Source organism: Muscardinus avellanarius, assembly GCF_963383645.1.
Source record: "Muscardinus avellanarius genome assembly, chromosome: 5".
NCBI classification, from domain to species: domain Eukaryota; kingdom Metazoa; phylum Chordata; class Mammalia; order Rodentia; family Gliridae; genus Muscardinus; species Muscardinus avellanarius.
Genome location: NC_137790.1, coordinates 2,883,448 through 2,943,233, shown reverse-complemented (window position 1 = coordinate 2,943,233; position 59,786 = coordinate 2,883,448). Strand labels below are relative to the sequence as shown.

Below are 59,786 nucleotides of genomic sequence, written 5' to 3'. Positions count from 1 at the left end.
TCTGGTTACAGCAGATCTAGGTGGGCTGCTTGGCAAGCAGCCCACAGGCGGGAGAGACGCGCTGCGTCCGAGGCCGCGCGGCGAGGGCAAGCGCACACGGCACACGCTACGCGAGTCCAGCAAGCTTCCGCTCTCGCCAGGCCAGCGAGCCCGTTCATTTGCTATATAGAAAAAGAAACTCCTATTTTTACCTTGCTGGGATTATTGGTAAAAAGCTATTTTTATAAATTCATTATGAATTGGATTATGACTATACTGAGGGTAAAATTTCTAGAGAAGGAACAGTACATTCTTGTGTTTCAATTGGGAATGTTCTGAATTGCCCAAATTTATTCACGTGCCCACAGCCAGCTACCGTTGTGTGGGCTCCTGCTCCACGGGTGGCCCACACCACTGCTGGAAAGAAACAGGATAGGGTGAAGTTTTGATAGTCCAGATTTGCATTTATATGTGATGCTCAGATCGCATTTGCCCCTGGCCCAAACAGCTGTCTAAAAGTATGTGCTCAGTAGGACCTCGGGGCGTGAGGTGGAATGGTAGCCAGTCATCCGGCAAGAGCCACACCTGCCCCAGTCCAATGTAAAGACTTCAGTGATGCAGTTCCTTTACCATGTTAACTGTGTATTGGTTTAGAGTTTTTTAGTCAAAATGTTGTGCATAGAATGTTTATATAAATGGATATAAAATGTGCCCTGCCCCACTGGCTTGGAGTTGGGGTGAATTGCAAACGTGTGTCTGCCAAGTCACAGCAGCGACCCCACTCTGAGGCAGGGCCCACGCCATCGGCCACACGTGTGTGCCTGGGTCCCTGTGCACATTTTCTTGCTGCACGTTACTGCTGCAGCGTTTCCAGACACCCTCCACACACTTGATCACATGAGATTAGAGTAACTTGGGGGCTTCTGTTTCCTGGTGACAAGACAAATCAGGAGAGTAGGTTGGTTGTGTCTGGCTTGATTTGGTCATTTACTTAGGAGCGGGGCTTTCTCGGCGAGAAGACCAGCACCCTCTTCCTGCAGTGTCTTTGCCTCATCTTTGACGGGTGCCCCACGTCCATCTGTCTGCCAGCCACGGGCAGCGTGGGGTCGGCCCGCTTGCCAGTCCTTGATTCAGCAGTGGTGACTGGTGATGGAGCAAGGATACCTTGAGGGGCACTTTTAGCTAATGCCGATTTCCCCCACAAATATATTTGTATTAAAGTGATTAAAGCAGTTAGATTACTTAGAGTCAGTCACAGGAAGATACGCCCTAGATCATCTGACTGAGCAGGAAGCACAGAAAGCTTTCTTGAGACTACTTCAGGAACTTCAGCTAAAACGTTATCAGCTCTTTGGGGGAGCAAATAACATTTTTTAGTAGATGTGGCATCCTTTTTTAAGATATTTTATGTTAGGCCTGCATAAGCCTAAAAGTCATTTTAACTTTACTTAAATGCCAACTTTGTTTGGCTTCTTAAAACTAGGAGCTATGGGAGCTAGGTGCCCTTTCTGGTCCCCTCTTCCCTTGGTCCTCAGCTGCCCTGCTTTTGGGCAAAGATCCCTAGAATGTGGGCTCCTGCAGTGGGTCGTATTTCCTCCTCTACAGAGAGCTTGGCCATGTGGCCGTGGGGTGTACGTGAGGACAGTGTGAGTGTGGGTTGGAGACCTTCTTGTGTCGGGCTCCGCGGCCGGGCGGTGAGTGAGCATCGACTCTGGTCCCGGTGCTTGAGACTGGAGAACACAGCGTGCGTCCTGTGCGACTCAAATGGGGTTTCTTAAACCCCGAACTCTCACTTGCCAAATTCAGAGGAGCAGGATAGAGACGCGTGAGAGAGAGACTTCAGCGTAGAGCCTGAGTTCCCCGCGTCGCCATGGGAGACCGAGGCCTCCGAAGCAACTGCCCCGTGGCAGGCCGCTCTGGTTAATGAAATTGCTGCCAGCACACTGCTGCCGGTCTGAACCTTAAGTACACCTGTTTTCCGGCCCTCGGGCGGCGGAGAGAGTCCAAAAGCGTGCCCCCTTTCTTGTTTGAGCGGTCTGCTTCAGACCCAGCTTCATCCTTGCTCAACTCCTCCCTGCGACGCAGCCTCGGAAGGAGCTCTGAGAGCCAGAGTAAGTAAGCCTGCTGTCGTTCCTGCTGTCCAGCTGCTGAGCGGAAGGCAGGCCGGCCTGCCTGTCCCGCAGGCTCCAGCCGGGGCTCAGCCTCCCAAGTAGGAAAGTAAGTAGAAGCACTTATCCCGTGTACGGCGTGCCCCTGCCCGCCCAGGGCTCTGGGGAGCGCGACCTGTTGGTGGCCATTCCTGGCCACGCAGTGGGTGAAGGACACCTCTGCCGCTGGTGACACTCGATCAGCAACCTGCCTTCCTTAGTTCTGTTTGGTCCTTGAAACTGACAATCTTTAAAATGTGAATACTGTAACAATGTTTTCTTGGATTGTTGTCTTTAAAAGGATTTTTGTGAAGCAATTGATTTATCAAAGAAAAAATTAAAAATAGAAACATATCTTATGGGTGTTTTATTTATAAAGTTCCTGCTACCAAAAGCTGCCTCTGCATGCTCAGGAGAACACTCGGGTTGTCTGCGAGTTGGGTGGGGACGTTGGGGCCCTGGCGACCCTTGCACATCATGAAGGTGAGGCTGCACTCCACCAGAGTGTTTAGATCCATTGGCAGTTTTCAAGGATATCAGCCGGGCGTGTGGCGCACGCTTGTAATCCCCATGCCTGGGAGGCCGAGACAGGAAGATTGCATGGGTTTGAAGCCTAAGCTACTTAGTGAGGCTCTCAGCAACTTAACTAGACCCTGTTTCCAAATAAAATATAAAATAGGTCTGGGAATGTAGCCCAGAGGTAGAAAGCCTCTGGGTTCCACCCCCAGTACCACCAAAAAAAAAAAAAAAAAAAAAAAAGAATCTTATCTCAAAGTGCTTATTACTTCAGCCACTCATCATTCTCCAGAAAAAAACTGGAAGCACATTTTTATTGTTCTTTTCCATAAATCTAGTTATATTGACAGTAACGAGGGAAAAAAAAAATGATTCCTCAGTCAGGTGCATGAAGCCTTCCACGGCTTGCGTTGCGGAGCTTGGGACGCGGCGGTTCCTTTGTCCAGGTGTTGTGAGCTCCCGACAGCCACTACGCGCAGGGGCTGGGGAAGTGACCGCAGCTGAGAGCAGCTTCTTGGAGGGAGCGCTTCGGCTGGCTGGCCCACAGCAACAGAGCCTTGCGCTGTTGCTCCAGCTCCTGGAAGTGAGAGGGAGAGGGCGGGCGCAGGCCATCTGCCCGGGCCTCAGGCGGCCCCAGCACTCCGGGCTGCAGGTGCTGCTTCCGTGGAAGGAGACCTGGGCTCCTAAGGTCTGTCCGAGTGCTAAGACGATGTTTACGACTAATAACATTTTATCCCTCCTATCTAGACAGAGATGAGCAAATCCGAAAGTAAGACATACATTTGGATGAGATGTCTAGCGATTCTCATTTTGTTGAATTATGCAAATGTCATGAATAATGTACATTACATTTCACCCGCAGGCCCTTTGTGTACTCCAAGAAGAAATGTTGGGGACGGATTATGTTTGACCTTGTGCAATCAGATCTTTTTATTTTCACAGAGACCGAGGGTCTCCTGCACCACTTTAAACTAAAAGGTGCAAATGCACAGAGCTGCGGCATCCAAGCCCTCGGCCACGAGGGACAAGCTGGCCTGTGAGGCACCACCCGTGCCCAGAAGGCGAGCCTTCCCCAGGCGCCTCCTGCCTCCCTCCCTCCGCAGAGGCAGCTGAGGATGGCCTCCTCGGGCTGGTGTCTCCCAGTCTGCCTTCCCGGCTCTGGAGGGCTAGCGGCATTCAGAGGCTGTCATTTGGCACAGGTGACCGCACTGTTTTCTTTTTTTGTACTTGGGTTACAGGAGGCATGTGTCACCACGCCTGGCTGCTTCCACTTTCCAAGACTTCAGCCATGTAAAAACCAACTATGGCCTTAGTGGAAACCAGGAATTCTACGCCAGCATATTTGAAAAGGACGGTTTTTTATGATAGTGTCCTCGTACCACCAATTTTGCTAGACATTTGCTCAGCAAACCTTTTTCTCTTTTTAAACACATAGCTCAAGTCTGAGCTTTAGCTTGGACCACACGGCTGGAGGAGTTTAGACTGAGAAGGGCATGTGCACTGCTGGCGCAGCGGCTCTAAGAAGCCTGTGCATGGCGGCTGTCACCCTCAGGCCATCACTCCTGCTCTTTTGGCCTGCCTGTGCAGAGCACTGGTGCCTTTGAACAGCCGTCTGGCCACCAAGAAGCATCCCCAGGCTCTGGGGAGAAGGGGAGTCCCCAGCTGGGAGAGAGGGCTGCTGAGAATGACGATGCCCAAGACCCCGTGCCTGTGGGAGCACAGGGATACGAGGAGCAGAGCCCACCGGATAAGCCCCAGCCAGGCAGGGGCCTGGATAGTCCACTGCTAAGTCGGCAGTGCCCACGTAGTCAGGCCTAGATTGTTTGGATGTACCCCAAGCAAACACAGACTTGGTGCATCTGCGTCTGTGTGTGGAATTCCATGTGGACTCACGGAATTACAGGACTGCATGTACTGGGATTGCAGGAGGCATATGTGACCTGTGAACCAAGGCGACACTGTCCCTCGCAGGCTGACCGTCTGTGGAGCTCTCCGCTCTACAGCCCTTGCCCTTCCGGTGTTTGGGCACCGCCCTGGGGTCTGCCAGCTCCTCTCCTGCTGTGTGCATGCACTCGTTCTCCAGCGCTCACTGCACACGCCATCTACCTTTATGTCTCTTCAGAGCTTAAGCCTCAAGATGAGTAAGTATGTGCTCGGTCCTATTCACTAAGTTAAAAGTAGCTAACATACATTTATCATCTTACAGGAAGTGTGTGTGTGTGTGTGTGTGTGTGTGTGTGTGTGTGTGGTACTGGGGTTGGAATCCAGGGGCATTCTACCTCTGAGCTATACCCCAAGCCCTATTTTATTTTCTATTTTGAAACAAGGTCTCAATTGCAAAAGGCCTCACTGAGTAGCTAAGGCTGTCCTTGATCGATGATCCTCCTGTCTCAGCTTCCCAAATGCTGGGATTACAAGTGTGCACCCTCATGCCTGGCAGGAATTCTTCATTGTCTCTAACATTTAAAAACTAGGGAACATACAGCAGTCCTGAGGAGGTAGTCAGCGGACAGCCTGCCTGCCCACTGCCACCTACCCCTTGGTATTGGTCTTGGTGGGTGGCCAGATGGGCACCCTATACAGGTGTGTGTTCGTGTGTTCATGCAGCTCTCAGGAGCCTGGGACACTGAGCCTCAGTTTGCGTGACTCCAGGCATGGCTCCCTCCGCAGGAGGGCAGGAAAGCCCAGGAAGACGCCCATCATCAAAGCAGCCAGGGATCCACTGGTCCATTGACTTCGCTGTTGAAGGTTGTGTTTGAGAATATGACGTCTGTGGTTTTAGTGTGGCCTAAAATGGATCCAAGCGTCCAATGGAAGCCTTGACCGTACAGAGCTCACAGAGGCTGGAGCCAAGATAGTGTGTGGCTGGGCTGAAGCTGAACAGCACTCAGGACCCTCCCTCTCAGGTCTCCACTGTGCAGCTTCCTGCCCACCACCCTCCTCCTCTAGAGACCTGCTCCCTCCACCATCCAGCTACAGCGTGCACACACACAGAGTTGAGAGGCGCTGGGATGCCCACCACCGCCTGCCCTCCAGGGCATCCTCAGAACACCAGATGGTAGTTTCTGGAAGGTAAAATGCCAAGTCCCTGTACTGAGCTTTTGGAGCCTGCTCAGGTGAAGCTGCCCCTTGACTTCCCTGCAAAGGCCAGCCCTCCCCTGGCCCACGTGGCTCAGGGAGGGGAAGAGCTCTTGCCCTGAGGATGCCTGCTGATTAGGGCTCTGGAGGCGAGGCCAGCACCCGTGAGGGGAGCCTGTGGCTTCCTCGTTGCTCATGCCTGCCTCTCTGCCCTGGGCTTCAGGGCCAGGCGTACGTGCAAAGGAGGGGAGGAGTGCTGGGGACTGCCCAGGCCTGCAGGAGGCGGTGTCACAGCCACTGGTCCCTCGGGTCACGGCTCCTGTGGCTTCCTCTGTACAGCTGACAGCCATGCCTAAGGGTAGACCATGCGAGCCCCAGCAGAGGCAGCTCCCCAAAGAGACTCAGGCTACGCTGGGGCGGGGGGCCACGGGATGAACTGTGACCCTACATGTGGCTATTGACCCCAGGACCTCAGGACAGAGGGGAGTAATGTGAATTGAGGCCATTTGGGTGGGCCCTGCCCAGTGGGTGGCATGCTCATAGAGTAATTGGGACACAGATGGACCCAGAGGGATAGCACCCTATGCAGGCAGATGTGGAGATGGATCGTGTGCAAGCTGAGTGTCAGAAGCTGGGGTGGCCTGGAGCAGGCTCTCCTTGCAGCCTCAGAAGCCCCATCCCCCGCCGACACCTTAATCTCAGACTGCTAGCCCCTTGAGCTATGGCAGTAAGTTCTTGCTGGTCAAGCCTCCACTCAGTGCACCGATACAGCAGCCCCAGCAAACTCCCCAGGACGGACCACCGGGCTGGCGGGGAGCCAGTGGATGAACACCTGGGCAGCCTCCTTAATCACGTCAGCCGGGCCTTTCCTAAAAGGCCGCCTGCACAGGTCACAGGAATTAAGACTTGGTGGCCCGGGGAGGCATGACTTACCATGGTTTTAATTCCCAGGTGGTCCAGGCATGGTAGTGCACACCTATAATCCCAATACTTGGGACACTGAGACAGGAGGATCTCAGGTTTGCAGCCAGCCTCAGGTACTTAGTGAGGCCTCCGCAACTTAGCGAAGTCCTGTTTCAAAATAAAAGGGTAAAATAGTGCTGAGGCGTAGCCCCTAGGTTCAATCCCTAGTACCGCAAAAATAATAATCCCAGCCAGGCCCAAAGGTTAGTTCTGGCAATTCCAGGACACAGGAGATTAAGAAAGGAAAATAACAAGTTTGAGACCACAGCAGGGTAACTCAGCAAGACCCTGTTTCAAAATAAAAGGATCTCAGTGGTAGAGCACCACTGAACTTAAAACGACCTCTCAGAAGAAAACGTGCATTTTTATTTTTATGACCTTATATCTGAGGATGGATATTACACCAAAATCAACAAGAGATTTCACCATAACGAAAGATAACGCATCAAGGAACCTTGTCAGAAAAGTGAAGATAACTTACAGAATGGGAGAAAGTATTCGTAAATGTGGTAAGAGTTCAGTGTCCCGAGTATATAAAGAATCCCTATAACTCACTGGGTGTGGTGGCTCATCCTGGTAATCCTAGTGCTTGGGAGGCTGAGACAAGGATCACAGTTTCACAGCTGGCCCCAGCAACTTAGTGAGGGTCTCAACAACTTAGGCCCTGTTTCAAAACAATAAAAAGGGCTGGGGGTGTAGCTTGGAGGTAAGGCCCCTGGGTTCTACCACCACGCGCCCCCCAAAAATCCCTAGAATGCAACAAAAAAGCTAATTTAGAAATGAGTGAAGATTTTGTCCAAAGATACACAAAAGGCCAATAAGCATGTGAAAAGATGTCCTACATCGGCAGTCTTTGGAGAAATGCAAATCAATGAAGCCGGATATGGTGGCACATGCCCAGAATCCCAGTACTTGGGCAGCTGGGACAGGAGGATTACAGGTTCACAGCTAGCGCCAGCAACTTAGTGAGAGACTGTTTCAAAAATTAAAAAGGATGGGGGTGCAGCTTGGAGGTAGAATGCCCCTGGGCTCAATCCCCAGCACCGAAAAAAAAAAAAAAAAAAAAGACAAAACAAAAAAAATATCATTTTGCATATGCTTGGCAGGCTATAATTCTTGAACAGATGAGGGAGGGAACTGGAGCCCTCGTGCAGCTGGTGAAGAGAGACAGTGCCGCCCTGGGGACTTGGCAAGTCAGCAGCACTGCCGCCTGACCCCGCGATCCTCCTGGTACACACCCAGAAAAGTGAAGGCAAGTGTTGACGCTTGTACCTGAGTGCTCAAGTCAGCGAAAAGACAGAAGCAACTCCAGTGCCCACCGGTGGGTGAAGACTGTGCATCTACTAAAACATACAGAGGAAGAGCCGGCACAGGCGGTGTGAAGGTTCCATTTATGTGAACTGCCTGGAACAGGCAGTCCACAGAGACAGAGTAGGTACTGGCTGCTGGGGGGGGAGTCGGATGAAATGGGGTGACAGTGTCCCAGTGACTGTAAGTTCTATGGGTACCAGAGAGGTTAAAGAAGGCTCAACTCGAGTAGATTTGCATAGGCAGCTGAGGTTAGAGGGGATCAGGCCGGCCTGCTCCTCAGGAACAGGCAGGGCTCAGCCCTGCTGGTTGGAAAGCACACCCAAGTCGAGAGGCAAAGACGCGGGCAGCAGGAGGGCGGGGCAGCCTCGGCCCCCCAGGCTTTACTTCCGGTCCCGCTCTCGAGCCGCCACGAAGTTCAGCAGGTCAATGGCAGTGACAACCCCGAACACCATCTGCCGCTCACTGGACTCGCCGTCGCTGTGGTCTGAGGAGGAGGAAACTCGGCGTAGGCATAAAGGTTCCTCAACTTGGAGGAGAGGGGAGGCAGCATGCCCACCCCTGCCCTGGGCTCCCTGGTACCCACGGGCACCTCAGGCCTGGGCACATGGGTGGGGACAGGCAGCGGGCTCCACCCCTGAGCCCAGGTCCAGGAAGACGGCCAGAGGTCTCGCCATTTAGGACAAGCCTCGACTCTTCTTCCATGCCCAGGAAGCCCTGGCATGAGCACATGCAGAGCAGTGTGCAGCCCTGATTCTGTGCAGACCCCGTCCTTCCTCTCGGTGGACGCAAGCCTCAAAGCAGTGCTGGCCCAGCCCACGACCAGTGAGTGCTACGGTGAATTTCAATGTCCACTTGACTGGGCCACAGGAAGCCCGATCTGCCCACAGGGCATCGTGCATATGTGATACCAGAACTTGAGTTAAGACCCATGCGGGAGATGGGAGATGGCCCATGCCAGTGTGGTGGGCCTTGCCCGAGCAGAGCGAGGCTGATCTCCCTATGGAACAGAGGCTTTTCCTGATTTGGGGTTTGAACTGACACACGGGCTCTCCAGGGCTCCAGGCTGCCAGCTCACCCTGCAGCTCCCAAACTGAGCAGCAGACAGACACATTTTTCCGTTCAGTTAGGAGTCTGGGAGACCTTGCTCTCTGGATAGCCCTGGCAGGTAGAGTTGCTGCAGGGCACAGAGGGCAAGAAACGCCTGTGCCCTGCTTCCCACTCTGCCATGCCGGCTTACCTGAGGCCTCAGGGAAAGTGGGGCACAGAAGAGATGGGCCGCCTGCACTTGGGGAACATGACGGCACGTAGGGGCCTGGGCTCTATCCCAGTACCACACATACAAGCCGCCTTTGGCCCCGAGGATGAAAGGCACTCTCACCTCAGCTGTTGAAACTCAAGTACACGTGAGACAGGAGCCCGCCCAAGCTCGGGTTGGGACCCTGGATGCCCCTGTCTTCAGGAGGCTGTGATTCTAACCCTGAGAGCCAAGCTGTTTCCAAGGGGTGGGAGGGGGTACATACCTGCAGGCCCCCCCACCACTCCTGACCAGGCCTGGTCCCGTGCTGCAGAGCCAAGGACGGGAGAGGGGTTAGACTCGAGGCTGCCCAGGCCCCCACTGACCGGTTCTTTTTGATGGCCCTGGTCCAGGGACTGAAACCTCCAGCCTTCCTTACTCCTGACCCAGAATGTAAAGAGAACTCCAGCCTACAGATGCCCTGGGGGCAGCTTTGAGGGAAGATCACTGAATCACTGAGCCCGTGAGCTGGCTGGGGACAGGCAGCGAGATGCAGCCCTAAGGGCCACCTTCAGAGCCTGGGCTTCCCTTCAGAGCACCCCAGAGGCAGGACACTGGAGCCAGCAGCCAAGTGTTCTGGGTTTTGCTGGGATTGTCCCTTAGGGTCCCTGAGACCCACCGGACACGGTGATGCAGCGGGAGGCTGAGGCGGAGGAGCACAAGTTTGAGTTCAGCCTGGACACCTCAGACCCCACCTCAAATTTTTTAAAAAGGTCTGGGGAATCTCAGGATGTAGCTCAGTGGTAAGAACAGTTGCCTGTCATGCATGAGGGCCTGGGTTCAATCCTCAGCACGCCTATCAGTAGAAGAATTGCTGAGGCTGCCAGTGGCCAGCAGGCTCTAGGCCCGGGACACCTGTGCCCTTCAGAGGGCACCCTGCCTGGTCACCACGGAGCGCAGCCTGCCCTGCCCCGCAGCTCCTGGGCCCAAGGACTCACAGGTGAGGTCACATGCCCCACAGCCACCAGCCTGGGTGGGCGGGGAGAGGCTTGGGCCACCCACTCCCCTCAATGTGAGAGCTGCTACCGCCCGCAGAAGTGTGCACCGTGGGCTCCTGGGCCTGCAAGTCCAGTGTCCCACCCCCAACGAGGACCGGCGCACACGCACACCCACTCACACTGGATCTGCTCGTGGACCACCAGGGCGAAATGGTCTATCTCCAGGATGTGCGAGAGCGCGCCCAGCGTGTCGGTCAAGCGAATCTGGAGGATAAACCGTGTGGCACTCACTGGCTGAGCCTCGAGAACCGCCTGCGATGACCACCACCCATCACCATCACCCGCCAGGAAAGGAGCGTGCCAGAAGGAAGGGCCGCAGCGCCAGGAGAGCTGGACATGGGCGGCCCCATGCTAGGGACAAGCCCTGTGGGGAGACGGGCATGTGGCGCATGCTGAGAGGCGGAGACAGGAAGCACACAGGCTCAAGGACAGCCTCAGCGGCCCTGCAAGACCCCTGCAACCGAGCAATGCTCTATTCAGAACTTAAAAACAGGGCCAGGAGTGTCAGCTTGCAGGTAAAATGCCCCTGGGCTCCATCCCTAGCACCAAACACATGTCCAAAAAGAAAAAGATTGGAGGCGGGAAGGAAAGAAACTGACAGGAAACCAGCGGGCACTGGGGTGGGCCGCAAGGCTGCCCCGCGTCAGCCTGGCTGACAGCTGGGACTGGGCGCCTCAATGGCCGGTATCAGGACTGAGCTGACCCCCGGTGGGGCAGGCATTGGAGATCAGAGAAAAGTTCTGGGCGGAGCAGCCGGGCAGGTGTGACCAAGGGGGACGGTTTCCGCTGTGACCTGCAGCAGGGGGTGCCACGAGGGGATGGTGCCAGTTGGATGTGGAAGGAGGGGAGACAGCCGGGAGTGGAGCAGGTCGGTGGGGTGGGATGGGGGCTTTTCTCCAGGCAGGCTGGCCCAGTGGGGAAGGACTCGGCCCCCCCGTCTCCTCCCAGGTGCTCTAGTTGCTAGGAGTCAGAAACACTGCGACCCCATCCAGAACTGCATGTCTGTGGGTGTGTGGTGGGGAGAGAGGTCGGCACCTCAGCCTCCCCAGCAGACGCCCGCCTGTCCACTCAGGATCTGTGCGGGACGTCAGGGGCTGCCCAGGGCCGGCAGAAGAGATGCCAACTCTCGGGCCCCCGGGGACTGCAGAGGGGATGATGGGGACAACCAGGGCTCCGACCCGCTGCAGGGCCCACACCGGCCTCCCCCAGACAGGTTCTTACTACGTAAGCAAGGAGACCGGGTATCCTCTACAGAAGGCAAGCACAGACTCAGGGCGAGCATTGGGCAAGGTGACCAGCATGCCCCACTAGTGAGGCCTGGTCCCCGGTGCCTGCTGGCTCCGACAACCAGAGTGGCGCAGGCAGGTGACCTCTCTGAAGCAGGGAGACTCTTGGCTTTAAGACTTTTTGGGTTATTTTAATAGGTGGTGGTACCAGGGATTGAGCCAGGGGCATTTTACATCCAAGCTACACCCACAGCCTCTTTTTTGGAAACAGGGTCTCACTAGGTAGCTGAGAGCCTCACTAAGTTGCAGAGGCTGGCTTTGAGCCTGTGGTCCTCCTGTCTCAGCCTCCCAAGTCCTGGGATTATAGGTGTGCACCACCACGCCTAGTGGCTTTTCGGCTTTGACAGGGCACAGCTGGCACCCCGTTGCAATGGCTTCACAGCTGGGGACCTGGCACCCTTGCCCACAGCACCGTGCCCTGCCTTTAAGACCAGGCTAGGTTGGGGCACCCGCTGCCCTCCTGAAAGCAGAGCACATACCGGTTTGAACTGCTTGTAGATGACCTTACGGACTTGGTCTGCCGGCTGCACCTTCCCGGCGAGCAGTGACGACAGCATGTTCCCAAGGGTCACCATTCCCAGGATGGCCCTGCGGAAGCAGGGAGCGGGGTCAGAAACGCCCTGGATACCTCCGGGGCCCAGCACTGGTCTCCAGCCAGCAGGGCACTCCTTGCCGAGTTCAGCAGGTGTTTGCTGTGTGCCTGGTCTGGCAGGAGCAGAGATCCTGGGGACTGCCATGCGTGCTGGGCACTCTCTCCTCCCACGGGTCAAGGCTGACTGTCGAGCCTCTGGCCAGGCTTTCTGGGGTCGGCTGTGGAATCTAGTGTCACCTGGCCCATCGGCCATGGACTGCCCCTGTGAGGCACACCCTCAGTGGGCCCGTCTCCCCCTCCTGGGACAGAGGCCCAAAGGGCTGGCCCGCGCCCTCCCCTCCCAGGTGCCAGCGGGTGCACTATCTGCAAAATGACCGGGTCAGCCTATCGGCTGCGAGGCCCTGGCTCAAGTCTACTAGCAGAGGACAGAACTCCAGAGGGGACAGTGGGGACAGGACTAACCCTGACTCTTCAACCACGGGCGCCTGGTCAAAGCCCTTCTCCCGGAGGATGGCGATGGTGTGCTCGCAGGTGACCGTGGGCAGCACGGTCAGCGGGGCCGACAGGCTCAGCTCCTGAACGCGCAGGTGCCACCACCTAGGTGGGGAAGGGGGTGTGAGCTGGAGACGGCCAGAGGCTACTCCAGGCCGCTCTGTGGCAGGACACCGTGGGGCCACCATGGTGTCAGGCAGCATGGAGGCCATATCTGTGCTCAGGGCATCCTTACCAGGGCCTCTTCACTGAGGGGTCCTCCTCCTTCAGGAAGCCCTTCTGCAGCATCCACCTGTCACTCAGGAACTTGGACCTGCAAGGACCGGGGTGTCACTGGGGCCTGGCAGAGCGTTCCACTGCATACAGCCTATGCAGGTGCCGAGTACGCGGCACACTCAGGGACCTGCCTGAGAAAGCCCTGCGCAGCCCTGCACCCGGCTGGCCCAGAAATGGTGGGGAGAAGGAGTGTTCCATGCTGGGCTGAGGGAGCCCGGCCGCCAGGAGGAATTCTTTCTCGATCCCCTCTCCTCCGAGCGCCCCTGGCTGGCCTCTTGCCTCGTCCCCAGGTCGCCCCGGGAGGACAGGTCCATCCCACCCAGAGCCCAAGGACAGCGGAGCGGATCAGAGCTGCCCAGGCAGCAGGCTGCCTTGCATGTGCAGTCCTCTCCCCAGCTTCTCAGCAGGCCAGCCAAGCGCTCAGGGAGGCGGGCATGCCACGCGCCGCTGGGGGTCAGGAGCCCTCGTGCCACCCCAGCTTGGCACTGGCAGGACCAAGCGAGCCACCCCACGCCTGGGAACCCAACTGCAGGTGCCCACCAGGCCTGGGAACCCAGCAAGGGCAGCTCAGCTCACTGAGGAAGCCCTGCCGTCTGGCCGTCAGAGGCAGCAGCCAAGAGGGGCCCGAGGACTGGGTGCCTTACATGTAGTTCCGCACGGAGTCCGGCAGGATGACCACGCAGCGCTGACCCTCCTGCAGGTCCTTGGCAGCCTTCACGGCTGCGGCCACGGCGCTGCCCGCGCTGCCACCTGCCGAGAGGATCATGAGACTGAGTGTGCACACACACGTCCACGTGCAAACAAGTGTGCATACACACCTGCAAATATGCTAGAAAGCTCTGCAGGGAGCCACCCAACAATGTGTACGTGTATGCATGTGTGTGCACACATGTGCATGCGGCACACCCAGACATGCTCTCGCAGGAGCCACAAGCAGCCAACGGTGGCCAAAGCTGGGCCCAGGGCCAGGAAGGACCTGCCTCCCACATGCACTGATGGTGCCAGGGAGACAGAGGTCCAGGTCCCCTAACCAAAGTCCTGGCTCCAGGGACGGCCTGGGCACCAATGCCCGCCATAGCTACTTCTCACGGCTGGCCAGTGACCTGGGTCCTACTTGATGACACTCCCAGCCTCACAGTGATGCCAAGGTCTGAGCTCGGGGCCACGCTGCCTCTCTGGCTGGGCCTTGGCCTGAGAAGGCAAGAGGCAGGAGCTCTGCCTGCCTACAACAGGCAGCCACAGGCAGAGCCCTCTCCCAGGAGGCCTCAGACCTGCTGCCAGCTTTTTTTATTTTTCCCTTTGGTCCTGGGGATTGAACCCAGGGGTATTTTACCTCCAAGCTATGCCCCCAGCCCTATTTTTTATTCTTTATATGAAACAGGGTCTCACTGAGTTGCAGAGGGCCTAAGTAGCTGAGGCTGGCTGCGGACCCACATCCTCCTGTCTCGGCCTCCCAAGTACTGGGATTACAAGTGCGGGCTACCCCAGCCGGCTTGCCCAGCTTATAGGGCCTGGGCTTGTTGCACTGAATGAAGGGGAGGGCACCCTGGAGCTCAGGGCCTAGAGAGCAGGAGGGCCCGAGGTGCCTCTCCTAACAGTGTCATTTTAGAAGTTCTCCATCCAGCTGGATGTGGTGGCACACACTTGTAATCCCAGCATTCGAGAGGCTGAGACAGGAGGATTGTTCTTGGTTTGTGCCCAGCCTCAGCTACTTAGTGTAGCAACTTAGTGAAACCCTGTTTCAAAATAAAGAATAAGGCCGGGCGTGGTGTCACACACTTGTAATCCTCGCACTTGGGAGGCTGAGACAGGAGGATCGCACTGGTTCAAAGCCAGCCTCAGCTACTTAGTGAGGCTCTCAGCAACTTAGTGAGACTCTGTTTCCAAATAAAGTATAAGATAGGTCTGTGAGTATAGCCCGGAGGTAGAGAAGCCCCTGGGTTCCACCCCCAGTACCACACACACACAAAAAAAATTACATAAAATAAGAGAATAAAAAATAGAACAAGGGGTGTAGCTCAGAGGATGAGTGCCCCTGGGTTCCCTGCCCAGACCCACCAAAAAAAAAATAAGAGCTCTCCATCCAGAAAGCCTTGCTCCCAGTCCCCAAGATGGCCGGGGCCCAGGGGGTCATTTACATGACACCAGGGAGACAGCTCTGAAGTGCGGGCCTCTGCTGCCTGCTCTGTGGCTCTGTCTACCCTGAGCAGGGTGGGCCGAGGGCCAGGTGAAGGCCGGTGAGGCCAGTCCTAGGTGGCCACAAACTCCAGAGAACTGGGCTGACAAGAAGCACTGTCCACCTCCCTCTGGGCTACAACAGCGGAGGAGGAGACCCTCGGCAGCCTCTCGGGGGTGCTGGAGGCACCCGCCCTGGCCTGGGCCCCAGTGACAGGGAGCCACCACGTACAGGCTGTTCTTGACAAGTTTTAGTCTTGCCTGAAAAACCCGTCAGGAAGGGCAGCTCCCAGCCCCGTCGCAGGCTCTCGCCCTCACCTGCTCAGGTGACCACTGGGCCGTGGTGCGGACAGGAGGGGACCCAAGGAAGGAAGGGCCCAGACAGACACAATGGCCACGGAGCAGCGCGGCTGCTGGTGCCGCAGCCTCGGGCCCACCCGCGTGCCGGGGCGTCCGCACTGCGCGGCAGAGGCGCCTCCCGCTGCCCCGCTCACCACACAGCAGCCCTTCCTGGGCGATCAGCATGCGGGCAAAGGCGAAGGACTCCTCGTCGCCACTCTTCAACCACTTGTCCACCACCTGCGGCGAGACCAGGCGCCGTGGCTCGGGAGGCCTCCCGTACGACTCCGTCCGCACGGCCACCCCTCCTTGGAGTGGAGAACGCAAGTCTGCAAGCCTGGGCTCCGCCTCCCGTTCCGAGGTGCTGTGCACAGTGGCTGTTACCGCTGCCACCGAGCTCCTGGGGCTGCGGCCTGTCTTGCTCCAGGGCCTCCCTGTGGGTGTGGGGCCTTTGCCCACAGGGGCCGGCCTCTCTGCTTGCCTGTGTGCCTCCGAGCCCACGCGGTGGGGTCAACCCTGACCCGGCACGGCACTCCACTTGGTCTCTACCCCAGACCACCTTCCACCTGCTGACACCAGGCTCGCCCTGCCATCCACGCGGTGGAAAGCGCGCCCGGATGGAAAGCGCGCCGAGGGGCTGGCGCCGGCCTGCAACTCTGGCCCAACCTACCGTCCTGTCCAGCACCGTGGGGATGAAGTCATAGCCGATCCCTTCTACCTCGTAGAACGTCTTGTCCGTCTTGTTCAGCTCCTCAGGCTCTGCGAGGATGGACCCTTCGGGATCTACTCCGATGATCTGTGGAGCGGGTGATCTCACAGCTCACGTTGGGGGAAAGATTCTCACCCAGGCATTGGTAGCCACCACCACCAAGGACACGGGCCTTCTTGTCGTTTTCTGTTACTGGTGATTGAACCCAGGGGTATTCTACCTCTGAGCTAAACCCCCAGCCCATTTTTATGTTATTTATTTTTTTATTTTAAAACAGTCTGGCAGCCAGGCGTGGTGGCGCACGCTTGTAATCCCAGCATGTAGGAGGCTGAGACAGGAGGATCGTAGTTCACAGCCGTCCTCAGCTACTGAGACCCTCTGCAACTCAGTGAGACCCTGCTTCAAATGTGGACAAAAAAGTAGAGCTGGGGGTGAAGCTCAGAGGTAAGATGCCCTTGGGTTCCATCCCCAGCACCGCAAAAACAAACAGTCTAGCTAAGTTCCTGAGACAGGCCTTGAACCCACAATCTTCCTGCAATCCCAGACTCCCCAAACCTGGGATTAGAGGCCTGTGCTACCAGGCCTGGCGCAGGCATGCCTCTTCATGACTTGCTAGTGTGCATAGGCTGCTCCTGGGCTCCGAGGCAGGACAACACCCAGGGACCCAGGCCCAGAGGACTAAGGCCGTGAGAAGCTGGCCTGGTAACACCCAGGGCAAGGGTCTACAAAGCCACCTCCCCGGGCTCCCCTGGGCAGCGACCCCAGCAGTGGGAAGTGGAGTCTTCAGGGACAAGGGCAGTGCTGGGCGCCGGTCTTTCCCTGGATGGTGTTGCCCACCCTCCAGGGAGAAAAAGAACACTGAACCAGCTGGGCCCTTGGATGGGCCCTTCCCATCACAGCCCTTGCCCCTCATCCCTGGCCCCGCCAACTCTCCACCCCCATACCCGCTTTCCTCTGGGTCGGGGAGGCTCAGGATACGAGCATCCCTGGGATGGCCCATGGGGCCACCCAAATGGAGCCTCACCCCACTGAGCACAGAAGCCCCGGCTCCGTTTAGGCTGCGGTGCTGTGACCTGCTGGGTTCCTTTGTCAACTGGCACCTCCCCAGCCGTCCCCTGGGGGTGGGGACACCACGTCATCACGGAGATGGGGAGAACTCAGCTCCAGGGCGGCACCTTCGGGGACAGCAGGGCCCAGCCCGCCCGGCCCCACGGCACCGCTTGCGTACCTTGCACCCTGGACACTTCTCCTTCAGCTTCCTGGCGATGCCCGTGATGGTGCCGCCCGTGCCGACCGTGGCCACCAGCATGTCCACCTTCCCTGGTGGCAAAAGGACATCCTCAGGCCTCACCCTGACCAGCCCCCCACTCTTGGCAGCAGGCAGTGGAAATCAAGCACCCGAGGCAGTGATCAGCAAGTTCCCAGGGAAACCCAGTCTCAGAGGCAAACTGCCATGGTCTCGGGCCCTTATACATGGAAAGAGCGCAGAGGCGGGCCAGCTGGCGTTGCTCAGAGGCCCTCAGCCCCGACGGCTGGCTCTGTGAATGCAGAGGCCATGGGGAACATGGGCAGGGCTGAGCCCCTCCCTAGGCTGTCTGATTCATGGGCTATGGGGATAGGTGGACAGAGTTTCAGGAAGGAGGTCCAGGGCTCCGGCTTTGGCTCAGAAGCCGCAGGCTCCCCACTTCCTGGGCCAGCTCGGGCACCAGGCGGCGAGTCTGAACACCAGCGGGCTCAGGGCGCCAGCAGCGCATCCATGCCAAGACAGGGTGGTTTATGCCAAATGAGAGAATTCTCATACCAAACCGGGCGAGCAGAGGCCTGGGCTTTTCAGCCAGAACCTGAGCTGAGGAGGAGGCTGTGCCAAGGTGGGACCAGCCCTCCAGAGCTCCAGGGAGCCGGCCCAGGGCCAGCCCGGCACCTCTCCCAAAGGGCTCGCTCACCAAGGCGTCACCACCAGCCCTGGGGCCTGGCACCAGTGTGTGGACACGCTTCCCAAAAGCCTCATGCCTGTGCAGACAGAGAGCTAACTGTGGCCATCGCCACCCCTACTCTGGTGATGACAAACACTGAATGCCAATTTAGCGCCCAGGCTGGCGCCAGATCTTAACTGGTATCCAACGACATGCACCTGGCCACAGGCCAGCACCAGCTGGGCCTGGGCCTGGCAGTGCCTGCAGGTCTGGAGGAGAGACTGGGAGGTACACAGCCCAGACCACGTTTAGGGCTACCGGTGAGGCACAGGTGGTGCCAAGAGGGTACAAAGAAGGGGCAAACTGCTCTGGAAGCCACTATGCCACTTCAAGAGAGAGGCATGTGGGCTGAGTTTTGAAGGGTGGAGTTTACCAAGGAGAGGATAAATGACCTGAACACTCCAGGGCAGCTGGGGATAAATGCAAAACAGGCAGAAAGGTGGGACGCACGCACCGTCACACTCCTGCAGAATCTCCTCGGCGGTGGTGTCGTAGTGTGCCAGGGGGTTGCTGGCATTGCGGTACTGCGTGGAAAGAGCGGAGGGCGTGAGCCTCGTCCTGTGGGTAGTGTGGCGGCGGCAGCCACAGGCCGTGGTAATAACCCAGGTGAGGACCAGGGAGGAGCCCTGCCCCGGGAGAGGGCTGTGGGCACCGGCAACGTCATGACCCTCCAGACCTAGGGACCCAGAAGGGACAGGCACGGGAGAAGAGCTTCCCGTCCAGACACACGTGCTTATTTATTTTACTTATTTACTTATGTAGTGGTACTGGGGATTAAACCCAAGAGCATTTTACCTCTGAGCTAAATCCCCCATCCCTTTGTATTTTTTTGTTTTAAAACAGGGTCTCACTATGTTGCTGAGGCTGGCCATGAACCTGTAATCCTTGTCTCAGCCTCCCTATACTGGGACTGCAGGAGTGTGCCTCAAAGCTTTGTTTTGTTGGTACTAGGACTGAACCCAGGGGTGTTCTACCTCTGGGCTTACACCCCCAACCCTCTTATTTTGAAACAGGGTCTGGCTCAGTTGCTGAGCCTGTCCTGAGCCCTGCAATCCTCCAATCTGACTCTCCCAAGTGGGAATCCAGGTGTGCACCATCACACCGCCGGGTGATGTGTTCTGCATTGCTGCCTGCGGAGCTTCCAGGGCCCTCAGGACAGGGATTCCCACTGGGCTCATGCAGCCCCCAAGCTGACGCCAAGCGTGGACGGCCAAAGGTTCCGTGGTCCCGAGGGCCCTGGAGGGTGGACCTGCAGCGAGGACCAAGACCTCCGCCCCCACCGCCACAGCAGACCCCTGTCGGTTTCTCACCTGGTCCAATATGTGAGAATTGGGGATTTCATTCTTCAGCCGCCATGCCACCCCCACGTGAGACTCGGGGGAGTCAAACCTGGCGTTGGTGGGCGTCCTCACGATCTCAGCCCCCAGGGCGCGCAGGACGTCCACCTGCACACAGAGGACAGGCCTTCAGCGCCCCTCAGGCCCCGCCCACCTCGCAGAGCGCCTCTAGCCCCGCCCACTTCCTGCATGGCACCTCTAGCCCCGCCCACTTCCGGCACCGCCCAGCAGCTCACCTTCTCCATGCTCATCTTCTCGGGCATTACGATGATGCAGCGGTAGCCCTTCACGGCTGCGGCCAGGGCCAGCCCGATCCCTGCGGGCGAGGCCAGAGGGTGAGAGGCCCAGTACCCCCGCCCTGCCCCAGGCCGCGTGGGCCCCAAGACAGGCCCCGTGGGCACTGCGGGACTGCGACGCCCACCACCAGGGATCCCCGGGGTAAGAGGGAATGTGGGCGCCCTCGGCCCCGCCCGCCCCTCGCAGGCCTCTGCCCTACCCGTGTTCCCGGATGTGGGCTCGATGATGGTGTCGCCCGGTTTCAGAATCCCGTCGCGCTCAGCATCCTCCACCATCCGCAGGCTGATGCGGTCCTTCACGCTCCCGCCAGCGTTGAAGAACTCACACTTGGCCACTGGGAGCCAGAGATGGATCAGGAGGGAGGAAAAGCCGTACACCCCTCCCCCCATCTTTCCTTGCCTGAAACACCAGGGGGTCGGGCTCAGCGCCAGCTCCAGAAATCGCCCCTCCATCCCACCTCCCACACCTGCCTGGGGTGCTCAGGGCCGCAGCCCGCCCGCCGAACCCTGCCCGACCGACCCTGGCACACCACGCGGCCGCTCAGGGTGAAGGAGAAAAGGTTCCAAGGAGGAAGAGTGTGTGTCAGAAAACAATGGCCCCCAGGGCAGGAGAGTCCCAACGGCAGCGATCATGGTGTGCAGAGGGCCCCTGGATCTGACCCCGCATCCCAAGCCCAGCCAAACCCAATGCCCTGCTGATCCCTGAGCCGTGCTCCAGATTACTCCCCATCTCTGCTGCGGAAAAGCCTGCAAGATCCTTCTGCCCAGCCCGCAGGACTCGCAAGCCACTGGCCCGCCTGAGCTCAGCCTGAGCTCAGCCGGCCTGTGAAAGGCAAGCCAACCCACCTGGGGCCCACCCACTGGGGGCCGGCTGGCATCTCCACAAGTGGGCACAGCCATGGGGCCAGGCACGGCTTCTTTAGGGAATTCCCTTCCTAGAGGAAGGGGGCAAGAGGGCAAGGCCCCCAGGGAACTGCTCCCAGAGCCACGCCCTGAGTGTTCAGAGGCAGGGGCACCTCTTCTCCATTCAACAGGAACCTCAGAGTGAGGATGTCCAAGTCCAGGACACTGGGCCCTCCCCAGCCCCACCCACTTGGGACAAGCCCGTTTCCCACTGCCCACCTGGACCCCCAGAACAGCTGCTGCCTCCCAGGCCTCAGCTCCTGTTCAGGAAGCCACGCCCTGCAAGGACCCAGCCCCTCAGGTCCCACCCTTCTCCAGGGACTTAAATAAGATCAGGGTGGCGCTATTTACCTGAGACCAGGTCAGCCAGGCCCTCCTGATTTCCACTCTGTCCCTAAGTGACAGGCTGAACCTTGAGGCCCTGGGACTCAGCAGGGCAGAGACCAGCACAGCCATCATCCCCCCATTGGGACTGGGCCATTCACCCGAGAAAAGCCCAGGCGAAGCCAGCGGTCTCCCGCTCCCTCCCCTGTGCCCAGGCCTCAGTGGGTCCCCATGCCCACCCCGTCACCCTCGAACCCAACACCTGCCATGTTTTCTTCCCAATCTTAAGTGATCTGATCACGACACGACCACCTGCACCTGGCGGGCTCTGTGGCCTCTGCCCGCCGGCCTCAGCAAGGGGTCCGGCGGTGGACACTCACGGAGCTCACACTTGAGGCCGGCGTTCCTCCCGATCTTGTTGAGTCTCACCATGGGGGTGTTCCCAATTTTCCTCAGAATATCTGGCAAGATTTTTGGAGATTTTGCCCTAAAACAGAGAAATCCACACTTATTCAGAAAGCAAATGAACAGCCAGGCGTGGTGGCGCACACTTGTGATCCCACCTTTGGGGAGGCTGAGACAGGAGGATCTGGGCTTGTGGACAGCCTCAGCTGCTTACTGAGGCCTCTGCAGCTCAGTGAGACCGGGCTGGGGGTGCAGCTCAAAGGCAGGATGCCTCTGGGTTCCACCCCGAGTACCGCACAAAAAAAAAAGAAAGAAAGAAAAATAAACAAATGAAAGAAACAAAATAAGGAGACCAGCTCTGGCAGGCTGGGTGGGTTTTTTTTTAAACTAATCTTTTTTGTTTATTCCATAAACAATAACAAAACAGGCTGAGTGGTTTCTTAAACACAGATCAAACATCATAGACCTGGCCTTAAGGAGAGGTCTGGGTGGCTGCATGCTGCACCACACACACACACACACACACACACACACCTGCAGAACCCAAATACAGTAATGCTGGTCACTTAGTACAGGAGGATCACAGGTTCAAGGCCAATATTGGCAATTTTGCAAGGCCCTTAGCAACTAGGTGGAATGCCCATGGGTTCAATCCCCATCACCAAGAACAAAAAGATTAACACAGAAAGCTGGGCATGGTGATGCACTCTTGTAATCTCAGTACTTGAGAGGCTGAGACAGGAGGATCACAGGTTAGGAGCCAGCCGTGGACTCTTAGGCCCTCTGCAACTTAGTGAGACCCTAATAGGATTGGGGGTGTAGCTCAGAGGTGGAAAGTCCCTGGGTCCAACTCCCAGCACGGAAACAAACAAAAGCCAGGCATGGCACACTTGTCATCCCAGTACTTGGGAGGCGGAAACGGGAGGATTGCAGGTTTGTGGCCAGCCTCAGCTACTTAGTGAGGCCCTCTGCAACTTAGACCCTGTTTTAAGATAAAGAATAGAGCCGGGCATGGTGGTGCACGCTTGTAATCCCTGCATGTGGGAGGCTGAGACAGGAGGATTGCACTTTATGGCCAGCCTCAGCTACTTAACGAGGCTCTCTACAACTCAGTGAGACCCTGTTTCAAAATAAAGAATAAAGAATAGGGCTGGAGGTGCAGCTCGGAGGTAGATGCCCTGGGTTCCATTCCCAGGATGGCAAGAAAAAATCAAAGGGCTGGGGCTGTACCTCAGCGGAGGCCGTTTGCCTGGCATGTCTGAAGCTGGGCTGCATCCCCAGCACAGTGCAAAGAAAATAAAACAGAAACAAAGTTAAACCCTGAAATAACGAGCCAAGTCGCTCTCTCTAGAAAACCTCTGCTGGAGCCAGGTGTGGTGGCGCACGCTTGTCATCACAGCATTTGGGAGGCTGAGACCAGAGGATGGCGGTTCGCGGACAGCCTCAGCTACTTGGTGAGGCCCGTAGCTTGGAGGTCGAATGCTCAGACCCGCAAAAAAAAAAAAAAAAAAAAAGCAAAATGTCTGAGGCGCCTCCTCAGATCCCGGCCAGTGGCCAGCTCGGGGTGCTGAGCGGGCGCCCAGAGGCCTGTGCCTTCGAAGTGCTTGCTGCCTCCAGACAGGGCCGGGCCTGCTCCTCTGGTCCTGGGTTGGGTCCATGTTCTCCACCCAGATGGTGGGGGGCAGCTGCCGGCAGAACCTCTGCCAAGCGTGGGCCGAGAGGCCAGTTACGTCCGGGGACAGAGCCGATCCACACTCTCCCTGTCCCGGGGTCAGCTCACTCATAATTCTCCAGGATGCGCCCACCTGCCTTCCAACACCTCCCTAAACCTCTGAACAGCTTCCCTGAGGTCCTGAGGAGGCAGCGAAGGAGGGCCATGATCCAGCTGCCTGAGGCCCAGGCAGGCAGCGCAGGCCGCAGTCCAAGCCCTCCAAGGTCAGGAGCCAAGCAGGCGCCCAGCCAGGCCCCTGGAGGGCAGGCCCCTCCCAGGGGGGCCATGGCGGGCAGAACCTGGCTCAGCCAACTGGAGTCCTAGCCTGGGCAGGCGGGCACTGCCCCTGGTTAGTACTCTAACCCAGCTCAAGGAGGCCAGGAGGCCACCCCGCCCCAGAGGCTGGCCGGGACAGGCAGAGAAGGCAGTTGTGCTCACTCAGAAGGGTCCAACAGGCGCTGGGCGTGGTGGACACTCTTGTAATCCCACCACTGGGGAGGCGAAGACTGAAGGATCCTGGTTGGGGACAGCCTTAGCTACTTAGCAAGGCCATTTGCGACTCAGTGAGACTTTTCAAATTTAAAAGACTAAAAAAATAGGGCTGGGGGTGGAGCTCTGAGGTACAATGGCCCTGGATTCCACCCCCATTACGGCAAATAGGAAAAAAAAAAGAAAAAAAAAGAAGGGCCAACAGGTTTCCAGCACCTCGTGGACCCAGTTGCCTTGCCCGGGGTCACCTGCCTGCCCTTCCCCCGCTGCTCCCAAGGGTGGTTTCCTAAACCCTTCTCCCCTGGGAAGCCAGGGTGCTGGCCCCAGGCCCACGTGGCTGCCACCTTCCCACACCTGCCCCGGCTCCCTGACCCACCAGGTCTCACCACCAGGAATCCCCGGGGACTGTGCACCTTTACCAAGACCTCACCGACCTTGAGCATGACTTCATCAGGACGAGGCCGTCCCTGAGGCCAGCGTGGGCAGCCCACAGGAGCTCTCAGGAATCTGGGCGCTCTTCTTGCCCACACCTGGCACCACACGCAGCCTCGGAGGCCTCGCGCCCGCTGCTCTGCCTAGCTCGCCCATCTGGCCGCCCACGGCCTCGGGAGCTGCCGGCATGGCGCTCTGTCTCCCTGCAGAACTCCCCGTTTGTAAGCTGCCACTTCCTACTGGCTGCTCCTAGAGTGCACCCCACACATTCATTTAAAATTTTTTTTACTTGGTACTGGGGTGGAACCCTGGGACGTTCTACCTTTAAGCTACACCCCCAGCACTATTGTATATTCCTTATTTTGAGACAGGGTCTCACTGAGTTGCAGAGGGCCTCACTACGTAGCTGAGGCCGTCCTCAAACCGTGATGCTCCTGTCTCAGCCTCCCGAATGCCGGGATTACAAGCGTGCCAACCACGCCCGGCTCCCTTTAATTTCTAAACAATAACTATGAATGTTGGCAGTGCACAGGGAATGAGAAACTTTTTGGGGGGGCCCTGGGGATTGGATGTCACTAAGTTACTGACATTCTAAGTTGCTGAGACTATCCTCAAACCTATGAGCCTCCTATCTCAGCCTCCCAAGCAGGCACCACCATGTACAACTATTGTTATTTAAAATGAGATCATTGAGCCGGGTGGCACACACTTGTAATACCAACATTTGGGAGGCTGAGACAGGAGGATCGTGTTTTGAGGACAACCTCAGCTACTACTTAGTGAGGCCCTTTGCAACTTAGTAAGACCGTGTTTCCAAATTAAGAATAAAAAATAGGACTTGGAGTGTAGCTCAGAGGTAGAATGCCCCTGGGTTCCATCCCCAGTACCACAAAAAATAAATGAAAATTAAAAATAAAAAAAAATTTAAATTAAATCATTGGCTAGGCGTGGTGGCACATGCTTGTAATCCCAGCATTTGGGAGGCTGACAGGAGGATTGTCAGCCTCAGCTACGTAGTGAGGCCCTCTGCAACTCAGCGAGACCCTGTTTCAAAATAAAGAATAAAAAATAGGGCTGGGGTGTAGCTCAGAGGTAGAATGTGCCTGGGTTCCATCCCCAGTACTGTGAAAATCAAAACAAAACAAAACAATGAGATTACTGACCCCATCTATGTAACGAAAGCTCAAAAAACATCACAGCGCACTCACGCCCCAGGTTCTGTCCAACCACGAAGGAGCACACCCTAGAGCATCTACTGCCCGGGGCAGTGCTCCTGGCCGAGCGCAGAAGTGATCCCCTCTCGGGTGAGACCAAGCGCCCCCGGGGCCGTGCAGGTGTGCGCGGTGTGCGCAGCCAGCCCCGCAGCAAGCCACCTGCGAAGGTTCCCACCGACGGCCAGCAAGTGCTGACCGGGCACCAGGCCGTGTGGGCACTGACCTGCGTGTCAGCCTGTGCAGCAGATGAGTCTGGGCCCTCTGTGCCCCCTGGGCCACCGACAAGGGCTCCCGCGCCATCCGCCATCACCCCACGTCTTCCAGCCACGTTGCACCCACCAGGGACAGAAGTGACCGCTGTGAGATCGCGAGGAGGTACTTACAGGGTGACGTGGTGATGCGGAGAGTTGGCCGCAGGCCTGCCCAGCGCCCAGGTGCACCTGCTGGGGGTGTCGGGACTCACCCACACGTGCTCCCTGGCATCCGCGTCCCCGGACAGTCCCCGCTCCAGGCCTCCTTTCCCCGGATGCACCCCTGCACGGCGGGGGCATGCTGCAGACCCGTCTCCCACCTGGGATGTCTCCGAAGGCATGCTGGACCTGGCCAGGGAGGGAGAGGCGTCAGACCCGGCTCCCTGCCGTCTGGGTGTGGGCTCCACGCAAGCCAGTCCCGCGAGACAGGCACCGAGTACGGGCACCAGCTGCCGTGGGCAACAGCTTGGCACCTTCTCCGAAGGTTAAACATAGAACGACCATATGACCCAGCAATTCGACTCCCAGGAAGAGATCCAAAAAATGGAAATAGATATTTGCACACCCTTGTTCACAGCAGTATTATTCACACTGCCCAAAAGGTGGACGCCGCCCAGTATCTGTTGATGGATGAACGGATAAGCAGAAATGGGGTCAGTCCATGCCAGGGAGTACTATTCAGCCCGAAAAAGGAAAGGAAATGCTGGGCACATTGGCACACACCTGGAATCCCAGTACTCGGGATGCTGAAACAGGAGGATCACAGGTTCAAGGACAATATACTCTCAGCAACCTAGTGAGACCGTTTCAAAACAAAAAATAGCCAGGTGCAGTGGTGCACGTGTGTAATTCCAGTACTTGGGAGGCTGAGACAGGAGGATCCGGGTTCACAGCCAGCCTCAGCACTTAGTGAGGCTCTCCGCAGCTTAGTGAGACCCTGTTTCAAAATAAAGAATAAGCCGGGCGTGGTGGCGCAAGCTTGTAATCCCCGCGCTTGGGAGGCTGAGACAGGAGGATCGCACAGGTTCGAAGCCAGCCTCAGCTACTGAGTGAGGCTCTCAGCAACTTAGTGAGACCCTGTTTCCAAATAAAATATATATTAAAAAAAAAAGGTCTGAGAGTATAGCCCGGACGTAGAAAGCCTCTGGGTTCCACCCCCAGTACCACCAAAAAAAAAAAAAAAAAAAAAACGAAAAAAATAAAGAATAAAATTGGGCTGGGGAGGTAGCTCAGAGGTAATATGCCCCTGGGTTCAATCTTCAGTACCACAAAAAGAAAAAAAGGAAAGGGCTGGGGGTGTAGCTCGGAGGTAGGATGCCCTGGGCTCCACCCCCATACCACACACACACACACACAAGTGTCAGGCACAGAATACACAGATACTGTGTGATTCCACATACATGAAGTACCTAGAGTCGTCACGTGACCTTCTGGGGTCTGTACATACGAAGTACCCAGAACAGACGCATCCATAAAAAGCGAAAACGGGGCTTGCAGGGGAGGGCGATATTTTTTATAGATAGATATTTTTTTATCTATTTAATTGTGTGCGTGTGTGTGTGTGTGTGCGTGTGTGTGTGTACGTGTGTGATTCAAACCAGGAGCATTTCTACCTCCGAGTGCAGCCCCAGCGCTGCTTTATTTTTCATTTGGAAACAGGGTCTTGCTCAGTTGCCGAGTCTCCCTAAGCAGCTGAGGCTGGCTGCAGTGCTGGGATGACAGCCTCGCGCCGCCATGCCTGGCCGGCACGCTGACATCTTTAATGTCACTGAATAAAATGGGAAGTACGGTCAGCTCCCTGTTATTTACCAGTTTCCCATTCTGGGTTAAGCCAACCGCAAAAATGCAGATCAAACATAGTCAAAGAGTAAAGCCGGGCGTGGTGGCACAGGCTTGCGATCCCAGTGCTGGGAGGCCGAGACAGGAGGATTGCGCAGGTTCCCGGCCAGCCTCAGCTACTACTTAGTGAGGCTCTTTGCAACTCAGTGAGACCCTGCTTCGAAATAAAGAATTAAAAAATAGGGCAGGAAGCCAGGCATGGTGGCGCAAGCTTGTAATCCCAGCATTCCGGAGGCTGAGACCGGAGGATCGGGGTTCGTGGACAGCCTCGGCTACTTAGTGAGGCCCTCTGCAACTCAGTGAGACCCTGTTTCAAAATAAAGAATAAAAAATAGGGCAGGGGGTGCAGCTCAGAGGTCGAATGCCCCGGGTTCCATCCCCAGACCTGGGGGAAAAAAAAAATAGGGCAGGGGAGTAGCTCAGCGGTAGATGCCGGGTTCCATGCCCAGTACCCAAAATATTCTTTTTGAGCCTATGCTTGTGATCCCAGTGCTGGGAGGCTGAGACAGGAGGAGCGCTCAGGTTCAACTACTTAGTGAGGCTCCTTAGTGAGACCCTGTTTCACTAAGACCCAATGCAAAATAGGTCTGTGAGTAGAACCCAGAGGTAGAAAGCCCCTGGGTTCCGCCCCCAACAACCCCCTCCCCCCAAAAAAACATTTTGTATAAGGAGTAGTCCTGGAACGACTCCCCCAAGGATATAGAGAGACTATATCACATATATTTTACCCACAACTGAAAAAAAGAACAAATCTCCCCCTAAAACAACAAACCAAACAGACCCTCCTGCCCTCCCCACAGAAGCCGAGAGTCAGGCGCCCATGGAGGAGGCGGACGGCCCCGGGCCGCAGAGAGCAAGTGGGGAGACCCAGCTCAGCAGACACAGCGGCCCTGCCTCCTCTGGACCTGTGCCTGCCCTGGCCCGTCTCCAGCAAATGAAAGCAGGCAGGAGAGAAAGGAGGGAGGAAGGAGCCGGCGTGGTGGCGCACACTTGTAATCCCAGCATTGGGAAGCTGAGACAGGAGGATCGCGGATCACGGACAGCCTCAGCTACTCAATGAGGCCCTTTGCAACTCAGTGAGACCCTGTTTCAAAATAAAGAATAAAAAGTAGGGCAGGGGGTGGAGCTCGGAGGTTGGATGCCCCTGGGTTCCATCCCTAGACCCGCAAAAAATAAAAATAAAATAAATAAATAAATAAATAAATAGGGCTGTGGGTATACCTTCGAGGTAGAATGTCCGAGTTCAACCCCCAATTCCACAAAAAGAAAGAAAAAAAATAAGTTGTTGTAGGAAAGGTCCCTCTGCAGAGCTCATGGTGGGGGTTGCAGCTCAGGGTCTCCCCCAGACACCCCTGCCCACCGCGCCTCACCTGCCCCTCCCCTGCCCCTCCAGGAGATTTTGCCCTAAAATGTCAGGACCGGGGTAAGGGACAGTCGTCGCTCCTCACAGTTGGTAACGGAGGCCCTGGGGCTCGGCTCACCTCCCCAGATCCAGGACCAGCTGGAACCCAGGCGGTGCCAGGGCTGCGGCCCAGGGGGGACAGAGCGCGTCCAGCTGGCCGCCCCTCCCGCAGGACTGCAGGTGTCTTTATGGGTCCTGTCCAGCCTAATTCACCCTGAGTTAGGCAACAATTTGCTCTAGAGTCCACCAAAGCCGTGCTTGTGAGGTTTTCAGATCACCTGTGGGGGGCTCTCTCCAGGAAAATGTGCCCATGTCCAGAAGGTGGGGACCCGCCTGGGGCTACTGCGAGCTGTCCCCTGCTCTTCCTCAACCATCTGGTTGTTGTTGGGGGGCAGGGGTACTGAGGATGCAACCCAGGGGTGTTCTTCCTCTGAGATAGCCTTGCAACCCTTTTTATTTATTTATTTTGAAACAGTATTGCTAAATTGCCTGGGCTGGCCTCAAATTGCCCAGACTGGCCTCAAACTTGCAAACCTTCTATGTCAGCTTCCCAAGTACTGGGATTTCAGGTGAGCACCCCTACATCCCTCCTTCCTCGACCTTTTATTTTATTTTATTTTTTATTTATTCATTTATTTATGTATTGTGGGCCTGGGGATGGAACCCAGAGACATTTGACCTCGGAGCTACACCCCCTGCCCTATTTTCTATTTGTATTTTGAAACCAAGCCTGGCTCCAACCCTCTTTTAAAGGTTGAGGAGGAGCCGGGTGTGGTGGTGATCCCAGCATTCGGGAGGCTGAGACAGCCTCAGCTACTTAGTGAGGCCCTCCGCAACTCAGTGAGACCAGGTTTCAAAATAAAGAATAAAAAACAGGGCAAGAAGCCGGGCGTGGTGGCGCCCGCTTGTAATCCCCGCACTCGGGAGGCTGAGACAGGAGGATCGCCAGGTTCGAAGCCAGCCTCAGCTACTTAGTGAGGCTCTCAGCAACTTAGTGAGACCTGTTTCCAAATAAAATAGAAAAAATGTGTCTGGGAGTATAGCCTGGAGGTAGAAAGCCTCTGGGTTCCACCCCCAGTACCACCAAAAAAAAAAAAAAAAAAAAGAGAGAGAGAGAGAGAGAGAGAGTAGGCCTTCCCAGGCCACCTGCAGGCAAGTAATCCTTCCATATGGCTCAAAATACCGGTTCTAATAATGGCTTGGCACCCGAGGCGAGAATAACCAGAAAGCCTGGTGGCCGGCGCCCGAGGCTGGAGGAGGCTCGCTGCGCGCTGGGTCGGAGCCGGGCGCGGCGGAGTCCCCTCGAGGGCGCACTGCGCGGGGCTCCTGGCCTTCAGAAGGCCCCGCCGAGGGCGCGGCGGCAGGGGCGCCTCTGGACCTGGGGATGGCCGGGTGGGGTTAGGACCCCAGCGCGCGTCGGGGGCCGCCGGCCACTCGGCCTCGGGAGGGGGCGCCAGCCGAGGAAGTTCTGTATTAGCGCGCCCAAGAATCGCTGGAGGCGGGAAGTGCTGCATCCCCAAACCCGCTTTCCCCTCGCACTCCGGGGCTCAGCATCCTCCGGGCCCGGGGCTCGGGAAGGGGTCCCGGGGCTCAGGGATAGGGTGCCGGGGCTCAGGAAGGGGTTCCGGGACTCGGGGAGGGGGTCCCGGGGCTCGGGAGGGGGTCCCGGGGCTCAGGGAGAAGATCCCGGGGCTCGGGGAAAAGGTCCCGGGGCTCGGGGTGGGGTTCCTGGGGCTCGGGGTGGGGGTCCGGGGCTCGGATGGGGTTCCTGGGGCTCGGGGTGGGGTCCCGGGGCTAGGGGTGGGGGTCCGGGGCTCGGGGTGGGGTCCCGGGGCCTAGGGAGGGGGTCCCGGGGCTCAGGGAGGGGTTCCTGGGGCTCGGAAGGGGGTCCCGGGGCTCGGGGTGGGGGTCCGGGACTCGGGGTGGGGGTCCGGGGCTCGGGAGGGGGTCCCGCGCCCTGCCCCCAGCCCGGACGCGCCCCGGTGCGCTCGCGAACTCCGCCTCTGCTTACCCCACCCCGCTCGCCCGCGGAGGGGGCAATTTGCGAAACAGCCCGTCCCGTCCCGGACGCGGCGGCAGCGGCGGCCCGCGCCCCCACCTCGGCGGCTCGGGGGCGCGGGGAGGCCGGCGCGGCCGGACGGCGCGGCCCCAGGTGCGGGTGATGCAACCCGGCGGGGGGCCGGGGCTCACCTGGACGGACGCGAGCGCGGCGAGCTAGGCGGCGGCGGCGGACACTGCGACCCCGGGGCTGGCCGATCGCGGACCCGGCGGGGGACTGCGGGCCCGGGGAATTGGCCGCGAGGCGGGGGCGGGGCGGCGCCCGCCAATCCCCGGCCGCAGAGCCGCCCGGCCCCCCGGCGCAGGCCCCGCCCCGGGCGCCTCCTCCGTGGCGCCGCCCCGCCGCGCTCCCCATCCCCCCTGGGCCCGCCCCACCCCCACCAGCCCTCCCCATCCCCCCCATCCCCCCGCCGCGCTCCCTTCGCTTCCCCCCCCCGCCCGTCCCCGACCCCGGCCCGTCCCACCCCACCCCCACCCGCCCCAGCCCTCCCCCCCAGCCCCCCCGCCGCGCTCCCCTCCCCCCCGCCCGGCCCGCCCCCGGCCCGCCCCGCCCCACCCCTTGAGCCGGGGGTGTTGGGCCGGCGCCGTGGCCTCGCAGTCGGCTTCACCCGGCCAGATTGTTGCCCCTGGGGAATTTCCTCGCGGGGAGGGTGCCGGCATTGAACTGGGGGCATTCCGCCACCGCGCTCCCCCCAGCCCTCAAGCCTGCGACCCTCCGGTCTCAGCCTCCCAGGGCCGGCACTTTGGGCGCCCCGGGCGTGAGGCGGGGGCGAGGGGCGGGGGGCGGGGGCGAGGCCCGGGCGCCCAGGGCCCCGGGACCCAGGGAAAGCTGCCCTGGCGGCGTCCGAGTGGACGGCCGAGAAGCTGCGTCTTCTTCTGGGAAAGTTCTGGGATGGAAACCGGCCTGGGCTGCGGGTCCAGCCGTCCGGAGTTTAGCACAAGTGGCTCGAGGCTCTCCAAGGGTTTCAAGCTAGGAAGGCGAAATATGCCCCCACTGGTTTATTTATGTCTTATTTACCTCTGCATTTATTTTGTCAAAAAGTGCCAACAACGGTGCCGAGAACCCCGAGCTCCTACCTCTCAGTTTCCCAAATAATTAGGCTTTTCCTAGCCGCTGGTCTCTGAATATGACCTTATTTAATTTTATTTTTTGCAGTGCTGGAGATGGAACCCAGGGGCATTCTACCTCTGAGCTACACCCCCAGCCCTATGTTTTATTCTTTATCTTAAAACAGAGTCTCACTGAGTTGCAGAGGGCCTCTTAACTAAGTAGCTGAGGTTGTCCCGAACCTGGATCCTCCTGTCTCAAATGCTGGGATTACAAGTGTGCGCCACCACGCCAGGCTGAATGTGGCCTCATTTAGAAGCTGGGTGTGGTGGCGCATGCCTATAATCCTGTTACTTGGGGAGGCTGAGACAGGAGAATCTTAAATTCCAGGCTAGCCTCAGCAATTTAGCAAAGCCCTCAGCAACTTAGATTAACCCTATTTCACGTGTGTGTGTGTGTGTGTGTGTGTGTGTGTGTGTGTGTGTGTACTGGGATGGAACCCAGGGACATTCTACCTCCAGGCAACTCAGTGAGGCCCTGTTTCCAAATAAAGCATAAAAAATAGGGCTGGGGATGTAGCCCCTAGGTAGAATGCCCCTGGGTTTAACCTCCAGTACCACCAAAACCAAAAACTCTGTGTAAGTATATTAGTATTAAAATAATTAAGCAACCTAGTGAGACCCTGTTTCCAAATAAGATATAAAAATTGGTCTGGGGGTGTATCTTGGAGGTAGAATGCCTGTGGATTCAATCCCTAATACCAAAAAAAAAAAAAAAAAAAAAAAGAAGGATCTCAAGTTCGAGGCTAGCACAAATTTAGCAAGACCCTTTTCAAAATGAAAATAAAGCCGGGTGGTGCAGGTTTGTAATCCCTGTAGTTAGGAGCCTGAGACAGGAGGGAGGGTCGTGGTTCTTGGCCAGTCTCAACTACTACTTAGTACTGAGGCCCTCTGCAACTCAGTGAGACCCTGTTTCAGAATAAAGAATAAAAACTGGGCTGGGGGTGTAGCTCGCAAGTAGAATGCCCCCGGGTTCCATCCCCAGTACCGCAAACATAAATAAATAGATTAATTAATTAAAAGCAGGGCTAGAGCTGCAGCTCAGAGACAAAGCACTTGTGTAGCATGTACTGAAGAAAGAAAGGGAAGAGGGAGAACTTTCCCAGCAATTCCTAAGCCTGGCCGCCAGCTCTGGAAGCCCAGCTGGACGCACCGCCCTCGGGTTGGGGCCATTATGCCAACAGCCCCACACCACCCTCCGTCTTGGGACTTTGGACTGCAGTTCTGCGGCTGCCAAGCCTGCGGTGCCACCTGGGACGGGGGCTCACTCCTCACAGCTGCGGAGCTGAGAAGTCAAGCCCAGATGGCAGCGGTGGGCGTCCAGGGTGGGCACCTCGCTGGTGCGTGCCCCTGGGGAGGGAGGAAGACCGCAGGCTGCCTTGGCCAGGTGGTGCCTGGGCTCTTACTTTACTGTACACGTCATAGTCTTTTCTTCTGGGGAGGGGGTGTTACTGGGGATTGGAGCCAGGGGCCTTTACCTCTGGGCTGCACCCAGCCCTGTTTATTTACTTAGCAGTACTGGGGCTGGAACCCAGGGCATTCTACCTCCAAGCTACACCCCAGCCCTATTTTTTAGTCTTTATTTTGAAACAGGGCCTCACTAAGTAGCTGAGGCTGGCTGCGAACCACGATCCTCCGGTCTCAGTCTCCCGAATGCTGGGATTACAAGTGTGGGCCACCACGCCTGGCTTATTTTTTATTTTGAAACAGGGTCTCATTAGCCTGAGCATGGTGGCACACACCTATAATCTCACTCCTTGGGAGGTTGAGACAGGAGGATCACAGGTTCCAGGACAGCTTCAGCAAGTAGTGAGACTCTCATTGACCTAATGAGATCAGGTTTCAAATTAAAATTTAAGTAGGTTGGCTGGGGGTATAGCCCAGAGATGAAGGCCCCTGGGTACTACCTCCAATACCAAAAAAAAAATAAAAAAATAAAAAAAGAAAGAAAGAGAGAGAGGGAGAGGGAGGAAGGAAGGAAGGAAGTCTGTCACTAAACCAGGCGTAGTGACACACACCTGTAATCCCAGCATTCAGGAGACTGAGACAGGAGGATGGCAGTTTTGAGGACAGACTAAGCAGGACTCTCACTAACCTAGCAAGACAATATTTATAATATAGAAAGTGTGTGTATTCTACCTCCTAGCTACACCCCCGGCCCTATTCTTCACTTTGTTTTTTTTTTGTGTTTGTTTTTGTTTTTTTGCGGGTCTGGGGCTGGAACCCAGAGGCATTTGGCCTCCAAGCTACACCCCCTGCCCAATTTTTTATTCTTTATTTTGAAACATGGTCTGAGTTGTGGAGGGCCTAAGTAGCTGAGGCTGGCTTCGAACTCGTGGGATCCTCCTGTCTCAGCCTCCCAAGCATGCGCTACCACGCCCAACTTATTCTTCACTGTGTTTTATTAATTTTTTATTGGTGCATTTTAGTTATACACCTTAGTGGAGTACAAGATGGTGGAGGCACACATAGCCCTTACCCAGTTCCCACCCCATTCCCTCCCCCTCCCTCCTCATGCTTGGCTTAGTGATTGACCTTGCTGTGTTTGTTATTGTACATCATGTACATTAGGGAATTTCCCTCTTCCCCCACTCTTTATTTTTATTTTTTGTGGTACTAGGGGTGGAACCTAGGGGCATTCTACCTCCAAGCACACTCCCCACTCTTTATTTTAAAGTGTGGTGGCGCACGCTTGCAATCCCCGCGCTTGGGAGGCAGAGACAGGAGGATCGCACAGGTTCGAAGCCAGCCGCGTGCTGGCTTAAGAGACCCTGTTTCCAAATAGAAAAAGTGTAAAAATAGGTCTGGGAGTGTAGCCTGGAGGTAGAAGGGCTTCCAGGAACCCCAGTACCACCATAAAAAAATAAATAAATAAATAAATAAATAAATAAATAAATAAATAAAAATTAAAAAAAAAAAAACAGGAGCCTTGTAATCCCTGCGCTTGGGAGGCAGAGACAGGAGATCAGGTTCGAAGCCAGCCACCTGCGCTGGCTTAGGAGACCCTGTTCCCAAATAAAAATGTAAAATTAGGTCTGGGAGTGTAGCCTGGAGGTAGAAGGGCTTCCAGGAACCCCAGTACCACCAAAAATAAATAAATAAATAAATAAATAAATAAATAAATAAAAAAACAGTGTGTCTCTGAGTTGCAAAGGGCTTTACTAAGTAGCTGAGGCTGTGAGCTGCAATCCTCAGCCTACCAAATACTGGGATTACAAGTGTGCACCACCATGCCTGGCTTAGAACTATTATAATAATACCACAGGAAAAAAATACCACAGAAAACAATTCTTGTATTACAGAATCGTGATACCAGGTTGATTTGACCTAAACTGACTGATCTCTCTTCAGACACCAAGAGTGACTCAGACAGTGTCTGTCCCGAGCCACGGAGCGGCGGCACCTGGAAGCCTGTCATCAGTCCTCTCCTCCCATTGCCCCTGCACTTCCCTCTGTTTCCATCAGCGTTCCCACTGCCCGGCCCCAAACACCTGGCCACAACTCAGAGGAAGGACTGATGTGCTCAGTCCTGCAGGTGTCGTCCATGTTAGGCCGGTCAGGGCTGCAGAGCTCAGGGCCTTGGCAGAGGCTGAGAGCAAGGGGAGCGCCAAGGGCCGTGGAACCCCAAGGCCACACCCAGTGAGCCAGCTCATCGCCCGGTAAATCTTTAATCCACCAATGGAGTTTTCCACTGATGAGACTTGAAGCCTCATGATCCATCACTTCCCCTCTGAACACCTGCAATGTCAGTACCTGAGCTCTGGTGGGGCATTTTACATCCACACCCTACTGCTTCCCTTTCTTTATTTTATTTATATTTTCATTTATTTATTTTTTGCAGTACTGGGGATGGAACCCAGGGGCATTCTACCTCTGAGCTACACCCCCAGCCCTATTTTTTATTCTTTATTTTAAAACAGGGTCTCACGGAGTTGCAAAGGCCTCACTAAGTAGCCGAGGCTGTCCGCGAACCGGGATCCTCCTGCCTTAGCCTCCCGAATGCTGGGATTAAGGAGTGCGGCACCACGCCTTTCCTTTAAAGGTCTTTGCACACCTGTTCCCTAAGATGGCCTTCGTGGCCACAGCTCCCATCCTCTGGCTGGCTGGCTTCCCGAATCCATCTTTTTCCTTGGCCTACCACCTTCCCCGCAGGTCTCCTGCCCCTCCAGTGATGAGCAGAGGAGGCTGGGTTTGGAAGCACGCCCACCTTTCCGTGTCCTAACCACCTTTCCCAGGCACGAGCTCGGGGCCCGCTTTGTGGGTTCTTTAGATGAAGGCACGGCCGAGTGTGGCGAAGACCCCGCACAGGCCCTCGCCTCCTGTCCGTGCGGCTCCTTGTTCATCTTTCTATTCAGTCTGCGGGACCCCCACCCTTCCTTTTTTCTTTTTTTTTTGTGGAACTGTGGATTGAACTCAGGGGTGTTTTACCTCCGAGATACAATCCTACCCTGATTTTTTATTTTTTACAGCAAGTGCCTGTGTATTTTTTTTTTTTTTTTTTTTTGGTAGTACTGGGGGTGGAACCCAGGGGCTTTTCTACTTCCGGGCTACACTCCCAGACCTATTTATATTTTATTTGGAAACAGGGTCTCACTAAGTTGCTGAGAGCCTCACTGAGTAGCTGAGGCTGGCTTCGAACCTGTGAGATCCCCGTCTCAGCCTCCCAAAAGCTGGGATTATAAGCCTTCGCCTAGCTATAATAAAAATAAATTCTGCTTGATTTCCTGATTAGCTTTTTTGGTGGCATGGGCATCGTACCCAGGCTCCAGCGCTTTGTATTTCTTGTTCTGAAGCAGGCTGCTCAGTCTGGCTACACTGTTGAGGCTGGTCTCAAACCTGCAATCCTCCTGTCGGTCTCCCCAATTCTGGGATTAGAGGTGTGCCCCACACCCTGCTCTGATAACGCTTTATTAATGCAGTTTTATTGCAATAGTCATTTAAAGCGTGTGGCTTGGTGGCTCTCAGCGAGCGGCGTGCACCTCAGTCCCAGCTGCTCGGCAGTAAGGGCCAGCCTGGACAACACAGTGGGGCCCTGCCCGCTCCACCTCACTCCCAAGAGCTCACCGTGTACTTCCAGGGAGAGCAGCCATCTGTCAATGGAGAGCTATTGTCACCACCCCTCAGCCATCCATCCTTCCTGGCCCCGGCCCTGGGAAACCATCCTTATTTTCTGGTCCCCAATTTGCTCCTTCTATAGGTCCTTGTGATCAGGGCCACAGCCCGGCCCTGTGCGCGGCTGGCTTCAGCGCCGGCTTCCAAGGCCGGCCCATCCCGTGCGCTGTGCTCCGCTCCTATGGCTGACGAGCGCCAGCCCGCCCACTTGCCCGCTGCTCATTCACGTCGCACGGTGGCTGTGACAGCTACGTTATAAAGCCTGTGTGGACTCACTCACTCCTTTCTCTTTCTTTCTTTGTTTCCTTCCTTCCTTCCTTCCTTCCTTCCTTCCTTCCTTCCTTCCCAGGGGCATTCCCCATTTGAGACACACTCCCAGCCCCATCTATTTTTTGGTGGGTCTGGAACCCAGGGACATCTGACCTCTGAGATACACCTCCTGCCCTATTTTTTATTCTTTATTTTGAAACAAGGTCTCACTAAGTTGTAAAGAGCCTCAAAAGGGCCTCACTCAGTAGCTGAGGTTGTCCACGAACATGCGATCCATTACAAGTGTGTACCATGACGCCTGGCTTATTTTTTATTTTAAAATACGGTCTTGCTAAGTAGCTGAGGCTGGCAACTTAGCAAGTTTCATTTATTTTAAAACAGGGCTGGGTGTGGTGGCGCAGCTTGTAATTCCAGCGCTTGGGAGGCTGAGACAGGAGGATCGCACAGGTTCAAAGCCAGCCTCAGCAACTTAGTGAGACCCTGTTTCCAAATAAAGTATAAAATAGGTCTGGGAGTATAGAAAAGCCCCTGGCTCCCACCCCCAGTACCACCACCACATTAAAAAAAAAAAAAAAAAGTGCCTGGCTTTAGATATTGTTATACAACACAAAACAGACTAAGACATTGGTCTTTCTTGACCTATTTACAAAATGGCAACTACATACAACTCAACTTATTTAAGAAAGGAAAGAAAGCTGGGCGTGGTGATGCACGCACGCTTGTAAGCCCAGCACTTGGGAGGCTGAGACAGGAGAATCTTAGGTTCGAAACCAGCCTCAGTAACCTAAGAGACCCTGTTTCCAAATAAAATAAATAGGCGTGGGGGTGTGGTTTGGAGGCAGAAGGCCCCTGGGTTCTCCTCCAGTACTACACACACACACACCAAACAGACAAAACTCTTAACTTCTTCCCACATGAATCTCCTCTCACCTGGTTTTATTTTGTGGTACTGGGAATTAAACCTGGAACTCAATTCTACCTCTGAACTATACACCAGTCCTATTTTAAAATTTTCATTTTGAAACAGAGTGTCACAAGGTTAAGAGTCTACTTGTTGACGCTGTCCTTGAACCTGCAACCTCCCATTTCAATCTCCCAAGTACTAGGATTACAGCATGCACCACTATGCCCAGCTCTGGTTTTATTTATAAACAAAGCTTAAAAATACTCATTTATGCTCCAAGTGAGATGGATATTAATCTTGACTTCATGGATGGATGACTGGCAGGTCTACAAGTTTATTTATTTTTTGGAACCCAGGGCCATTCTACCTCCGAGCTATACCCCTGCCCCTATTTTTTACTCATTTTGAAACAAGGTCTCACTAAGTTGCAGAGGGCCTCACTAAGTAGCTCAGGCTGTTGTGAACCTGCAATCCTCCTGCCTCAGCCTCCCAAGTACTGGTTTTACAAGCGTGTGCCCAGCTCTAAAAAAAAAAAAAAAAAATTTTTTTTTTTTTGCAACACTGGGGATGGAACCTGGGGGCATTCTACCCCTGAGCTAAAACCCAGCCCTATTTTTAAAATAAAGACTTTCACAAGAAATACTGTATCACTACAAATTTTATTCAGAAACCCATCTTTGTGTTTTTTTTTTGTTGTTTTTTAAAAAAAATTCCCATTATGAACTGGTTTGGTCAATCAACTACAACACTTCCTAGCAGACATACGGTAAAAATGACATGGCTCAGAATCGTCCAGATCTTTCCCGATCTCTCGACCGCCTCCTGTCGCGTTCCCGTCCTCCGCCGCCGCCGCCGCCGCCGCCACCACCGCGCCCGCGGTCTCTAGACCGAGAACGCCGTTCCCGGGAGCGGGACCTGGATCTATGCCTGTAAAAGGGCAGACACAGATGGCATCAAGACCAGAGCTTGCACCCTGACACCCAAGGACCAACACTTCTTTTTGTTACCAGGGATTGAACCGGGGCGTGTTTTTTTTGTGTTACTGGGGGTAGAACCCAGGGTCTTTCTACCTCCGGGCTATACTCCCAGACCCATTTTCTATTTTATTTGGAAACAGGGTCTCTAAGTTGCTGAGAGCCTCACTAAGTAGCTGAGGCTGGCTTCAAACCTGCGCGATCCTCCGTCTCCGCCTCCCAAGCGCTGGGATTACAAGCGTGCCCACCACGCCCGGCTGGAACCAGGGGCATTCTACTTTGGAGCCACATCACCAGCCCTGTTTTTTTCTGAGACAGGATCTCACTAATGGCCGAGGCTGGCCTCTTCCTGCAGTCTTCCTGCCTCAGCTTCCCAAATACCGGCTTCACAGGCGTGCACCCCTCGCCCGGCTCCAACACTTCTAGGTAAACCAAACAAATGGCCATAGGAAAGTACCCGTGACCAGACGCTGGCCTGCACACAGGTGCCCGCCGCCCGCCTTCCCAAGCCCCTTTCCTCAGAGCCACAGCCACCCAGCCCTGACTGTGGATGGGCCTGACCACTTCCTCCTACGGTTCCTGTGGCTGACAGTAAGAATCCCCACAAACGTATTTTCTGATGTGCTTAACAGGACGGGGATCAGAACCCGCCTAGGGCCAGGACACAAGCTGACCAGGAAGCCCTGCTCATCCTACTGAGTCCTGACAGTTTTCCTCTGCTCCGACACGAGCACCGTGTCTTCCTGCTAGTGGAATCCCAATGGAGGACCTCCACTGTGCCTCTACCAAGACAAGCTGCGCCATCGCAGAGCCAGCAAGAGAAACCCCAAGGGGCAGATGCAGTGATTGCGGTGGCGGCCCCCACTGCCTCGTTACTGACGACTGACATACATGCCGCTAGGTCGGGCTGCAGTCACCCTGTGCAAGGCAAGAGCCTCCCCCAGGGCACACTTTTATCTTTTTAAACGCGTACTAGGCAGGTGGGCATGGTGGTGGATCAGGACCGTAGGCTCCAGGCCAGTCTCAGCTACTTAGCAAGACCCCTTTTAAAATACAAAACCAAATAGGGCTGGGGTGTAGCTCAGAGGTAGAATGCCTGCGGGCTCAATCCCCAGCACCACCAAAACAAAACAAAAAAACCACCAGGTGCCTTTGGGTCTGTTGTTCTGGGAGCGGGCAAGCCTCCCAGGGCAACACGCGGTACTCACTTCTTGCGACGGCGCCCATACAGCTCCCGCCGTAACTCTCTAGAAATTGGCTTCAGATGCATGAAGTTACAGAAGCCTCCTCGTGTACACTCCCTGCGGGCCAGAAGGAAGCGCTGGTTACCGTCCGCAGAGCATGCACAGAAGGGGAGCCCTAAGCGCAGGCGCCCGGCACTCACCCCATCTCGTACTGACGGCAGCAGGCTTCTCTGAAGTCGGTCACCGGGGAGAGCTCAGCATGGATCGGCTGCCCGTTGAACCAGCGGTTGTTCAGGTCAATCACAGCCTTTTCCGCATCTTCTTCACGACGGAACTGGGGAGAGCAACGCACGCCACTCAGACCCGGCCACACACCTGCAGCGCCAACCCCGCCACGCGGCGGGCCACTCAGGCGGGCCAGGTGAGGGAGACGGCACTGGTGGTCAACTGAAAGCCACCAGTCCTTTCTCGGACTTTACAACTGATCTCACGACAGTTCAGGACCATGCCAAACGTTGCCTTTAAGAGAACGTGATGACTGCACAGGCAATGCGTTTATTAAAAAGAAGAGAAAGAAACAAAGGGTGAATAAACCAACTGCTAGCCCACGGCCACGACAGGACCGAGGTGCCTACCTTGACGTACACGTTCCCCACGAGGTGGTCGCCCAGGTTGTCACACACGTTCATCTCCTCGACTTCCCCGTACTTCTCCTCCATCTCTGTGAAGACTTCCTGAAGGGAGAGCAAAGGGGCTTAAGGACCACGCTGGGCCAGGACAAGGGCCGCTAAGCGCGGGCGTTCCCTGGGGCGAGCGCTAGACAGACGGTGAGCAGGGTACGGCCAGAGCCGGCGGGCTCACCTCAAAGAACTCATCGTAATGCTCCTGCATCTCCACATCGCTCACGGCACCTGCAAACGAGAGAGAGCTTGCTGGTTAGAGCTCGGCAGCCACGCTGGGCGTCAGAGCTCAAATGCTACAGTGCCACACACGATTGTCTAGAGCGCCAGGCCAGAGCCGCAGTGACAGCAGCGCCGACTCGCCAGTGACGCAGTGCTGAGACTTAAGTGCCCGGGACAATCGCAGCCAGCTTTAATCAGCATCAAAAGGGCTACATATCAGGAAGTGTGAGGAAAAGGTTGACTCTGATTCAGACTTTTAAAATCAGATTTTCTTCCTTTTAAGATTTAGAATAGAGGCCAAGTAAACACACTGGTTTTCCTTTATTATGTTAAACAAAAGCTGCAATAAGGGTGATTAAGAGCTTATGTGCCTAACTAGTTTTATACACTGCCAGCCACAGAATGCTAGATAATTCTCCCTGATGCAATTAAAACCCGAGTGACCAGAGGCTCAGTAGGACAATCACCAGGCCCAGCTGTGGCATTCTGGGTGCCCAGGCAGGGGAGCGGCACTCTGCCGCAGAAAGCGTTCTCGTTTACCCTCAGAGCTCCCACACCCCAGCCCGTGCAGCGCCTTGCTCCGCCCCACATCACGGTTCTACCAAGGCTGAGGAATCACACAGCTGGCGTCTCAACCAAGCCCCACTCCAAAGAGCCCATCTGGAATTGGAAAAGGCCGGGCTGGCTGGGTCTTCGGCAGGCACCTGCCAGTCCACGTTCCTGGCAGAGAGGGCGGAGGACCTGGCTGCCTCACTGGGGCAGCTCGTCCAGGGCACACGACGGCGGGGCTGCCATCAGCACTCAAAGCCTTCTTTCCTTAAAGCTAAAACCTGACACATCTTCCCATCCTGGGCGTGACTGAAGCTTCCCTCTAGTTTCCTGGGCCATGTTGTACTTATTTTGAATTTGCAGGACCTTAGTTTGCCGTGAAATCCCAAGCTTACTGAATGTGTTAGGCAGCAACTACTACTTCAGCCCGCTAGCCTGCCATGGGTCAAAGGACACCCCCGCAGCTCAGGAGCGAACCTGCGGCTGGGCAGACACGGACGTGTGCCGAAGAGCCAGCTGGCAGCCCACTCCGGAGGTGGCTACTTGGTTTTGTCCCCCCATCCCCCAAGTACTGGGGATTGAACCCAGGGGCATTCTACCTTGAGTTACACATCCTAGCCCTTTTATTCTTTGTTTTGAAACAGGATCTCACTAAGTTGTGGAGGGCCTCACCAAGCACCTGAGGCTGGCTGTGAACCTGTAACCCTCCTGCCTCAGCCTCCCAAGTTCTGGGATTACAAGGTGTGGCACCATACCGGTCTTAAGACAGTTTAACGCCATTTAAAACTCATTTGTTTTTCCTTAAGAAGATGAGGGGAGGGTATTCATACATTCGAAGCCTTAGCAGCTTTGAGAAGTTTTTTGTGTTTTTTTTTTTTTGGTACTGGTGATTGAACCAAGGGGCCTTTCTACCTCCAAACCCTTTTTTAATTTTTCATTTTCAAACAAATGTCTTACTAAGTTGCTGAGGCTGACCCCAAACCTGCCATCCTTTCTCAGCCTCCCAAGTACCGGGATTACAAGCGTGTGCCACCACGCCAGGCTTTTTTGTTACATTTTGCGGTGCTGGGAATCAACCTCAGGGCTTCACCCATGCTAGGCAAGCACTCTACTACTGAGCTACAACCCCAACTCTAAATGACTCAATTATATTTTTAAATAACACAATTTGGGAAAATAACCATTTTTCTTACAGGAACATCACTCTTAAATTGGGAGTTGTGTTTAACTTTAATCCATGCACATGAAGCCTAGCGTTCTACATAAGAAAGAACAGTAAAAAGAGCCAGTGATTTTATTTAGTTGTTTTCCTTCTAAAATGCAGAATTAAGAGTTTTCATTTCATTATGATTTGGACCCCAGAACTAGCATATTTAATAGCTAAACGTTCAATTTGTAGCACACACAGAACAAGCAGTACTGTAAAAGGCAATGAAGACATGAAGAAAGCTCAACAGCAGTCACTGTCGACAGCACAGTCCCCGCGGCGGCGGCAGGGCCGAGGCGTGCTCAGCACACTGGCCGTCTACTTTCCGTCTGTCTTCACCCCAGGGCAGGCAGGTTAATGAAAATTACTTAATAAGTCCATATATACACTCCCCCACCTATTAATCTTATTTCTTAAAAAACAAAACACCAGGTACTTCAAACCAAGAATGACCAAGCAAACCCTGCTGTTACCAGATTTAGGGAAAGAAATCTTGACTATTAGGTGCATTAGCATTAAAAACATTTAGTATTTCAGAAGGAAAAGTTTCTAAGAAAGCCCTACCCCACACAGAACAGTGCACCTCTCCCGTGTGGCCAGCCAGAGGGAGTGACCCTGGGACAGTCCTGAGGGCTTTCACCGCACAGTCGGGGCGACTCGGGTCGGTGGCTATCCAAGGTGGCTCTATTAACTTTATTGCTTTAAAAGAATCCAGTGAGTGAGATGTCTCCACCCTTTGGTTTGGCTTCCTTATTCTAACAAGAGTCCAAGTGTTCACTTTAATTTATCCCAAAATGACTAAATTCCAACAGTTCTGCTGTTCATTATAAAAATTAAATTCTTTTTTACTGAACTTTTCAAGGACTAATCTGTATTCTGTTCTCTAAAAAATTTCCATCCTGTAAATCCAACATAGATGTATTCTTTCCCAGCACAGGAGGAATCGGTAACGTTTACGCAGTGCCTCTCACCCCGACGCAGCACACCAACCCCAAGGTGGGGGCTCATCTCTGCACAGCAGGCGGCGTGAAACCGAGTCCGTCCTGCCCTGCACCTGCACGGCCGGAGCACACCTGTGGGGCGAGGCAAGCTGTGGCCACTGCCTGGGAAAACTCGCTGAACCTCCAAAATGGAGCTCCAGGGGAAAGGGCTGGCAAGAAATAGAATCTGGAAAAAATTCAAGTAATTTGTTTCTGAGAGTTCAGAAAGTAAGCAACATTCAGCTCCTGCTGCTCTCGAGAGGGGAGAGGAGCGCGTGAGCTCGGTCCCAGTGCTCCCTGACGACGGCGCCAGTGAGGAGCAGCAAGCAGGTCTGAGCTGTTTCGAGGCGCCCTTTCCAGTCTTGTGGCCCTCCCAGGGGCTCACGCAGGGCCAGTGGGTGGTCCCTGACACTAGCACAGCAGACCAGGTGGAGTGGACACTGAGCTCTGACACGCAAGCCCAGGGAACCAGGGAGGGAACTTGTATGAACTTACAGCGCAAACCGTCAGCAGACTGGGAAGAGTTTTGAGGGTTACGGTAAATGTTCAAGAGGGCAATGGTCTGAAATACAAAACGCAACAACTTTATATTATGGAAAATTAAATGTAAACACTTAACCGGTTGCCTTTGGCGATCGCTTCTGTTGAGAATGAGTGCTGAAAGAGAGCAGGTTATTTTCTTTAGAAGCAGAGATGTCCCTTGGCCGGTGGCCGTCTCGAGCGACCCTAACACTGCAGTGCGGAGATCTCATGAGATGCCAGTACTGTACTGTCTCCAGAACGTAAAAACCATCCACTTCCAACTCCAATCCAGGCGAGAGGGAGTGGTGTGCCAAGTGACCACCAATGTCCTCAGAGGTGGCAGAAAACTAAGCCGAGAGAGAAAGGGCCCCTATGAATGGGCGGGGAATTTGTTGCGTCAGAGAAATACAATATTCACATGTCATGAAATCTCCACTTCCTAGAGGAAAAATCATAATGGTGAAATAAAACCCACACTTACTGGGCAACTTACCTTACCGATTCCTTAATATTCCTAGCATTTTAAGTCTTACAGAAAGAACTTAATAAAGGCCGGGGTTCAGTCACTGTGAAGACCAATGATCGGCTACTAGTGTGAAAATCCGCTTCACATGGCCACTCTCCTGCCGAGCACCGGTCGTGGAGAGCCGGCCAGTGACCCTTCCTAGGAGAGCCTCCTGAACTGGCCAGTATCAAGCTCTAGCTGCGCACCACGCAGTTCCAGCACCTTGTCCTGTTTGCAACAGCTCTATGTCAGCAGCTCAGAGCCAACATTATGTCTCAATTAAGAGTGGGCTCTTGAACACCATTGTTTTAAAAAAATTTCTCCAACTGTGGGACTTACAGTGTGAGCCGTCAGCCGTCTGTGCACTGTTTTGGGGATTACGATAGATGTTTTGAATCAAGATGGTCTGCGGGGAAAAAAAAATAAAAAGGGGAATTCTACTGGCTGCTGTGCATATATTAGACAATTGCAAAGAGACAATTTGTTTGCAAATGGCTAAACGCTTGTTGTTTTCCCGCAAGTCGGACACTTTGTCTTGTGCAGAGTACACCAAAACCACCATATTATGAAAACAGAGTTTGAGCAGTAACTTGGGTCAAGTCAGCCAGCGACCAAGAAGAAACTTCAACTGTTGTTTGGAGTGTCCCATTATCAACAGCGAGTGCTTTAATACAAGACGAGTAACAGAACACTAATGTCTTCTGTACTTCAAGCCAGTAGACACTAAGATGTCGAAAAATTCACATTATAATCACATTCCCCACACAAAATTATTTTTCTCAACCAAATGTATAACTCAACTGTATGCAATAAGTTCTCAGGTCTCTTAGCAAAACAGGCACACCAAGTTTGTCATGGATACCTGACTCTTATTTACACTTTCTTGGTGAGATCTCTGTTTACATAATACAATAGTTAATATATTTGTTTTCCGATCCTTCTTTTAAGGAAAAAATCCTTTTAGCCCTTGCGCTTTAAACTGGATCAGGCAGACTTGAAACCTTACACTGTACCGTTCTTCTTAAAATCAAGTTGTCTGAAAAAACAAACCATGTTTAAGTTAGTAAGCTAATATATTACATGAATCCTGTCCACACCACTGTAAGAAGCTTACAGAGACTCCCACCCTGATTATGCTAGAGATTTATAAGCGGAACCAACACACTGCATGATTTAGAAAGTAAATGTTCAGTCTCAGTAATATGGGTGTGAAGAAAGCAGCTTTCAAGTATTTTATAGAGCCAGCCAATTCTGCCCCGAGCTATCTTTAAAGAGGCGTGGCGGGGCAGCTCCTGTGAGCCACCTGAAGGGCTGGGCACAGCCTGTGCGCCCTGACTACAGGCCCAGAGCAGCCGCCTCCACTCAGAGCCCAGCAGTGGCCCCGGCCGTGAGGCTTCCCAAAGCTGGCTTGCTCAGCTTCCTAATGGAATCACTGGTGCGAGGACTCTGATGGCAGGCTAGACAGAGCCCAGCTACTTAGCAGTAGAGCTCACTGCAGAGCTACATAGAGCAATACGGCAGTGGCTGTTGTTGCAGAAAACTGCTCAAAAAGAGACACTGTGGTTCTGATAATATGGGGGTGGCTAGGATTACCTCCAACCAACCAAATAAAACCAAAACAAGATGTTTCAGTTAGCACAGAGAACTGACTGTTAGATTCCACTGGAAAAAGCCCTTGTTTGGAGTCACAGTGCCAACGCAACTTCATTTACCCTCCGCAGTTGAGAGAAGGAAGAAGTGCTCTGGCTGGCCTCCAGCCCCACAGGAGGGCAGGCCTCTCAGCCCAGACCCAGCGGGTCTATGAGCACCCCCAGAGGCCTGGGCACACCCTGAAGGTGCCCACTTACTGCACAACCGGGGAAGAACGAGTTAAAACCAAGGGACTGAAAACAATCATAATACAAAGTTTAAAGCAGGTTCTAGATTCTGAAATTTACAAAAGAATGGACATGCTCAGAGTTACTCTTGTTACCACTAACCACTTGGTAATCAGGAACAAATGGAGGAAAAGGAATCATACTCTTCCTAGTTATTAAATCTCTTTGGCACTGAGGATTGAACTCAGAGGCATTTTACCTCTGAGCTATCCTTCAGCCCTATTTTATTTTGATTTGGAAACGGTCTCACTATGTTGCTGATGGCCTCACTACATTGCCGAGGCTAGCTGCAAACTTGCGATCCTCCTGTCTCAGCCTCCCAAGCACAGGGATTACAGGTGGTGCACCCCCGTGGCCCCGGGGTTCTCCCCCTTTAAAAATACATTGTGGGGCTTTCCACAGGCTTAAATTGCAAAATACCAATGTCTCTTTCTTCCAGCTCATTTCTAACAAGTGGCTGATTTTCTTCAATTTACTTATAGAAAAACACACCTACTCACTTAGAAGAACAAAATTTGGGGACAGAAAGATGCATGCCCAAAGGCGGAGTCTGGCAGCTGCCGGGGCTATGTGTAAAGCTCCCAGCAGTCACAGCTGCACTCAGACTCCAGGGAGGCTTCCTGCGTTAGATCCTTTCTCCCTTTAATCCATCAGCAAGCCTGTGTAGGACACAAACCCTTGTCTTTTCTTCAATTTGCCAAAAATAAAACTATCACATGCCGTATTTTTTATTCTTTATTTTGAAACCGGGTCTCACTGAGTTGCAGAGGGCCTCACCGAGTAGCCGAGGCTGTCCGCGAACTGCGATCCTCAGGTCTCAGCCTCCCGAATGCTGGGATCACAAGTGTGCGCCACCACACCCGGCTCGCAGGCCTCAATTTTGGACTGAACTCAGCGCAAGGCAAGAGGCACCTCTCAATTAACTGAACAGACCTGCCACGACATGATGCAACACACTGCTCGTGCAGCTTGGGTTTGCACACAGGACGTCCTTGGGGCAGGAGGGAAACTCCAGCAGCACAGCGTGACAGGCTGCGACAGCCCACCACACCTCGCCGGGCTCCACCAGCCACTGCCTGGACAGCAGGGAGCAGGAAGCACATTCTGCATCTACTGGAGCCTGAAGAGAGGCGCAGTCAGAGCTGGCCTTCCCCTGCCCGTACCACGTCTACTGGAGGGCCAGGGAGGTTGGCAGGGCAGTGCAAGCCAGGTGCCAACAATGTACACTCTATCTTAAGGTTTCTCTAAGGGCAAAAACAAAGAGGGGCACCAATGGGCATTCAAGGGCTTCTCACTTAAACACAAGAACACAAGTGCAAAACAAAATCACTAGAGAAAAAATAACTTACACTGGAGATTATTAGTGACTTCTGAAAAGTACACAAAATCTGGTAATTTACGTGGAAATGAAAAAGAAAAAACAAACAAACCTGGCTAAAGGTCGGTTTATTGTGCAACCGAGAGCATCTGTCTCCATGACGACATGCTCCAATTTTGAAATAAAACGAGCAGTTGACTCTGCAAGGGAAAATAAGAGCTGATTATTTTGCTGAAAAGTATAACATGGAAATAAATCATTAACATGATATATACTATCAAACTACCTTCTTTCTACTTAACAAAAGCAGACATGGCTTTTTATTGGTAGTAACTTCCTCTTTCTTGCAATATTTTAGGATTCTTACCTTTACCTCTCCTTCTATTAATGTGCTACTCTTCAATGAAGATTAACCCAATCCACTCTCATCCAGATCATCTTCATTTTTGATGTATATCGTTTCATTTTTTTCTTGAATGCAATAGCAGTTCTTTTTTTTTCAGTACTAGGGATGGAACCCAAGGGCATTCTACCTCCAAGCTACACCCCCAGCCCTATATTTTAGTCTTTTATTTTTGAAACAGGGTCTCACTGACTTGTGGAGGGGCCTCACTACGTAGCTAAGGCTGCCCACAAACCACGATCCTCCAGTCTGCACCCCCAAATGCTGGGATTACAAGTGTGCGCCACCATGCCTGGCTAGCAGCTCTCTATTTTTCCACGATGAAATTCTGAGGACACCAGCTGCAGTGTAGGGAGGAGAGACCCTGACTACCAGCTGCTGGGCTGGACAAGCTGCCCAACCTTCAGGTCTCAGATGCCACCCGCAGAATGAGGAAGACACCAACCAGGCGCTGTCCTGCGAGCCAGACATACACACAGCCAGGTGCTATCATTAAGCTAAGCTCACATCCTCTCAAAACCTCTGATCAGACCAAGAGGAAATTCACAGAGAAGTCTCAAGTAAATAATTCTCTTGGTTTCAATGCCCTGAAAATGAGCTACTGGGGAATCTGGCACATCTTAGGAACTACCCAGGATCACCTTCTGTAGGTGCTGCAAAGCCCTTTCTCAATACTGCTCAAATGCTTCGATGATCCAGATCAAATGAAAATCGGTACCTGTGCCCCAGCAATGCCAGGTGGCCTGGCAGACCTGCGCTGCAACTTACCGAGACCCTGTTTCAATATAAGAATTGTGAACGTTTACTGGATGGACTCCATTCAACTTGCAGGCGTGGGGGTGCTACCCTATAGGTTCAACTTTTTAAGCAAGAGTGGTATGCTCAAGCAGTCAACGAAGAGTTTAAGACTGAAGGCCCTGCCCTCAATTATTTGATGAACCATAAAGATTGATTAGTCATTATTTATTATTGGGCAGAAATAGATTAAAAAGTGTATGAATATGCCAGGAGGAAAATGATGCCTATTTTAAACTGATAGGTCTTAATTGATTTTATTTTTGGTGGTACTGGGGGTGGAACCCAGAGGCTTTCTACCTCCAGGCTATACTCCCAGACCTATTTTTATATTTTATTTGGAAACAGGGTCTCAATACGTTGCCGAGAGCCTAAGTTGCTGAGGCTGGCTTTGATCCTCCTATCTCAGCCTCCCAAGCGCAGGGATTACAAGCGTGTGCTACCATGCCCGGCGATAGGTCTTACTTTAGATGACAACTTAAAGACAGTAACATGTCACTTGAGGAAGTCAACTGAAAGCAAAAAGCTTAATTAATATCTCAGAATGAGCAAAATCCTTGTCTGAAGAACTGATACCCAACTGCTCCATGTAAAGTCAAACAATCTGTATTCCTCTACTTCCAGGGATAGCTTTCATTTGGGCCTGTGAATTATTTACAGGCTATTAAAGTAATAAAAACTTTTCTAGAAATAAACTTAGTAAAATGAAAGGATGTAAGAAAAAAAGATTATTTACTACCACTGAAGAGCTCTTAGGGTGACCTATGTTCGGATCTAGAAAGTCCTCATAAACTAAAATGCACCAGCACAGTAAGGATGTTCCATTACTTCTAGCTTAAACAAAAAGTTAGTAGGTAGTACTCAGGGGGCTGAGACAGGAGACTCGTATATTCAAGGCCAGCCCCAGCAACTCAGCGAGGCCCTCAGCAACTCATGAGACCCTGTTCCAAAATAAAAAATAAGACAGGGCTAGGAGTGCAGTTCAGGGCAGAACATTCCTGGAGTTCAATACACACACACACACACACACACACCCCACCATCATCATTTTTTTTAGGGATCAATCTTGTTTCCAGGAAGCTAAACCCCAATGTCTCCCTGAAATGAGAACATAAGTAACCTAGATTTAAAAATCAACTTTCTAAAATAATGACTGTTATGGTTTTGTCCTAATAGGTTAAAATGCTGTAAAAAAGAGCCGGAGTGGTGGGGCACGCTTGTAATACCAGCATGTGGGAGGCTGAGACCAGAGGATCACAGGTTCGGTTTGTGGACAGCCTTAGCTACTTAGTGAGGCCCTCTGCAACTTATTTTTTTTTTTTGGTGGTACTGGGGGTGGAACCCAGGGGCTTTCTACCTCCGGGCTATACTCCCAGACCTACTTTATATGGAAACAGGGCCTCACTAAGTAGCTGAGGCTGGCTTCGAACCCGTGCGATCCTCCTGTCTCAGCCTCCCAAGCGTGAAGATTACAAGCATACACCACCATGCCAGGCTGAAGCCCTCTGAAGACCCTGTTTCAATATAAGAATAAAAAAAAAAAAATAGGGCAGGGGATGTAGCTTGGAGGTTGAATGTTCCTGGGTCCCATCCCCAGACCTGCAAAAATAAATAAATAAATAAATGAAAAATAAAAATAAAAGAGCCGGGCATGGTGGCGCACACATGTAATCCCAGCATTTGGAAGGTTGAAACTGGAGGATCACGGTTGGTGGACAGCCTCAGCTACTTAGTGAGGCCTTCCGCAACTTAGTGAGGCCCTGTTTCAAAAATAAAGACTAAAAAAATAGGGCTGGGAGTAGAGCTTGGAGGTAGAATGCCCCTGGGTTCCGTCCCCTCACCTGCCCCCCCCCAAAAAGAAGCGGTTAAAACAGTAACCTAAAAAGGTTACTAAAGTAACCCTCTATAAAGTGAGAATGTAGTTACATTATCAACAAAGAATCCACCAAGATGGCCTTTCACAAGAGTCAGGGCACACCCAAATACACACAAAAGTGTGAAACTATTAAAGTCCAATTCTGCAGGGGCAGCAATCCAGACAATACCCAGGGCTGGCTCCTGCTCACCCCAAGACCACCTGAGACCAGCTTTCCAGCAGTGGCCACTGTGACCTCTGAGGATTTAAGGCACATACTTCTCCACAGCATCTAAAACATTTAAATATTATTTCACTTCAACTTTTTTTGGTAGTGGAACTCAAACTCAAGGGCATTCTACCACTATGCTAGACCCCCCAGCCCAGTTTTATTTGAACTAGGCTGGAATCTGTGATCCTCCCAAGTAATGGGATTACAAGGGTGTGCTACCACACCTGGCTTGGCTTTACTCTTAACATAATCCTTTCCTCTTGAGTTCCCTGAGGACAAGACCCTAATTTTTTCTTTAAATCTCTGAGTCCTCAAAGACTGGCTTATAGTTGACATTCAATAAATATTTCTGGAGTTGCTATGATGGATTTGGGGGGCATGAGATTTCTAAAAAGAGACCTATCCCCTCTCAAAGCAGGAGATGCTATCAGGTGTAAAGAAGAGACTTGACGGGGCAGAAAGTGGCATAAAAAATATTACCTATGATAAATGTAGGGGCCTGTATTTGTCTAAGCTTTGTATGGCACTCAGGAGTGCCGAGATGGTAACTACGTATTCAAGAAGAGTAGATTACGGCAGACCCTTTAGGCTTTCAAAGGGGAAGTTACCTTTCAAAGCTGAAGACATTCCGGTTAGCCTAAACTTCGGCCAACACGCTGGAAATTGATGCGAGCCGAGGTGGCGATTGTACACAAGTAAAATTCAACTACTTTTAACCTAACGATTGATCAGGGAAGACATGCAACTTTAAAAGGAAAAGGCAAAAATCCACAAAATCTCCAAACAACGAAACGCCCTTTCCCTTTATCCTGCAACCCCACTTCCGAGTGTTTTATCGTCCAGTCGGCCTGCACGACACTTTTTCACACCCGGGATCTCTATGGCCCCCTCGGCGGCCCGAGCCCAGCACCGTGGCCCCGAGCTGCTGGCGGCTGCGTGTCGCTGGGCCGGGCCGCCCGCCGCGCCACCAGGCCTGCACGGCGGGAGCGGAGCGCTAGGCCGAGGCCCACGAGGCGGCGGCCCGCGGCCGGAAGGCCCGCTCCCCCGCCGCCCGCTCCCCGCCGCCCGCCCGCGGCCCCCGCGCCCGCCCGCCGCGCCCACTCACTTGTCCTTCTCGGTGCCGAAGATGGAGGCCAGGTACTCCGCCATTTCCTGCCGCCGCCGCCGACACGGCTGCCGAAGCCGCCGACCCTGCCGACGCCCGCGGGAGACGTCACCGGACGCGACGACGCGCCTGCTCCGACGTGGCGCTGCAGGCCAATCCGGTGCGACGCCGCCGTCTGCGCGAGGCGGGACGCCGCGCGCGCAGCCCCGCCCCGTCGGCGCACGCGCGCAGCCCCGCGCCGTCTGCGCACGCGCGCAGCCCCGCCCCGTCTGCGCACGCGCGCAGCCCCGCCCCGTCTGCGCACGCGCGCCCCTGCCGGGCCCGCGGGTCGCTGGGAGGCGTGCGCACCTCCGCACGCGCTCGGGCGTGGCGGCCCGGCCCTGCTCCCCGCGCTCCCCGTCGCCGGCCGGGTCCGGCCCGGCGCGCTCCTCTGCCCCGCACTCCGGCTGCCCAGACACCCGCCCTCGCCCGGCCCGCGCTCCGGTGGCCGGGCGTCCTCTCCCCGCGGTCCGCACCCTGGCGGCGGGAGCCCCGGCCCGCGTTCTCGTCCTGCGGGAGCCCTCTCCCCTCTGTATTCGGCCCTGGGGATGGAACCCAGGGGCATCTACCTCCGAGCTACGCCCCAGCCCTGTTCTTTAGTCTTCATTTTGAAACAGGGGCTCACTGAGTTGCAGAGGGCCTCACCAAGTAGCTGCGGCTGACCACGAACCGCGGTCCTCCTGTCTCAGCCTCCGACGCCGGGATTGTAAGCGTGCCCACCACGCCGGCTCTCCCTGACTCTTGCTGCGGCTGTGGCCAGGGGCCTGCTTCGGGGTCACCCACTAAGGCCCCTCACGGCCAAGGTTGCAGCCCTTCAGGTGGAGCGATTGGGTTCCTCCCTTTCTGGTGTGTATGTGCTTTGCGCACCAGGGATGGAACCCGGGGCGTTCTAGCTCTGAGCTACACCCCCAGTCCTATTTATTGTTCTTTATTTGGAAACAGGGTCTCTGACTTGCACGGGGCCTCACTAAGTAGTAGCTGAGGCTGTCAGCAAACCGCGATCCTCCCGTCTCAGCCTCCTAAGTACTGCGCCTCCATATGTGGCTTCTATTCTTTAGTTTCTCTAAGCCAGCTGTGCCCCCTTTCTTCAGTACACTTGGGCCACTACAGCAGTGGCTACACTATTTCTTTCTCTTCCTTTTGTACTGAGGATTGAACCAGGGGAATTCTACCTCTGAGCTACACCCCCAGCCATGTTTATTTTTTATTTTAAAATGGTCTCACCAAGTTGTTGAGGGCTTTAAGCTGTCCTCGAACCTGCGATCTTCCTGTCTCCGTCTCTCAAATACTAGGGTGTGTTTAAAGTTGTGTGTGTGTGTATACCTGGGATTGAACCCAGAGGCATTCTCCCTCCAAGCTACACCCCTAGCCCTAGTTTTTATTCTTTATTTTGAAACAGAGTCCCACTAAGTTGCAGAGGGCCTCGCTAAGTAGCTGAGGCCGGCTACGAACCTGCAACCCTCCTATCTCAGCCTCCCGAGTACTGGGATTACAAGAATGTGTCACCATGCCTGGCTTATGTGTTTTTAAGTTTACCTGTCCTTTCATGACTTTAGTTGCTCTATGAATACATAAAAGAGTAAATACAGCCAGGTGTGATGGTACACACTCATCATTTCAGTACTTGGGAGGCTAAGACGGGAATATCACAGGTTCAAAGCCAGCCTCAGCAATTTATCAAGACCCTCAGTAACAGATGGTCTTTCAAAATAGAAAATAAAACAGGGCTAGAGAGTAGTTCAGAGATAGAATGCCCCTAGGTTCAATGCTCGCGTGTGTGCGTGCACACACACACACACACACACACACACACACACACACACAGAAAAGGAAGAAACAAAGTTAAAGGCCCCTCATTGCTCCCTTGGAAGGACACACAGAAGCTGTTCTTACAATATGCAGAAAGTATCAAAGTCTCCATGCAGCTGGGAGCCTCTGGGACCTGGGAAGTCCGGAGAAGAACACTTGCCACATGGAAGGCTGTGTGCAGGAGACTTTGCCAGGAAGGGGCTGCACACAGTTGGCAGAGAAGGCACCCTCGTGCGCCAGGGAGTGGCCTGCTGGCGCAGCAGATGGAAGTGAACTTTAAAGGCGAGCGTGAGTATTTAAGAAGTGCCGAGGTGTAGAGCAGTCTGAAACCCGAGCGGCTGAGGCGCCTCCTCAGGAGCGCACGCTGAGGGTGCTGTGGGAGCCCGCAGCACAACCAAGCAATGCCGGAGGTGGCAGCTGGCCATCCTGGCAGGGTGGCCAGGCCAGCAGAGCCAGCAGGGGTCCAGGATAGGCGGGCACGAGCAAGAGCCGCAGGCAGGCGTGCGGGGCGCGCCCTCTCCCTGGTACCTGAGCAGTCCCGGGAGCCCAGGACTTCTCTGTCGGCTCTCCATCCCAGCTTCCTCGCACATAGGCTGGCCGGAGAAGAAGGCGGCTTTGTTACTGCGCGCAGCTGCTGGCTGCACACGCGCCTTCCTGGCTGCCTTGCGAATAGTCATGTTTCTGACATTTACTTTTCTCCATTTGTGGTAGGAATTTTACACTCCATGGGGATCACGTAGAAACGCGTTTTTAGGGGGCAGGAGTCTCGCTACTAACAGACGAGGGCTTCCTGCACATGGCAAGCCGCAACTTTGGGGTAAGGGCATAGCTTGGGGGTGGAGTACCCACTTGGGTTCAGTCCCCATCGTGGGGTGCGAGGTACGTCTGTCCCTCCACTTGCATATGGAAAAACCCAGAGGTAAAGCCAGTCCCATGGCAGAGGCAATAGCAAGCCTCACTGTGTGTGTGTGTGTGTGTGTGTGTGTGTGTGTGTGATATATATATATATATATATATATATATATATATATATATTTTTTTTTTTTTTTTTTTTTTTTTTTTTTGCAGTGCTGGGGATGGAACCCAGGGGCACTCTACCTCCAAGCTATACCTCCAGCCCTATTTTTTATTCTTTATTTTGAAACAGGGTCTCACTGAGTTGCAAAGGGCCTCACTGAGTAACTGAGGCCGTCCATGAACAGTGATCCTCCTGTCTCAGCCTCCCGAATGCTGGGATTCCAAGCGCGCCCACCGCGCCTGGCTAGCAAGCCTTACTGTTGACCCCCGAAGCTTATCGGTTATTAGGATATTGAGAAGTGGATCAGGAACTGAATTCCGGAGCTGGCAGGAGCTGATGTTGCAAAGCTGCTGGGGAAGGCAGTGACCATTGCTGCTGCCCGAGGCCGTTCACCCGGGAAGGATGGCTTCCTGCTGCCCCGAGGGCTGCGTGGTCCCTGCCCCTGCCTCTGCTGGCCAGAGGTGCTTCTGTTGCTAAGTTGGCACAATGTGTCTGCGTTTGGAGGGGAGTATGTACTGAGGATTGAACCCAGGGCTATCCTACCCCAGGAGCTATGCCCCAGCCTTGTTTGTTTGTTTGTTTATTTATTTATTTTATTGTGGTACTGGGGAGCCTAGGGGCATTCTAATTTCAAGCTACAATCCCAGCTCTAATTTTTTGGTCTTTATTTTATTTTTTGTTTGTTTGTTTGTTTTTGGTGGTACTGGGGTGGAACCCAGGGACTTTCTACCTCCGGGCTATACTCCCAGACCTATTTTATACTTTACTTGGAAACAGGGTCTCACTAAGTTGCTGAGAGCCTCACTAAGTAGCTGAGGCTGGCTTCGAACCTGTGCGATCCTCCTGTCTCAGCCTCCCAGTCGCTGGGATTATAAGCATGTGCCACCAGGCCCGGCTCTATTTATTTATTTATTTTATTTATTTATTTTTGCAGTACTGGGGATGGAACCCAGGGGCATTCTTCCTCCTAGCTACACCCCCAGCCCTATTTTTTATCCTTTTATTTCTGAAACAGGGTTTCACTGAGTTGCAAAGGGCCTCACTAAGTAGCTGAGGCTGTCTATGAACCCAGATCCTCCTGTCTCAGCCTCCCAAATGCTGAGATTGCAACCACATCTGGCTTACTTTTTTATTTTGAAACAGTGTCTTGCTAAGTTGCTGAGGCTGACCTTGAATCTGTGATCCTCCTGCCTCAGCCTCCCAAACAATGGGATTATAGGCGAGCGCCACTGGGGCAGGCACCATGTCTGTTTTATGTGCAAACAATGTTTAAAGGAGGAGGGACAGAGGCGATGTGCACACAGTGGCGCACACACATCCTACAACATACAGTCTTGCGCTAAGGAGGGAGAGTTTATCTTATCTGTGGAAAGAAGACGGCCCTGAGATGTAGGAGAAGAGCCCCAAGTCAGTATCCACCCACTAACTACAGAAACAGCCCCAAAGCACACACTAAGCAGGGTAGCGAGCAAACGACTGGGTTTTTGTAAAGGCCAATGCTTTGTGAGACTCGGGTGCAGGTCCTGGGAGCCTCCAGCACCGTCTCTTGCTCACCCCTCCTCGGGCGGTTTGAGCACCTCGCAGAAGCTGGGGTCCCAGGGCGTGGAGGCCAGGTCCCTGCCCAGGGGAGTTCATGTCCGGGGAGGACCAAAGACAAGCAGGATCAGGTGAGCTGAGCTCTGAGCTGCGCCCAGCTGTGGCGAGGACGGTGGGCACCGGTGACCTCGGCAGACACATGGGCAGGGTCATGTTGGGCCTGCCCCCTTCCTGCCTGAGTGTGCGAGCGCTCAGGCTGGCGACTCGGTCCCCAGTGTGCGCTGTGGGAGGTGGTGCCGAGACCATGGCAGCGGGGCAGTCATCATGGGAGGTGGGTCCAGATGAAGTGAGCTGGGCCCTCGCTGGCTCCCTCTCTCTCGCCTCTTCTGCCTCCCCCACGGGATGCTGGCCACGGGATGCTGGCCACGGGATGCTGGCCACGGGACGGCCAGCACTGTGCTCCTGGGCTTTCTAGCCTTCAGGATGGCGAGCCGAACAGACCTCTCTGCTTTATAAACTGCCACAAACCAACTCAGTCCACTCGGGGCGCGAATTCACTCGCGGTCGATCTCAGTAAAGATGGGGAAGGATAGAGTGATATACTACAGATTCTTATCTGTAGTGGTTCTTTCCTAGGAAAATAATCCTATGATCGGCGCTTTTTGAAAAGAACCTGACATGGATCAGTGCTTCTTGTGCAATCGAACACTTTATTCTGGACACAAGGTTTTTTATATATTCCCCTCTCCCAGTGAATTTCTAGTAAAAAAGTGCAAAACACCCAAGGTACAATAGAGAGATACACATGCAGATTACCAACCCAGGACAAGACAAAAGTGAGGCCTGGGATATCGCAGGTCTTTGTGATTGAGATCAGTCCCATGATCTCAGGTGGGCCTTGTGCTTTGCAGCTGCAGAGGCTTTTATTTGGCTAATTCCAGAAGAACAAAAGTCACACCCAAAATCACTTGAAGAGTCCGATTTTCTTTACGAGTTTTCTTTAACCCTTTCGGAGCTTTCATTCCTAGGGCTTAGTCCAATGTCCTCCTTTACCTATCAACCTCCTTTGAGCTGAATGGGGGACGAAGTCCAAGATTCCAGTTTTTATTATTTATTTATTTATTTATTTATTTATTTGGTGGTACTGGGGTTCCTGGAAGCCCTTCTACCTCCGGGCTACACTCCCAGACCTATTTTTGCATTTTTATTTGGAAACAGGGTCTCCTAAGCCAGCGCGCGCGGCTGGCTTCGAACCTGCGCAATCCTCCTGTCTCTGCCTCCCAAGCGCGGGGATTACAAGCGTGCGCCACCACACCCGGCGAAGATTCCAGTTTTTATACATGTCCGTAGGGAAGTCCGTGTGATGATTTAGAGAATTTCGATGAATGTCTGCTGGATTTTGTCTGCAATACCATCCGCTGTCTGAAAACTTAAACTCATGACACAGTTTAGCAGGTAAACACCAAGAAATAACATGAAGTCTTTAGATTTAGTTGTCAGATGTACTTCTCTAGCAGCTGAGCATTTTTCCTCAAGCGATAGGCTTATTAGAAGCCTATTCCTCTTTTAATAATCCATATTCCTATCACTAACCCTCTGAAACTTTCTTCTTTTCTGATTACCCTAATTCTCTCTTTCCCATTTGGGACAATCTTAGGATAAGCTCTTCTTCATACAAAAATACTTTCTTATTCTCACCATGTTTTCTTTCTTTCATCTTTACACATCTATTTTATCTGTCCTTTGTTTTGACATAGCTATTTTTAACCAGGTGGTGTCGCTATAACTCCAGGCATCGCTATTACTAGGTGCAAAAGCCAAGATTTATTGCAGGTCAAAGATAAGGGTGGAGTTCTGCATTTGTTGTTACTGACTGGAATGCTGCCACTGCATCTAATTACCATTTGAACAAAGCTCATCTAATTACCATTTGAACAAAGCTGAAAGTTTACCGGAAAGTTTATTTTTCACGGACTCAGTTTCTCTCACAGTCCTGATCTTTTTTCCACCGGAGCAATTCGTTTGGAGAGTTAAAAGAATCATTACCAAAAGGATAATAGTTATGAAAGAATATCTAAGAGTGGAGGAGTTTTTTGGCCAGAGACGATGCCCTCTCTTGGGGCTAATCACCGATATGACTACATGGATTCTCACACATGTAGATGCCGAGATGGAGTGGGCAGCAAAGTCTTGGCAATAAACTTCCTGGTCTGGGTGTTTTATTCTAGCTGCAGAAACTTGGCCTGACAGACTTCTGTGTGCGGGGTTGAAGCACTGGTGACAGCTATGTTCTAGCAGGGCAGCAGGGGTCAGCACACACAGGCGACCCACGACATGGCTGAACATAACTGGCTTTATACTTGTGTATTTATTTACTGACTTATTTATTGGTACTGGGGATTGCCAGGGACATTCTACCTCTGAACTACACTCCCAGCTCTATTTAATTTTATTTATTTATTTTTTATTTATTTATTTATTTATTTATTTATTTATTTTGGTACCGGGATGGAACCCAGGGGCTTTTCTACCTCTGGGCTATACCCCAGAGCTATTTTATATTTTGTTTGGAAACAGGGTCTACTAAGTTGCTGAGAGCCTGACTAAGCTGCTGAGGCTGGCCTTGAACCTATGATACTCCTGTCTCAACCTCTCAAATGCTGGGATTACAGGTGTGGGCCACCACGCCCAGCTAGTGTTAGCCTTTTTTTTTGGCTGGTACTGGGGGTGGAACCCAGGGGCTTTTCTACCTCCGGGCTACACTCCCAGACCTATTTTATACTTTATTTGGAAA

The 59,786-nt window shown here is 53.9% G+C and overlaps 2 protein-coding genes across 4 annotated transcripts; both read right to left on the bottom strand.

Moving 5' to 3' along the window:
- Positions 1-8,374: 8,374 nt before the first annotated feature.
- On the bottom strand, positions 8,375-25,831 carry CBS (cystathionine beta-synthase; the record flags this gene model as incomplete). 2 transcript variants are annotated; one of them, XM_080695422.1, is made up of 16 exons in its annotated part: positions 8,375-8,478; positions 9,515-9,556; positions 10,406-10,490; positions 12,052-12,160; positions 12,627-12,761; positions 12,892-12,969; positions 13,577-13,682; positions 15,602-15,686; positions 16,117-16,242; positions 17,384-17,475; positions 18,583-18,652; positions 19,439-19,573; positions 19,702-19,781; positions 19,962-20,096; positions 21,369-21,475; positions 25,623-25,831. In XM_080695422.1, the coding sequence occupies 16 exons, from the start codon at positions 25,829-25,831 to the stop codon at positions 8,375-8,377; spliced, it is 1,698 nt and encodes a 565-aa protein (XP_080551548.1). The 2 variants fall into 2 exon arrangements, with proteins under 2 accessions (XP_080551548.1, XP_080551549.1); XM_080695423.1 differs by lacking the exon at positions 9,515-9,556 and having other exon boundaries at positions 25,623-25,690.
- Positions 25,832-38,964: 13,133 nt separating this feature from the next.
- Positions 38,965-52,634, bottom strand: U2AF1 (U2 small nuclear RNA auxiliary factor 1; the record flags this gene model as incomplete). 2 transcript variants are annotated; one of them, XM_080695429.1, is made up of 8 exons in its annotated part: positions 38,965-39,109; positions 40,365-40,457; positions 40,541-40,674; positions 40,976-41,074; positions 41,202-41,251; positions 45,345-45,411; positions 48,313-48,400; positions 52,591-52,634. In XM_080695429.1, the coding sequence occupies 8 exons, from the start codon at positions 52,632-52,634 to the stop codon at positions 38,965-38,967; spliced, it is 720 nt and encodes a 239-aa protein (XP_080551555.1). The 2 variants fall into 2 exon arrangements, with proteins under 2 accessions (XP_080551555.1, XP_080551556.1); XM_080695430.1 differs by lacking the exon at positions 45,345-45,411 and adding an exon at positions 44,474-44,540.
- Between the last annotated feature and the right edge of the window lie 7,152 nt (positions 52,635-59,786).